Raw genomic sequence first — 72,089 nt, 5'->3', positions numbered from 1 at the left:
AAGAGATGCAACATGAAGAAAGCTGAAACCGAACATAGAGAGTATATTTTGAGGCTGGCTGAGACATAGTGCAGTAAGTGAAGATTGGAAGATGGTATTCTCTGCTCTGGGTACAGCTTGAGGTCAGGCTTCTTCTTCCAGACTTGGTTCCTTCTGGTTGGATGGAGCCCTGCTAAGTTAATCTCCCCTTTGGAAAGAACTCAGAAAAGGAGTCAGACAAATAAAAGGAATATGTGTGGCAAGTAGGTCATTGCTGTGAGGAAAGAACCAAAGTGATGGGGTTTTTTTTGCTGGTAGACTATGCTTAGTTTTAATGTATACTAAACGTAGACAATAATATAATACACAACCATACAGTGAAGTAAGGAGCGTGAACACTCCATGATGCCTGCTAATGCCCTCCTAAATACAGTTACACCTGCCAATTACTGAATATAGATAGATAGATAGATAGATAGATAGATAGATAGATAGATAGATAGATAGATAGATAGATAGATAGATAGATAGATAGACTGAAGTTAAATTCTATTAAAATACTTCATTACCTTTCTACAGTTGCCTATGTATGTATGTTGTATGTTGCCTTCAACATAATAACAAAGGGCTTAATGTTTCATCAAACAGTGCCACAGATGTTAGCTTTGGCATGGAGGGAGTCTTTGATTTATTGCCCACTTTAGCAGCTTCTTCTTGAAAACGTCCCATTAAGTTCCGCCACCTCACACCGTTTATAGCATGTCATGGCTATTCCCTTAAGGGATGCCACTCATTGACCGATTAGATTTTTACAGTGGCTGCAGTGCATATCAGTGAACTCTCATTGCAGTTAAAGCGTTGACACAGTAGGCCTGATTCATGCATGTAAAAGTGCTAGGGAGAGTTTTTTTTACGGTTCGCCATCGAGACTGCCTCTTTCAAGCACATTCTGTGTGCTCAAACGGTGCAGTTCTCAAATGCAGAAATCAAAATGTGGTGATACTAAATAGAGATACTTATAGACCAGGAATTATATTTATACTTAGAAAGGTTTGTGGAGCGATTGCAGTAGGAGTCATAAAATATACAACTAGTGAAATCAAAAAGAGATGGAAGGACATACAATTATACACAGAAGGAAAGATTGCTTTAAAACAGACATCACAATGTACCTGTCATCCTATGTTTTGCTGCTTTGCTTTTGTGCAGTAGCAGTTCATCTTTAAATGTAGCCATCATAGGAATCTTTGCTAAATGTTAAGTTTTATTTATAGATTAACATGTTTTTTTAGAAAGATTGTGAGATTACTATAGCCATGAATAAATAAGTACAATATCTGTAAACATAATTTGTGAGCTCATTAGACGGTACAATTACCCCTTTAATGCACACACCTGCTCAAATTAGCATCTGCTCTTCAGAGACAGATCAATTTCCACAGACTGACACTGTAAATTGGGCAAGTGTTTGTAAATCCAGTGGAATGCGTTCTATCAGCCTCCCTTATGATATCTCATGATATTATTTGTATTTGCATGCACAAACACAACCTGTCAGATGACTGGCAAATTGTGCCTCTAAGCGAGTGTTTCATAAATAGCATTCAAAACATTCATTTATGTGCAGAATGCATCGCATGTGACATGCAAAAGGCTTAGTAAAGGCACAGTCAGCGTGTCTGAAGAATTTAGATTTTTCACGTTACAATTCAGGTTCTTTGAAAATCATAACAATCGGTCATTTTAATAACCAAATCTGTTTTAAGCAAATAGATTGCCAAATATAACCAATCGTCTATCCCTTTGTTACTTTCAGATGCTGAAGGGGGAGAGGTGTCCCCCCCAATGGGCGCTGGCGTAGACAGCAACAGTTGGCACTTTCGCTATGGCCCCGGCGGACCTGGTGCACCCCCACAGCACCTGAAACCTGGCGAAGTTCCCCCAGAAGCCTTCATCATCCCTGGCTCCCCCGCTATAATATCCATCCGACAGAACCAGGGAGGAGAGGACGACAAGAGCGATTTCATCACCTTTGGAAAGAAAGAGGAGGCCAAGAAGAAGAAGAAGAAGAAGAAGGAGAAGAAAGACAAGAAGGATAAGGGGAAGGATGATGGAGATGAGTAGAGGAGCAGAAAGAGAAGACAGCAAAGAAGAAAAGGGCGTTGTTAAAACAGAGGTACCAACCAAAGTCCACTGGGCAAAAAGAAAATGTGAAAACTATTTCAGATTTTTCAATTGAATTTAATTAACTATTTTCACTGATAATATTCTAAAGAACCTGGCCTTACCAAGCTTTATTTTACCTTCAGTCCCTTACTGAAGGTAAACTATTGATTTTGCCTTGATAAAAACAATAAAATGATTGATTTTGCTCCACGCCCCAATGTGCCTATACACCCTGAGTGAACTCACGTCAGTCATCCATCAAGGAATGACCACTCTTTGCCCTCATCTTGAAATCTGTTATCCTTTAACCCACTGGGCACATTGGCACCTCTGTCTTACCCCCTCCCCAACTGATGTGTAAACCATTCTCTCTGAGAGAAGACAAATACTTTGTACAAGAACAACAAAAAGCTCTGTGCCAGCCAAGGAAAAGAAGAATGACAAAGAAGATTGAGACAGATGCATGCCATCTGGAGCTGGACACACACTACTTGTAAATAGCACAGGAGAGAGTCACTGAAACTAAGGCTTACATGACACTGCTGCAGATTCCTCTGATAATTACCAACAGTGTTTCCTGAGATCTCTATGAAACCACATGCACACATACGCATGCTCACACATTCAAACATGCAAACACAAATACACATATTTACCATGGCAAAGTAGACATGGAAAGCACTTGAGACCTAGAGAGAGGGAGAGAAATAAAAAATAAAATAAGGAGAGAAAATCAACTGACGTCAAAGAAATGTGCTTAAAACTAGACACTGCAAGCTTTTTGCCCTGCACAGTCGCCTATGCGGTGCACATCGACTCTCTCAGGATGGAAGCAGCATCCTTTGCAACCACTCTGTATCTGCTCACTGCATTTGAAGGACAACGAGAGCTTCATCTCCTGCCAGAACCCCAACTGAGGAATGCAGAGAGCACCGGAAAGATGGCGAGATGGGAGGATACCTCACATCCTCCTGAGGAACACAGAGGGGAGAGTCCAGTTGAGCTGGCTTGTGACTCTGCTTTCAGTCAGTGGACTCTGATGAAACCTTACAGAATATTAGGAGAGTCTTGAGATTTTGATAACACCTTCTCTTCTCCCCCTGCCGCAGCAAGAGCCTAACGCTTTCTGCTTTGAATGTTTGGTAGCAACCAGTCCTTACCTGATACCTTGAGTTTACAACTGCTCACTTGCTTGTACTTGCCCCAAGCTGCCACGAGCCGTCCTCTCCTCCCCCAACTGCCTTTTTTTCTCCACGGTCACCCATCCCACTGGCTGCCTCTTCATGTGATGATGAAGTTTGTGAACTTGTTCTGTTGTTCATTTATTCTCTAAAGAGATTACATACTCCTGCATTTTTTCTTTTATTCCTCATAGCTTTAACTGCTTTTTTGCGTGTTATGCCCCACCCCCATTTACCCTCAGACATTCCCCCGATCCTGGGAATGGCCTGCTCTGAACATTGTGGTGTGCTGAGAACAGCATGGAGTAATGTGGATGAGGCCTGGGGAAGCCCAGTCGGGGGTCTACGCCCTGAACTCTTGTCAGATGTCTCTCTAAGTGCACAACGGTTCAGTGCTTTTAACTTGCGTATACTACAGAACACTGTTCATTTCCTGTGTGTAGCCACTGATGAGAGGGGAGCAGGTGGGATGAAGCAGATTACTGGGGTGGAGGACTAAGATAAAGTGAGGAGAAAGGTGCCGTGGGCTGGCCCTCCACCTCCATGTACAAGAGAAGAAAGTTGTTCTCCAAATTGATTGTTTAGGATCATTGAGTCACATATTAGCTTTTATCTACGCTGAAAATGTAGCGTAGACTTTTCATAGATTGTCTCTGCATTAGTAATAAAAACATGCTTAAAAATACGGGCATCTAGGGATTCCCATCCCACAGCTATATCCCACCAATCCTCTCTCATGAGGTTTTGAAAAAGGGGCACACTTATGCCTCAAGACCTGCTTCTGTTGGTTCCCCTCCCCTGCCTGTAACTTGTTGCCACGTCCCCAAAGTTTTGCGGCTCAGTATGACGTCACTCCATTAAGTGGCTGCTGCATGTACTGCTCTAAGGAAACACATACTATATAGAGAAATATATATATAAATAGATAGATGGCTATGATTTTATTATTTTGTATTATCATTTTTCTTCATTACTCACACAGGAGATATTTGTATGTACTTCTGTCTCTGCCAAACATCAATGTACTACAATCGTCACGCTCCACAGATGTTGTATGGCATCCACTAAACCTCTTTAGATATTTGTAAATGCTATAGTGTGATACCTTTCAACGCAAGTTTGTTATTTTTCTTTTACCAACCATGAGTTTTGCTTATGAAAACAAGCAAAGCAAGAAAAAAAAGAAAAAGAAAAAAAAATCACTCTTTGTGTCCAGCTTTGACATGACGATCTAACTAACACTGTAATATTGTAACTGAAATATGTATGATCCTATGATGAGCTTTCACTTCCCTTTCACTCTTAAAAAAAAAAAAAATGACAAAAAAATATTCCAGTGTATAAAAAGGTATATGTAGTGTATGCTTGTGTTTAGTGAGTTCATGCTGTCATTCTTTCCCAATGTATGGTGGTGAACTATGGTGGCAATGTGCTGTCCTAAATGGACTAGCCCAGATCTGTTGTAAAACCCTTTTTTTGTACACCCGCTCATCAACTGTGACAGTGAAGTAGTGAATTTCATTTATTTCATTTATTTTCAGATTATTTTTTATTTTACCTAAATGGATACAGTGGTAATGTGTTTTGTTAATAAATCACTAATAAAGTTTTCTTTCTTAAAAATGAATGTGAATTCATTGTCTTGGGGGTATTTGTGTGTGTGTGTGTGTGTGTGTGTGTGTGTGTGTGTGTGTGTGTGTGTGTGTGTGTGTGTGTGTGTTGGCCTTTTTCTTTCTCCTTCTGTCACTGAAATAAAGTTATTGCAATGTGATTAATTGGCTGCTGGAGACGACTGGAAATTCAGAATATGATTGAATTTAGATAATAGCTTACGTTTGATTCAAAATAGTACGCCTTTTGAGTACACAGTTTATCTGTATTTTTTCAAATACTTTGTACTGGATTAGACTATTTTTAATTAAAAGATGACCTTTTGTAATATAAATCTTAATTAAAAATCAGTATCAGACTTGTTTTTGTTTTACAGAGGATGCTTTGATCTCTTGAGAGTTAAAAAAATAAATAAATCACTGTAACACTACAGACGAGTGGGAGATAATGAATCCCGAAAGTAAACGTACATGTCTTAACATCAGTGAGGGCAAGACTGACTGCTCTCCTCTATCACACACGCTCACATCCTACTTCTTTCTCTGCACTGGCAAGCACTCAGAGACGGACACAGGCAGAATGACCGGCCCAGCACTGATGCCTCATTTCTCCTTGTTGAAAGCCATGGTCACAGATGGTCCAAGCAGTCCCCTGTGAAAAGAAGCTTCCAGACGCAATACAATTTAATAGAGTGGCTAAGTAGATTTATTGTATCCCAGTGGGTGAGTTTGTAGAAAAAAGCTCACAATAGAGAGACATCAGTCATGCTGACCTAGATAAAATTCAGCATTGATGATCAATACTTGTATCCCGTCATCTACTCAGGCAGACAGCTCAATAGTTTCCTAAAAGGACCATTTTAGTGCTCTAGGAACTACAACATATTTCCCAAAAAATCTGACTTATCCATGGCTGTTAAATCGATGTGTTTATGCATTATTGTGTCTTGATACTGATGCTTGGAATATATAAAGGTAATGAAGTCTCCCTCTCTAGTTTTGGCTTTCAGAGAGATGAGAGGTTCAAGAGTTCATGTTTTAAAAAAAATGCTTCCTCCCCTTTCTTTATTTCATTCTCTCCAGGAGACAGACACAATTGTTTCTATGGTTACAGCTATTTGGGGAATAGTCTCTTTGGCAACAGCCTTATATACTTAGCAAACAGAGGAGGGTTGAACCAGTGGGGTGTGCAGGATTGGGTCAAGGTGTGTGGGTGTGGCCTTTCATTTGCCACTGATGACTGGCTGCTGATTTGATGATGCAATACCACTAACAGTATCTCTGACTCCTCCCTGACATGTTATTGTTGAGGACAACAGATCCATGGAAGAACAACACTTTAACAAAAACCACTGACACCCACACATTTAAAATGCCTACAGTTACATATTCCCACGAGCATTCACAACATGTGCTCTGGTCTCTTTGAATGTTGCCTCATTTTAGTTACCGGTATACAAAGAAATTAATAAACAAGCCAATCGGCTCAGTGTGCAGGAAAGTAGCCTGCAGTGTTTGGTCTGCAGAGCAGTGAATCTTTGGCTAATGAATATGGATATATATTATGGCAGAGTGAACAGAGCCATGCAAGCGGAGCAGTGCCAATGTGCTCACTCTCTTCATAAGATGTTCTGTCCATAGAGACACATGTAAACCAGTTCAAACACAACATAAACATATGCTTCATTGTATTGTGCAGTGCATGTGCATACTACATTCATTTATGTAAAATGGATTAAACTAACTAGGAGAGCGAAGCCAAATAGGGAAATATAAATAACGTTAAATGGTCTAATAGTGTGAAAAGGGTCTTTAAACACATCATAAAACAGATTAAGCATCAGGGTGAACTGGAGCTGAAGTGTGCCTGTGTTTGTCTTAGTGGGTGTGTTGGCTGGTGATGTTGCCAGCTACAGTGACTCAGCACAACCATCATCCTGCTGAGGAAAGCAAATGGAATAACTTGGAAGCAGCCAGGATGAAGATGGAGAGATTAATGTGCATACTAATTTTTGGCCTGTGGCAATAACAGCACCACACATTACACAGTGTGTGTGAGAGAAGAGAGTGCAAAGGAGTTAATGAAACAGGGACAGACAGTAGGTTGAGAATTGAGTACATTTGTTTCAGCCTGTCAGGATTAATGCAAATGATCTTAATTGGCCGACTGGTAGCCGAGATATAAAGGAATAAATAGAATGCAAGTGTAAAGTTGGCCTTGATAGCTTAGTGTTTTATAGAATTTGCATTTAATAAAATATATGTATTTAATTAAAAAATATATTTTATGGAAATAAACTGTAGCCTCTTTAGAGTTTCCATTTTGAACAAATTCAAATCAATCCTGAATTGGATCCAATGTTCAAGATGCCAAGATAAAGCAGTAAGAAATAGATGACAAAAATAAAACGTAACACTTAATATTAATGTACATATATTCACTATTAACTAGTTGCTTATTAGCGTGCATATTAATAGCTATTGGCTCTGTATTAGTAATTATAAAGCAATACAGAATATGGCATTACTAGCCTTTTTCTGCATGACCATATAATTAGACCATCAGTGGTCCATTAATAAAAGAGATAGCTCTACGTGCTGACTTTGTTTTTCTACCGCTGAATGGAAATAGAACCTGTGCATCTCGATAGACCTCTATCTTTTTCAAGGTGTAACCCATCACTTTAGAATAGGGTCCGTTAATTTCAGTACTTGTCTGCTATAATATATTTACTGATAGTGTAAGAGGAGGCAACTTTAGAATAGGGAACCTGTGTGGGTTAAACAACTAGTGAATTAGTTATGAGCAAGACCTCACTTTAGAATGGAGAACATGTTCTGACTTGGAAATACTTCATTTAAGTTAGTTGGACACTATTAACACATGTTTTTATGTTTTGCTACATAAGAAAATACATTATGTACCGTGTGTTATTAAGGGAGAAGGACTATTCTTGCCTTATTAGTCCCATACTGATTAAAGCATATTAATTTCATAATCAATCAATAAACAGTATAGGAGGTTATTGAGGGAAAAGTCATAGTTAATGGCCTAGTAGTTGTAGGATATGGCCATGCAGAAAAAGGTATTAATAAGTGCTTTATAATGACTAAAAAAGAGCCAATATGCTACTAATATGTATGCCATTAAACAACTAGTTAATGGGGGATATGTGCACCTTAATATAAAGATAAACATACTCATGATAAATAACAATTATTGCAAATATGCACCTTTCATCTACCAAGAGCTTTGCATCTTGTGTTCTCTAATGTTGCTCTTTGTGTTCTATTTATTTTCTCTAAAATATTATATATTTATTTGTTTTATATTTTATTATTTTATATTGTGTTCTTTGTATTTTAATTGTAATCTTAGTATAGGCTAAAACGTCCTAATACAAAGTTACATTATTTCGTTTTCAAGAGCTTTAACTGAGTACGAGTCTGCGGGAGGAACTGGCAATGAAACGCTGCAGATGAAATACAGCAGGCATAGGCACACATGCCTGGGTGGTTTACTGTGCAGCTGACATAACAAACTGTACCCTTTAGCTCGAAGTGTGATAACCACGCTACAAATCAAGAATAGATGTGCCTGACCAATCATGTTTTGCACTGTTATATTCTCTGCCTGCAGTAGCCAAAGACACACAAACATGTTGCGGTCACAATGTAGAGGTCATTTGACAGGCTACTGTGCCAATGGCTGTGCTCTGTATTTGAGAGTGCAACAGAATGGAGTGTCGGACTTCATGTGCAGCGCGTGCAGGATGCATCCCTTTGGTCACTGCTTGAGATGCTCCATCATTTTCAGTTAGTTAAATCTAACGTAGATGTTGGTGGGTTTACAATGTCAGAGATTTCACAAAACTGTTATCGCTGAGGTTCATTTTATCAAACCGTACTGTTTGAAAATACTACATGATGGCAGCCTGTTCCATTCATTCTTGTCTGCTACACCTGTTCTATATGCACGGAGCGCTAAGCAAAAGGCGCCATCTCCTGGTACAAGTATCACAGCACATTTAGCCACATGCCTTCTTTTTATTTTCATGTTTTTCAAACTGTCATTACTCGTGAAATTGTATTTTTGAGTGTCATTATTTCGTGTGACTGAAGGATTGATTCATTCTCCTTTGAAATACATTTACCAAGAGATTCACTTTGCATTGATGGTTCAATTCAGCTAACAAATGATTTGAATTATTCTTTCTTTTGAAAATGAAATATTGTTGTTTTCCCTGGTTATGTTCTCCATTAGTAAACATACTGTGTTGATTGGTGATGTTCTTACTGTTAAAACAGTATTACAATCACTTGTGATGCAGGTTTGAGGCATCCAGTCCCTGAAATATGTTACAGTTGTTCTCGATTGCTAAAACAAGCTTAACAAAACTGGGATCCACTTGATCTTCATCATCACAGCAGAAGTCTTCTCTTACAACAAATGCTTAAACACATTTTCATTGATTTCCCACATTTTTTACATTATTTTTCAAAACAGTTCATAGAGATCTTATAGAAAGACCCTCAACTCTATTGGATTGACTGTGTTAATTTAACTGTGTTGAACACAATGAAAATCTCTATTCACATTACAGCTGATAAAATAACTTCCTTAATTATGACTCTCCAATGCACCTTTGTGAAACTCCTTTGCATAATTCAATCAGCAATTGGTCCTTATCCATCTATAAAACATGCCAACTATGTGCCACCTGGTTTAACCGGTTCATATTGCTAGCTGTATTTTGAATTTAGTTTTCCACCGTGTAATGATTGTGTTAAAGGATATATACACTTGATTACACATTGTGTTGTTTGGTGGAAATATTTGCTTTCGTTGCATTTTTATTTATTTTTTATGTTCAGTGAGTGGAAGAGCATTTTGTAAAAAAAACATATTTTGTTCAAGCAAATGAGAAAAAGGGAAAGTAAATATCAGAGTTGGAGAGCAGGAAAGATGAGTGGTTTGTCGAAAAAACAAAACAAAACAAAAACAGTATTTACTATACAGTATGTGGCAGTTAGCTAAGGTCAACTGACAATAAATGTTCTAATTTTTCTTAGTAATGGATGATAAATGTAATCTCTGCGCCTAAAAGTGCAGCGTGTTGATAAATGGCATATCCATCATACAGAAAACAAAGAAAACGTATTCAACAGTACCTTTTCTACAACTCAAATAGAAGCTTACATTTCCCATGCAATCTTATTTCAAGATATTTGAATTATGTCACAATTATTATTATTTTTATTTTATTTAGCCACTCAGGGGATATGCAAATTGTTGTCTGAATTGTGAAAAGAGTATTAATTGTGTGTTGTTTGTATAAAGTATTAACTGTATGTATTTGGGACATGGAGCCTCCGGAACCCCCAACATCCAAACCATATGGACAGAAAGCTCAAGGGTTCAGAGACCAATGTCACCAGTCAGAGCATAGCCCTCCAGAACGCCAATCCAAAAAGGTAAGAGGTAAGAGTGGCTTACATTGCATTAAACAAGATGTATATAGGTACCTCCAGATTAGTAATTGTATTAGGACTCATATACCACACTATGAATGTGCTCAAACACAACACATTGGACAGCATTCTATGTCATGTACCTGGCACTCAGGGGTCAGTCAGGCATTTCCCTCTGTACACTTTTGGCCTAATGCCTTCTCCTACAGCAGAGGAAGTCAGATGGACGGATAAGACGCATGCTTAGAGTGTTACTCCATGCAGTTGAACATATAACATAAAATATTTAAGGATTTAATGTTATGTATATTAAAACACATTCTGCATCATGTTGACTGTTAATATTGATGTCATACATGTAATACATGTGTACTATTACTATTTGTGTACTATGTGTGGCCCACCCCAAAACTGTGTTTATTTAATTTAGTAAACTGAACAGGCAATTTCAGGGATTTTCCAGGTCTAATATTATTTCTATTAATGTAGGTGACAATCACGTCATTTTACTTTTACATATGTATTATGGAGAGATGTTGAATGTAAGCAGCACTAAGGTGGAACTGTTGACACCGTTGAGCAGTTGCGCTCCGGGTTGTTTTAGGGGGGTAATCTCCGCCCCCTCCTCAGAAGCAATCTGGATGAGGAACTGAATGCCCCGTGTCTTCATTGCTGTTGCACTCTATCTGTATTTTACAGGTCAGTTGTTGGTGAAATTTATCAATGTAAACTTATTTAAGCTGAGCTTTATTTGGACGAGTGTTATTAAGATATTTTGATATCGTTTTAAGCAGTTTGTCGAACTGTAAAAACTCTTTGATACGCCGCCACTGTCGGCATGTTGCCGCCGGCGCGAACTGTAGAAACTCTTTGATACGCCGCCTCTGTTAGCATGTTGCTGCCGGAAGGCTGTTTTGTGGGTTTCTTTTGCCTGGGTCTAGTCACCAAGTTTTAAGATTAATTACTCTGCACAGTATCTGTATTTTTCTCTACTATGTGTATAAAAAGCTAAAATGAATGGATACATTGTTCAGTGCTGAAACACACAACAGTAAGATGTTACAGAGCTTTTCTTGTTAGTGTAAAATGTTGATATTGTAATGTATGTAGTTTAAAGGTGTATTTGTCGATTTGAATAGAAGCAATCTGGATGACGAACTGAATGCTCCGTGTCTCCAAGGTGAGGTGACGTGACTGCGTCCGTGACGACAGCTAGTGGGTGTCCATAAGGGGAAAGCAGAGCCGAAGGAGGGTCTCCATTCTTCCAAGGGAACCGCACTGTTGCCTCGTCAAATCTATGTACGTCACTTCCACAGCACGCAAATAACTCGTTTGGTGCATTAAAAAGGAACTGTACAAGCTTTCAGGCATCAAAGCCTACCAGCTTGTGAGGGACATTGCAACTGACCTTGAAGGTGCAGATGAGTCCACTGATGAAGAAGGTTGTGTGGACTATGTCCTTCGCTACATGCAGTCTGATGACTTTTGTAGTTCTGAAGATGAAGGTATGGGTCGGTTGCTAAGGTTAAATGATCTTGTAAGTAATATTCATAATAATGATACAGTTGTTGTCACAAATGGGGTAACACAGGAACATGATTCATTCACAACCACGTCTGCCGGAGTAGAGGATTACACTACACTATCAGATGCTAACGTTGACACAATAACTACCAGACACTCTACTGCTCTTCCAATGGCTACCACCACAGTCCATGCCACGGAGCAGCACACTAACATTAGCACAGACACTACCACTGATAGTGTAGAACAGCTCCAAGTAATGCATGAAGAGCTGGGCAAGAGGCTACAATACTACAAAGATATGGCTAGCACAGCAGACCGTGCCTACGCATTACAGCTGATCGAACATCACGCTACACTACATCAAAGGCTGATACAGAGAAAATGGTTTCCTTAAAGGACCTCCCTTATCTCCAGCGAAGGGAATTTAAGGTACATAGTGGACAGATTGGGGACCAAAACTCTGATATTACATATAGCAGCATCTGCAAACAGATAGATGAGGGAGTCAGGGAGGGATTCACAGAGACGGAGGTTATTTGAAGTGTGCTGAGGATTGTTAAGCCAGGTGCCTTCAAAGACATGCTCACCAATAAGGATGAAATAACACTCTGAACTCAAGGGCTTTCTCAGGTCTCACCTTGGTGAGAAGGTCAGTACAGAGCTGTTCCAGGAGCTCATGTGTGCAAAACAGAACGACCAAGAACCACCTCAGCAGTTCCTGTATCGCATGATTAGACTCAAACAGAAAATTATCTTCCAAAGGTTAGGTAAGAGAAAAATTGATTCAGAATGCAGGGTATTTAACCTGTTGTGGTCAAACGATTATTTTTTTGTTCAATGCAAAGAAAAGGCTGTTTGTCTCATCTGTCAAGAGGCGGTGGCGGTATTCAAAGAATACAATATGCGCCGACACTATGAATCCCGTCACAAAGACAAGTATGATAACTTGCAAGGCCAAATGCGAGCAGACAAACTCTCAAAGCTAAAAAGTGGACTGTTATCTCAGCTTGGTTATGTGTGGCTTTCTGGAAAACAATAAATGTTTACGTTTAGGCACCTCTGCGATCGTCACACTTTTTCTGTTACAAACTGACCCCGGCCCCCATCAGAGAAGGGAATAGTTATGTGGCCCTCACAGGAAAAAGTTTGGGGACCCCTGCTCTAAACTAAAACAACATTACAAAAGAGCCAGTGACCCCTGCTCCCAAGAGATACTTGTGACCCCTGAAAATACCTCCCGCACTGCGTCACTTATTGGGAAAAAGAGTCAGCTGAAATGTTTCATCAGTGGTTATGCAGTAACAGTGCTATTTGACTCTGGTTCACAAGTAAGTCTCATTGACAGGTACTGGAAAGAGAAATGTATCCCAGATCAACCAGTGCGACCACTGGAAGAGCTTCTTGACCCAGACGAAAGCCTTGATCTGTTTGCTGCAAACGGACAAGCAATCTCATATGATGGATGGGTGGGCATGATGGTCAACCTCACAGGAAATGACAATCCAAACCTTGCAATACAGGTCCCCTTCTTGATCAGCCAGCTTCCCCTACCTCAGCCTCTGATAGGTGCTAATGTTCTCGGAGAGATGATCAAGGGACGAGAGTCGCCTACAGATGAATTTGCATTGGTTATTAGCCTCTTCCAAAAAGCACTTGGTGTGGAAGAAGAACAGGCAATGGCTACCTGCTCCAGGTAAAGTCCAGTTCACCTCAACCCAAGACTGCAGGGGGAAAAACAAAGGGACCTCAGCTGCATTCACGCACTTCAGTAGAATGGAACAGTGAGCACCAGCAGATCCTCGAAAGACTAATAAACATCTTTACCAACCCGCCAGTGTTGGCATACCCAGACTTTGACTGTCCCTTCGTACTCCACACCGATGCATCTCAACAAGGCCTAGGGGCGGTCCTCTACCAAAACCAGGATGGAAAGATGAGAGTGATCGGCTATGGGTCCCGTACACTAACACCAGCAGAACAAAACTACCACCACCACAGTGGGAAGCTGGAGTTCCTGGCTGGCAAGGTGGGCTCTTTTTTTTAATAGATTTGATTTAGTTTTGTCCTTCCGCCCCGGTTCAAAGAACCAGAAGCCTGATGCACTCTCTAGACTGTTTCACAGGTCAGATGGTGAGAGAGTTCCAGTACCCATCCTCCCGAGCTCGAGGATTGTGGTTCGCCAGGCCCAGAAGAGGGAGCCAGACCCCGGGAATGGACCCTCCAACCGGGTATTTGTCCCAACTGTGGTGCGATCCCGAGTTCTGCAGTGGGGGCACTCTTCACGCCTTACCAGCCACCCGGGAGCACGCAGGACTCTGGAGTTTGTCAAGAGGAGGTCCTTTGTTGCTGCTTGCTCTGTCTGTGCCCAGAGTAAGAGTGCCCGTACCCCGCCTCATGGTTTCCTTCACCCTCTACCCATCCCCAAGTGGCCCTGGTCCCACATCTCCTTGGACTTTGTTACAGGCCTTCCCCCCTCTCGGGGAAACACAGTCATTTTGGTTATTGTCGACCGCTTTTCCAAGGCGTGTCGGGTCGTTCCCCTGCCCAAACTCCCTTCGGCACTAGAGACCGCCGAGGCTGTGTGCCATAATGTCTTCAGGTTCTTTGGTCTCCCCCTGGATGTGGTCTCGGATCGTGGGCCCCAGTTTACTGCGCAGTTTTGGAGGGCCTTCTGCAGGTTGATTGGGGCTACGGTCAGTCTCTCCTCAGGGTTCCATCCTGAGACCAATGGTCAGACTGAGAGGCTAAATCAGGACCTGGAAACCACCCTCTGAAGCCTGGCCTCCTCCAATCCATCATCATGGAGCAGGTTTGTGATCTGGGCTGAATATGCTCATAATACCTTGTGTTCTTCTGCTACGGGTCTCAGTCCCTTCGAGTGCCAGTTTGGTTTTCAGCCTCCACTCTTCCCTGACCAAGAGACTGATGTGGGTATTCCCTCGGCCCAGAGCTTTGTCCGACGGTGCAGGCGGGTCTGGCGCAAGGCCCGGTCTACCCTGCAGCGGTCCGCACGCCAGTACCAGCACCATGCTAACCGCCGCCGCAGACCTACACCACCGCTACGTCCGGGGCAGAGGGTCTATCTGTCAACACGGGATCTTCCTCTACGGGTGGAGTCCCGCAAGCTGGCGCCACGGTTCGTGGGGCCCTTCAAGATCTTGAGGAGGATCAACCCAGTTGCTTACCGTCTCCAACTTCCCCGGTCCATGCGGATCAATCCCACCTTTCACGTCTCTCGCCTACGCCCTATCGCCACAAGTCCTTTGGTCCCTCAAGCTAAACCCCCTCCGCCCCCCAGAATCGTTGATGGTGGTCCTGCTTATTCAATCCACCGCCTAATGGATTCTCGCCGGGTAGGGAGGGGCCTTCAATACCTGGTGGACTGGGAGGGCTATGGTCCTGAGGAGCAGTCCTGGGTCCCGTCTCGGCATGTTCTCGATCCGGGCCTTCCACCAGAGCCACCCTGATCGCCCGTGTGGGAACGTCAGGAGACGTTCATAGGGAGAGGGGTCCTGTCAGGGTTTTTGGACTGCAGTTCCTCTTTTGACCATGTGGGGTCGCCACCGTTCATTTCTGTGTGTCATGTGCTTGTCTTTATTGTTTCATTGTTTGCACCTGTTCCTTGTTTGCTAGCATTTATAAGCTGCCTGTTTTCTTCTGTTTATTGCTGAGTCTTGATTTGTTGCCGGAGGCTAAGTTTGTGAGGTTTGATCTGTCTCTTGAAGTGTCCGTTTTTGAGCCCTTGTCTCGAGTTCCTTAGTTAACTGCCTTTTTACTCGTTAGCTCTTGAGATCCTTTTGCTGCCTGTTTTTCGGATATCCTCTGTTGATCCTGTTTTTGCCCAGACTTTACCTGTTAGTTGTCTGGAGGTATTTTGAGTTTTGTCCTGCCACCTGTTTGCTCTAAAAGTAAAGATTCCTTTTCTGACCCACCCCAAGCCTGTGTCTGTCTCTGCATCTGAGCCTATCACCCCTGGGTAGCACAGTGGTACGCGGGAGACCCTGGGTTCGATTCCTGTCAATAGCAAGCACCAACAGCCAACAGTGAAGTGCTAAAAGCAAACACTACTATGACCGAAGAAACAGAGAGACTCAGCCGGACACTCAGCCTACACTACGAAGGTCTACCAGAGACCAACAACTATTATTATTATTATTATTTATTTTATTATTATTATTATTATTATTATTATTATTATTATTATTATTATTATTATTTCTATTAATGTAGGTGACAAGCACGTCATTTTACTTTTCCATATGTATTATGGAGAGATGTTGACTGTAAGCAGCACTAAGGTGGAACTGTTGACACAGTTGAGCAGTTGCGCTCCGGGTTGTCTTAGTGGGGGAATCTCCGCCCCCTCCTCAGAAGCAATCTGGATGACGAACTGAATGCTCCGTGTCTTCATTGCTGCTGCACTCTTATCTGTATTTTACAGAATCATATATTGTTGCTGTGGTACCAACTTTGGGACCCGTAACATATGTACTATGTGTACTATATGTGTACTATGTGTACTATTGTGCATCGTGTACTATATATTAGCTTCTCATGGGGAACCAATGTTCTTTTTATGTTTAACTTGGAGTTCCAAGGAAAGGGCAGAAGGGGAGGTTGGGTATGTGAAGAAAAGAAAAATGAAAGGAAAAATATTGCCTTAATTGTATATTGTATGGCATGCATTGGTCCTTTAATTAAACATAGATACTTGAAATGCATCTGTCCTTCAATGAAGTATATACACTTTGTTGATTTATATGTTTTATAAATAATTGTAATACTTACAAATGTTTATTATATATTATATTGATAATGTATTTAATTCATATACAGTATATACAAAATATAAATATATATAAACAATATTGTTACTATTTAATGTAAGACTGCATACAAATATATACGTGACTACTTAAATGCTAAATATGAACCTGGTACTTGGTAAAGTTAAATCGTATTTCCGGTGGAAGTAATTAAGGTTAGGTTCCGAATGAACCACGACGCTGTTTGGCTTCTTCTTCTTCTTCTTCTTCTTCTTCTTCTTCTTCTTCTTCTTCTTCTTCTTCATTTCCTTTCCATTCTCGTTCAAATGTTAAAAGTTAAACACCAGCAATTTAACAGAAACATAGCAGATAAACCGTTTCAGTTCAGGACTTCAATAGCAACAAACAACCGAAAGTTCATTTTTAACAGGTAAATTAATCTTCACCAAGGTAACCAACGCGACAAGAAACACAGCCAGTGACGGAAGTTAACTGTTAGCTTAACAACGTCAAAGTAAGCATTACTAGCTTTAGTACTAAGCTAGCAAGATTCAACAAGTTAGCTGCTTTATAAAGTCTGGTTTTACAATTGCCAACTGGTTAGATAAGTTACCATGTCCCCTGATAAGTAACCTTAGCTAACCTTATTAAACTTTACATTTCGTTGTCATGTGTATGTTTATTGAAGCCCAGTTAGCGTTCACAAAGTTGGTACAGTTGTATGCGTCATTGTAATGGGCGCCTTATGAAGCTTTGGGGCTTCATTACTATTTGTGCCGAAATAATTATATTCGAAGTTTGGCGCTTTTATAACGCAACAATTTACCGTGACGTCTGGTGGCCTGCGAAGCGGCCAAGCCCTATCAGCGCTTAAAGACCGGGGCCGAAGCACAACAGCACCTAGCAGATTGTAATGGTGTCAATCAAAATTATTTCAAACACTTCGCACAGTAACACCTGTGATTTAATTAATATGAATATACCAAGACTATTGCCGTGAGCCATCACTGCATTAGTCCCGCTTTTTATTATCCATGCTTGTGCCTATGATCTGTGCACGAAGCATTCCTTGTTTGGTGATCATTTTAAACATGTTTGATTTTCATCTCTGGAGTAAGGAAGAACAAACTATTTATAGCCTGTGTGCAATTACAGTTTAATACTTTTACTCATTACCCTTTTGTTCAGAAGTCCCTTGTTAAATGTAGATGCTATTGTGCATTATGTTACAGTAAAAGAAAACCCACATACTACTCAGTAGTCGCAAGTCTAGAGCAATAAGAGCTGTCAGTGCCACCAAAAACTTCATAGGGAATTGGTAGTGCTTATATAATCTTTATAAGCATATGTACTAAAACATTGAACACACCGTTTGGGTCACGTACACTAAACCTTTGTTGAGCTAGCTCTTGTTGAGTTTAATATCTGTTGGATTTGCTATATTAATAATAATTCATAACCATTACCAATGCTTACCAATGCATCCTGCTTTCTCGCTGTGCGGACGCTTCTCTGCTTGCTATTTCCCCTCTTGCCCCTGCTTACCTCTACTTGCATCTTTCTGCTAATATTAATTTAATTTTCACGGATATGCCCCCCTGCACGGACTGCCGTGGACATCTACAGAAGATTGCAGTACTTCAGGCAAGGGAGAAACGGAAACATTAAAACATGACTTTACTGAACTGCTAAAAGTTGTAGGCTCAACAAAGTGAACTTTATTGACAACTTCAATCTGTTCTGGCAGCGTAGAGGCCTTTTTGGAAGAAATGGACTTTCTCTCAACAGATCTGGAGAAAAACTGTTCACTTCCAATATAGATCACTCCATTAGCCACCAGACTTTGGCTAAATGCAAGGAGACACCATCCTCCCACACCACCAGATAACCACCATGATGACGTCCAAACAACTGGAGCGAGTGACCTTGCTGCAGTACCAGCCACAACAAGCCTGCACACCAAGGACCCCAGTCCCTCAACTCCACCGACAGACATAGATGAAGTTGAAATTTTGTGGAGTAGCACTGAGACACCCTACCCCTCCCCTCCCCCTCTTCCTCATCTTCCTCTCCCTTCCTCCCTTTCAGCGACAGGATGAACAAATTGGTGAAAGGTGGTCTTAAACTGACACCTCAAATAACCCCCTGCTCAAAACCATCATACCCCACCATCATCCCCCATTCTTCTCCCCCCTCCCAGATGTCTCCCGCACCTCCCCCTTGGCTTATGCCAAAAGCCTGCTCAAGGACATCACCCCCCCATCAAACTGGTCATGCCATTCCTGTCTTGACTACTACCAGACTAAATAATCAGCACTCAGCACGCACTGCGTCTTGTTATCTTAGATATATCAGTGCACAGCCAGGACCGGCTTTGACTCCTGTCAAGGACTCCCTGCAGCTGAAAGTGGCTCTTCTGAATGTCAGATCACTGGCTACCAAATCTTTTTTGATTAATGATATGATAGTTCAAAAGAACTTGCACTGTATGTTTCTAGTTGAGACCTGGTTAAACAACATTACTGGAGTGGCAACACTGACTGAGACTGTATCCTCCAAACTATAATACTATCAGGCAGTTAGGCAAAATAGGAAAGGTGGAGGGATTGCCGCTATCTTATCAGCGTCGCTTGTATGTAATTACATTGACCTGGGTAAATTTACATCATTTGAATATCTTGCTATTGAGCTCAAAGCAGAATTATCTTTGCTCATCATCACATTGTATAGGCCACCAAAATATTCAGCACTATTTCTAGAGGAATTCTTAGAGCTGATTTCACTCAGCATCACTAGATGTGAAAGAATAATCCTGCATGGAGACCTAAATATTCACGTAAATAAGAAGAATGATCCCAAGACTATTGAACTTGAAAAGTTACTAGACAGCTACGATCTAAAACAAAATATCAGTGAACCCACTCATCAGCATGGTAACACGCTAGACTTAGTGATAACGACAAGGATGGACATCGATAAGGTCTCAGAGTTACCAATATCTGACCATCACTGTGTGTTTTTTGATGCTAACCTACTCTTAACAAAGACCAAAAGAGAGACAGTGGTCAAAAAAAGAATACTAGATGACACAGCAGAGGAAACATTCTCTAACATCATGAGATCATGTGAGCCATGCTCAGACTGCTCCTTAAATCTCAGTGGTTGAAAATCTAAACAACACCTTGTCATCTACCCTGGATAGTGTTGCTCCATTAAAGGTAAAAAAGAAATCCACTGACAGAATCTCCCCATGGTTAAACAACAGCAATGTTACTCAGACTAAGAGGACTTGTAGAGCAGCTGAACGAAGACGGAGGAAAACTAAGCTCACAGTTAACTATGATATCTACAACGAATCCATGGCTGCCTATGGTAAAGCAATGCAGCTGGCAAGAAAGGATTACTTTTCTAAGATTGTCACAGAGAATGTTGGAAATTCTAGAATACTATTCTCGACTATTAACCAACTACTGAACACTGCCCCCACCCCTCCGCAGTCCTCTGCATCAAAGTGTGAAGAACTCGCATTATTCCTCAATAATAAAATAACTTAAATCAGAGCCAGCATCACTTATGATGCAGACACAGAGAACATCTGCAAACATTGTGATGTAACCATGGGAACATTGACCTGCATCACATTAACTGAGCTTCATAAAACTGTGATGGAATGTAACTCTTTGTGTTGACCCGATACCTACTGCATTCTTTAAGCGGATATTCGACAGCATTTCAAGTCACGTCCTACATATTATAAACCAGTCTCTTCTAACGGGAATTTTCCCAGACGTCTTCAAAACAGCCGTTATAAAACCCTTGCTAAAGAAACCTAACCTAGACAGTAATATGCTGACCAACTACAGGCCAATATCTAACCTTCCATTCATCAGCAAAATACTAGAAAAAATTGTCTCGGCCCAAATAAACTCCTTTCTTAAAGAAAACAACATCCTGGAGGAATTTCAATCAGGCTTCAGAGACTGCCACAGTACTGAAACTGCTCTGACTAAAATAATTAGTGACCTCAGACTAAACTCTGACACAAACAAGGTCTCAATTCTTATCCTACTAGACCTAAGTGCAGCATTTGACACGATCGACCATGACATCCTAATTAATCGTCTAGAAAAACTGGTTGGTCTTTCTGACTGTGTATTAAACTGGTTCAGAACATATATCAAAGGGAGCAAGTATTTTGTCAGGCATGGAGATCATGTGTCAGAGAAGCATGATGCCCACTTTGGAGTTCCACAAGGGAGCTGCCTCGGTCCATTACTGTTCTATACATGCTACCACTGGTAATGATACTACAGCTATTAACTCCATCACCACCTGTCTGTCAGCAATAAATAAATGGATGAGCAATAATATCTTAAAATTAAATGAGAACAAAACTGAAATCCTACTAGCAGGTCCTGTAACAAAAAGAGAGATGATGCTGAATAACATGGGGAAACTTACTCTTTTGATTAAACCTGAAGTCACAAGTCTTAGTGTTATCATAGACTCAGATCTAAGCTTTAAATCTCACATAAACAAGGTAACAAAAACATAATTCTTCCACCTTAGAAATATAGCTAAAATCAGACAATTTATAAATCAAAAGGATGCTGAAAAACTAATCCATGCTTTTATCTCAAGCCGACTCCATTACTGTAATGCACTCTTTACCGGCCTTCCAAAAAAAACAACGGAGAGACTTCAGCTCATCCCAAACGCTGCAGCGAGGCTGCTGACTAGAACCAAGAGGAGAGACCACATCAGTCTAGTGTTAGCCGCTCTACACTGGCTTCCAGTAACTTTTAGAATTGACTTTAAGGTCCTCCTTCTTGTATACAAAGCCCTAAATGGAACCGCACCAAGTTACACTGCCAACTCTCTAATAAACTATGTGCCCCCAACAACATTACGATCATCCACTACTGGTTTATTAAATGTTCCCAGAAACATCAAAAAGAAAATTGGGGATGCAGCCTTTATCAATTATGCACCAAAGCTATGGAACACTTTACCTGCAGACATTAGGGAGGCAAACTCGCTCAATATCTTCAAAAGTAAGCTAAAAACATATCTCTTTACTTTAGCCTTTTAATGGTGATATTTTATATATTTTTTATCTTAGCCAATTTAAACTAATTTAAATTATTTTATACATTTTTAAGCTTGGTTTTCCTTGTTTTCTCCATTGAAGCAAATGTTGATTTATTTTGTAAGTTGTAGATAGTATTGCGTTTGAGAATTACATTTCCCATAATGAGGCAAATGTATTTGTATAGTTGTGTAAATTATGTATATTATGTATTTATTATTAATTATAATAAATCCAATGCCGCCTAGCATTCTATGACTAATATAGTAAAAACGTAAGAGTAAGAACAATACAGTTCATGTGATCTTCATGTTGCCTCTGACCATGATACTGATGGCAGGGAAACTTATTTTTCTCTTTGTGATATATCTATAAGAAAACATGAGCAGCAATTTATTCTAATTATGTCTTCCTAATAATAAGGAACATATATTCTTTAGCAACACATATTTTTACACTTTGTGTTTGTGATTTGATGTCATCCATACACTAGTCAAGAGCTCATACCTTTAACGAGATCATACAGTGTCTTACCAAACACAAGTTGTGTAATGAATTTTTAAAAATAATAATAAGCTTTATTTGTATAGCACCTTTCATAAAAGATTTTCAGCCCATAGTGCTTCACAGCAAAAACATGAAAATTAGAACACAATTATACAGAGCATTTACAGTACAATAATCACAATGTTGATGTTAATGTGAAATATCATTAAACAATAGTATTAAGAATAGTATTAAATAGCAGAATAAAAATGGTATAAAATAGCATTAATAGTGACATGAATAATGGTTCATGTCTTTAATGGATAAGTAGAGGCTGTTTATCCATGGTGCTAAAACGTGCATTTCGTTCATGCTTTATCGGTGCAAATCTGTCAATCTGTCAATTATTTACGTTTGATTTTATATTAAGGGTAAGCAAGTAAATATACGTTTGTCAATAACAGAAAACAATTGTTTTCATCAGTTACTTTTACATTTTTGAAACTTTGAACATTATATATTATATTGTGGGGTTTATGTTTTACATATGGCACAGCGTTGGTGTTAAAGTGAGTGCAGATGAGACATGCATGGAGAATATTGCATGCAGGTGCAACGAGTGGAAAGCGACTCATGGTGCCGCTGTATGCCAGCACACAAGGAGCACAGACATCTCCACCCACTGTGGATTACATATTACATACACATACTGCATTACAATCTGTTGTAATTTCTCAGAGCAATTCCTTCATTCCCCGACGGTTTTTCATCGCGTTCAATGTTGTAAAATGTTGGATTACTGATTCTTGTTTTGGAATTAGATTGTGTTGTTCTGTACAACAATGTATACAATCCGTGGACGTGTTTTTCCTACGATGGGAGACAAAGGATTTTCAGCGCTGCGGTCGATCCTCTGCTTTGCTTCCTTTATCGTAACGCTGCAGCTCGTTAATGGAGACCTGAGTTATTCTGTTCCAGAAGAGATGAAACGCGAGTCTGTCATTGGAAATATAGCTAAAGATCTCGGTCTTGATCTGAGGACTTTATCTTCCCGAAAGGCCCGTGTTGATTTTGAGGGGACTCGTAAACGGTACTGTGATATTAATCTGAGTACTGGAGATTTGGTCACATCGGAGAGAATGGACAGAGAAAGCCTTTGTGGCAAGAAACCCTCGTGTGTTGTGAAAGTAGATCTGGTGTTAGAAAATCCTCTGGAGCTTCATCGTGTCAGTCTTCATATTCAAGATGTAAACGACAACTCGCCGAAATTCAAAAAACAATTGATTGAAATGGAAATAAGGGAGTCAGCTGACAAGGGTAACCGCTTCTCTATCGACGAGGCCCATGACGCAGATATAGGTCAAAATGCTGTTCAGAGGTACAGCCTACAGAAAAACGACAACTTTATTCTCTCTGTTGACAGCAACAAGGTTGAACTTGTACTAGAGAATAAACTTGATCGTGAAAAGCAAAAAGAGATTAATTTGCTCCTCACAGCTTTAGATGGAGGCTCTCCTCAGAGATCAGGTACTGTAGTCATACACGTCACTGTGCTGGATGCTAATGATAACGCCCCAGTGTTTAGCCAGGCCGTTTATAAAGCCAGTCTGCCTGAACACTCTCCTCCAGACACCTTAGTGATTAATGTTAGTGCTACTGACGCAGATGAAGGAGTGAATGGAGATGTGACGTATGATTTAAGCCACGTGTCAGATGACGATGAAAAATTATTTTCTATTGACCCTAAAACGGGACAAATTAGAGTAACTGGAGAGATCGACTTTGAAGAAAATAGTTCTTTTGAAATGAGGGTGGAAGCTAAAGATGGTTTAGGACTAACTTCTTACGCCAAAGTAATAATAGATGTTACTGATGTGAATGATAATGCTCCAGTGATATATCTGAAATCACTGACTAACCCCATACCTGAGAACGTGTCACCTGGTACAGAGGTGGGCATCATTAACGTGCAGGATAGAGACTCTGAGAATAACAGACAGGTCCGCTGCTCCATTCAGCAAAACGTCCCTTTTAAGTTGGTTCCTTCTATTAAAAACTATTATTCTCTGGTGACCACAGGACAACTGGACCGTGAACTAGTGTCTGACTACAACATTACAATCAGTGCCACTGACGAGGGCTCTCCACCTCTGTCCTCCTCTAAAACTGTTCCGTTATCTGTAGCAGACATCAACGACAACCCACCTGTGTTTGAGGAACAGTCGTACAGCGCATATGTGAGTGAAAATAACAAACCTGGCTCCACTTTATGTTCCGTTACTGCTCGAGACCCCGACTGGAGACAAAACGGTACAGTGATTTATTCTCTGTTAGCCGGTGAGGTGAACGGTGCCCCGGTGTCCTCCTATCTCTCTGTTAACGGAGACACGGGGGTGATCCACGCTGTGAGGTCGTTTGATTATGAACAGTTCAGGAGTTTTAAAGTCCACGTGACGGCCAGAGACAACGGTTCTCCTCCGCTCAGCAGCAACGTGACCGTCAGTGTGTTCGTATCGGATGTGAACGACAACTCTCCTCAGATACTGTACCCCGCCCCGGAGGGCAACTCCTTCATGACCGAGCTGGTCCCCAAAGCTGCACACGGAGGCTCTCTGGTGTCCAAAGTGATAGCAGTGGACGCAGACTCCGGACAGAACGCCTGGCTGTCCTATCATATAGTCAAATCCACTGATCCGGGACTTTTCACTATTGGTCTCCACAGCGGAGAGATCAGGACACAGCGGGACATTTCTGAGTCTGACAGCATGAAACAGAACCTTATTGTGGCAGTGAAAGATAACGGACAGCCCTCTCTCTCTGCCACCTGCTCCATGTATTTACTTATCTCTGACAACTTGGCTGAGGTGCCAGAACTGAAGGATATTTCTTATGATGAGAAGAACTCCAAACTGACCTCTTATCTGATCATCGCGCTGGTGTCCGTGTCCACCTTTTTTCTGACCTTCATCATCATCATCCTGGGTGTGAGGTTTTGTCGCAGTAGAAAGCCCAGACTGTTGTTTGATGGAGCAGTTGCCATCCCCAGCGCTTATCTCCCTCCTACTTACGCAGATGTTGACGGCACAGGAACTTTACGCAGCGCTTACAATTATGACGCCTACCTGACAACAGGTTCTAGAACCAGTGACTTTAAGTTCGTGTCATCTTACAATGACAACACACTGCCTGCTGACCAGACGCTGAGGAAAAGTCCATCCGACTTTGTTGACCCGTTTGAAGACTTAGAGCCGGCTGTAGAGGTAGGAGCAGTTCACATTGCTTTACTGGTCACACAATGTTTTTTGTCTTTATTGAGTTTTTAATGTCTTTCTGACCTCAGTATGTGTTTTTACCTCAGAAAGTAATTGTAAAGTTGTAAAGAAAACTATTTGTATTATGGAGGGAAACTTTTGTCTTATGTCCGCTGTTTATGCTTTAAATTACTTCCGACAATGGCTACCTCTTTTTTGCCTGTTGTCCTTCATACATTTTTGACTTCACCTGGTATCTATTTTTTAAGATGTGTTTTCTACCTTTAATTGTTGGTTCTTGTTGACACAGCTGTCAGTTCTGTTCAGGTCCTCTCTCAGACACACACTTTAACTGTATGTTCTTGACGAATTAGTTAGTTCAAACATTAATTTATGTTTTTATGTTTTATAAAGTTGTCTGTGGATTATGTTGTTGAACTAATCTGCTGTTTTGAATAATACAATCAATAGCGACCAAGGAGTTGCTTCAACCTGATCTTTGTCAGCAGAAAACCTGGGGCTCATGGAAATACATTGTAGTTATAAGATCCGTTTGTTTTCCCAGGAAGATGGAGTCATGAGTTATAAGCTGTCACAGAATGATTACTTCCTATATTTCAGCTGGTTTTGCACGTTAGTACAGTCTAAGATGTCTGAGCAGGAGACTAACACAGGATTCTATATCTTTGTGACTTCACCTTTGTCCAATCTTAAGGTCTCTGTCCGTGGTCCTGAAACACTCCACGTGCTCTCACAAACAGCTGCAACTTTACATGTCTTTTTCTCCGCAGCCATGTTCTCCCTATTATGGTGCTAATAATAACTACAATAATTCATTGATGTATAAGAATTGAAAACCTAAGATTGTTGTAATTTAAGTGATTGCTTTAACGTATTGTCTTAATATTAATCCTTCAACAACAGCTCTATATTAAAATAATGTGTTACAGTGTTATACTGAGAGATTAGCTGCTCTTCTTTTGTGAAGGCTCAAACTGTAGCACTTGTTTATCTATAGCCACCTTCATCTGTATGATAACTTTTAGAAAGCTCAAGTAAAGATTATTAATTAAACCCAAATGTCATTGCAGTTGTACTGGGTGAAAAACTCCTACATACTGTATTCAATGCTGAACCAATAAAAACGAATAAGTGGTTTGTCTTTTAAGTAAATTATAGATTTACTGAACATGTGCATTTCATTTGGACGTGAGTGTATATGTTATCTTATTGTGGGTTGAGAATCAATGGGAATATTTTATTACACACTGTGAAGATAAAAAGTGACTCATGGTGTCGCTGTTTGCTGACAGATAATAGGCTCTCACCACTCCACCCACTACTACTACAAAGATATCAGCTGCAGATTTTCAGAGAAACGGCTACATTTCCGAACACATCGTATCGTGCACATTGCTGTGAAGTGTTGGATTATTTTGTGTTTTTGGACAGCTTTTATTTCGTCGTCACTGGAAGTGTAAATTGTACAAGCTGAGGAGGCTTCTGGTGTCAGGATGGGAGACAAAGGATTTTCAGCGCTGCGGTCGATCCTCTGCTTTGCTTCCTTTATCGTAACGCTGCAGCTCGTTAATGGAGACCTGAGTTATTCTGTTCCAGAAGAGATGAAACGCGAGTCTGTTATTGGAAATATAGCCAAAGATCTCGAGTCTTGATCTGAGGACTTTATCTTCCCGAAAGGCCCGTGTTGATTTTGAGGGGACTCGTAAACGGTACTGTGATATTAATCTGAGTACTGGAGATTTGGTCACATCGGAGAGAATGGACAGAGAAAGCCTTTGTGGCAAGAAACCCTCGTGTGTTGTGAAAGTAGATCTGGTGTTAGAAAATCCTCTGGAGCTTCATCGTGTCAGTCTTCATATTCAAGATGTAAACGACAACTCGCCAAAATTCAAAAAACATTTGATTGAAAAGGAAATAAGGGAGTCAGCTGACAAGGGTAACCGCTTCTCTATCGACGAGGCCCATGACGCAGATATAGGTCAAAATGCTGTTCAGAGGTACAGCCTACAGAAAAACGACAACTTTATTCTCTCTGTTGACAGCAACAAGGTTGAACTTGTACTAGAGAATAAACTTGATCGTGAAAAGGCAAAAAGAGATTCAATTTGCTTCTCACAGCTTTAGATGGAGGCTCTCCTCAGAGATCAGGTACTGTAGTCATACACGTCACTGTGCTGGATGCTAATGATAACGCCCCAGTGTTTAGCCAGGCCGTTTATAAAGCCAGTCTGCCTGAAAACTCTCCTCCAGACACCTTAGTGATTAATGTTAGTGCTACTGACGCAGACGAAGGGGTTAATGGAGATGTGACGTATGACTTTGGACACGGATCTGATGACGATGTAAATGTATTTTCTATTGATCCTAAAACGGGACAAATTAGAGTAACTGGTAGTGATCGACTTTGAAGAAATTAATTCTTTTGAATTGAGGGTGGAAGCTGAAGATGGTTTAGGACTAACTTCTTACGCCAAAGTTATAATAGATGTTACTGATGTGAATGATAATGCTCCAGTGATATATCTGAAATCACTGACTAACCCCATACCTGAGAACGTGTCACCTGGTACAGAGGTGGGCATCATTAACGTGCAGGATAGAGACTCTGAGAATAACAGACAGGTCCGCTGCTCCATTCAGCAAAACGTCCCTTTTAAGTTGGTTCCTTCTATTAAAAACTATTATTCTCTGGTGACCACAGGACAACTGGACCGTGAACTAGTGTCTGACTACAACATTACAATCAGTGCCACTGACGAGGGCTCTCCACCTCTGTCCTCCTCTAAAACTGTTCAGTTATCTGTAGCAGACATCAACGACAACCCACCTGTGTTTGAGGAACAGTCGTACAGCGCATATGTGAGTGAAAATAACAAACCTGGCTCCACTTTATGTTCCGTTACTGCTCGAGACCCCGACTGGAGACAAAACGGTACAGTGATTTATTCTCTGTTAGCCGGTGAGGTGAACGGTGCCCCGGTGTCCTCCTATCTCTCTGTTAACGGAGACACGGGGGTGATCCACGCTGTGAGGTCGTTTGATTATGAACAGTTCAGGAGTTTTAAAGTCCACGTGACGGCCAGAGACAACGGTTCTCCTCCGCTCAGCAGCAACGTGACCGTCAGTGTGTTCGTATCGGATGTGAATGACAACTCTCCTCAGATACTGTACCCCGCCCCGGAGGGCAACTCCTTCATGACCGAGCTGGTCCCCAAAGCTGCACACGGAGGCTCTCTGGTGTCCAAAGTGATAGCGGTGGACGCAGACTCCGGACAGAACGCCTGGCTGTCCTATCATATAGTCAAATCCACTGATCCGGGACTTTTCACTATTGGTCTCCACAGCGGAGAGATCAGGACACAGCGGGACATTTCTGAGTCTGACAGCATGAAACAGAACCTTATTGTGGCAGTGAAAGATAACGGACAGCCCTCTCTCTCTGCCACCTGCTCCATGTATTTACTTATCTCTGATAACTTGGCTGAGGTGCCAGAACTGAAGGATATTTCTTATGATGAGAAGAACTCCAAACTGACCTCTTATCTGATCATCGCGCTGGTGTCCGTGTCCACCTTTTTTCTGACCTTCATCATCATCATCCTGGGTGTGAGGTTTTGTCGCAGTAGAAAGCCCAGACTGTTGTTTGATGGAGCAGTTGCCATCCCCAGCGCTTATCTCCCTCCTACTTACGCAGATGTTGACGGCACAGGAACTTTACGCAGCGCGTACAATTATGACGCCTACCTGACAACAGGTTCTAGAACCAGTGACTTTAAGTTCGTGTCATCTTACAATGACAACACACTGCCTGCTGACCAGACTCTGAGGAAAAGTCCATCTGACTTTGTTGACCCGTTTGAAGACTTAGAGCCGGCTGTAGAGGTAGGAACACGTTCACATTGCTTTACTGGTCACAAAATGTTTCTTTGGTTTATTGAGTTCCTTTAAATTCTGTCTGGCCATCAGTGTGTGTTTTTACCTCAGTAGCGATTGTGTGGTTGCTGATGCAAACATTTTTTATAATGAACGTACACTTACGTTTGTATAATCTGCTGATAATGTCGTAAATTACGTCAGACAACTACAACACATGTTGCCTGTTGTCCTTCTTAACCGTTAGACCTCACTTGGTTTCTGTTTGTGAGACATGTGTTCTACTTTTATTGTTTTGTTCTTGTTCACATAGTTGTCAGTTCTCTCCCGGTCCTTTCTTAGACGATACACGTTACGTTTATTTTCTTAACAAATTAGTTAGTTTTAATATTTAATAAACTTGATGTTCCGATTAATATTTTGTTGGACTAACTTTGTCCTTTGAATAAAACAATCAAAAGCGAGCAAAGAGTTGCTTCAACCTGATCTTTGCCAGTAAAAGACCTGCGACTCATGAAAATACATTTCTCTTTTAGGAACATTTTTTAAAATAAGATGTAGTTATGAGTGAAGCTGTCACTGAATGTTTACTTCTCAAATCAAGTACTTTTATAAAATGTCACAATCAGGTTAGTACAGTCTGATAACCTTGACCAGGAGACTAAACACAATTCAATATCTTTATGCCTTCAGCTCTGTCAAATCTTAAGGTCTCTGTCCGTGGTGCTGAAACGCTCCTCAGTCACTCACATACAGCTCCTCATCCATGATGTCTCAATGACAATATTGACAGTCATTGTTTGATGTATATGTCATGAAAACCTTGGATTGTTGTAATTTATGTGATTCCTTTTGCTGATTGTCTTAATATGGAACACTCAAAAGCAGCTTTATATTCACATAATATGTTAGTGTTGTACTGAAACCTTAGTTGCCCTTCTTTTGTGGAGTCTCGAACTGTAAGACTTGTTCATCTATATCCACCTTCATCTATACAACATACTTTAGAAAACTCAAGCAAAGGTTATGTATTTAAAACCAAATTGCATTGAGCTCAGTTGAACTGGGGGAACAACACATACACATTCAAAGCTGAGCCAATTACAATAAATAAATTGTTTGTCTTTTAGGTAAATTATAGATTTACTGAACATGTGCATTTCATTTGGACGTGAGTGTATATGTTATATTATTGTGGGTTGAGACTCAGTGGGAGCATTTTATTAAACACTGTGAAGATAAAAAGTGACTCATGGTGTCGCTGTTTGCTGACAGATAATAGGCTCTCACCACTCCACCCACTACTACTACAAAGATATCAGCTGCAGATTTTCAGAGAAACGGCTACATTTCCGAACACATCGTATCGTGCACATTGCAGTGAAGTGTTGGATTATTTTTTGTTTTTGGACATCTTTTATTTCGTTGCACTGGAAGTGTAAATTGTACAAACTGAGGAGGACTTCTGGTGTCAGGATGGGAGACAAAGGATTTTCAGCGCTGCGGTCGATCCTCTGCTTTGCTTCCTTTATCGTAACGCTGCAGCTCGTTAATGGAGACCTGAGTTATTCTGTTCCAGAAGAGATGAAACGCGAGTCTGTTATTGGAAATATAGCTAAAGATCTAGGTCTTGATCTGAGGACTTTATCTTCCCGAAAGGCCCGTGTTGATTTTGAGGGGACTCGTAAACGGTACTGTGATATTAATCTGAGTACTGGAGATTTGGTCACATCGGAGAGAATGGACAGAGAAAGCCTTTGTGGCAAGAAACCCTCGTGTGTTGTGAAAGTAGATCTGGTGTTAGAAAATCCTCTGGAGCTTCATCGTGTCAGTCTTCACATTCAAGATGTAAACGACAACTGGCCAAAATTCAAAAAACATTTGCTTGAAAAGGAAATAAGTGAGTTAGCTGAAAAGGGTAACCGCTTCTCTATCGACGAGGCCCATGACGCAGATATAGGTCAAAATGCTGTTCAGAGGTACAGCTCTACAGAAAAACGACAACTTTATTCTCGCTGTTGACAGCAACAAGGTTGAACTCGTACTAGAGAATAAACTTGATCGTGAAAAGCAAAAAGAGATTAATTTGCTTCTCACAGCTTTAGATGGAGGCTCTCCTCAGAGATCAGGTACTGTAGTCATACACGTCACTGTGCTGGATGCTAATGATAACGCCCCAGTGTTTAGCCAGGCCGTTTATAAAGCCAGTCTGCCTGAAAACTCTCCTCCAAACACCTTAGTGATTAATGTAAGTGCTACTGACGCAGATGAAGGAGTGAATGGAGATGTGACGTATGACTTTGGACACGGATCTGATGACGATATAAATATGTTCTCTATTGATCCTAAAACTGGAGAAATTAGAGTAACTGGTGTGATCGACTTTGAAGAAATTAATTCTTTTGAAATGAGAATAAAAGCTGAAGATGGTTTAGGACTAACTTCTTACTCCAAAGTTATAATAGATGTTACTGATGTGAATGATAATGCTCCAGTGATATATCTGAAATCACTGACTAACCCCATACCTGAGAACGTGTCACCTGGTACAGAGGTGGGCATCATTAACGTGCAGGATAGAGACTCTGAGAGTAACAGACAGGTCCGCTGCTCCATTCAGCAAAACGTCCCTTTTAAGTTGGTTCCTTCTATTAAAAACTATTATTCTCTGGTGACCACAGGACAACTGGACCGTGAACTAGTGTCTGACTACAACATTACAATCAGTGCCACTGACGAGGGCTCTCCACCTCTGTCCTCCTCTAAAACTGTTCAGTTATCTGTAGCAGACATCAACGACAACCCACCTGTGTTTGAGGAACAGTCGTACAGCGCATATGTGAGTGAGAATAACAAACCTGGCTCCACTTTATGTTCCGTTACTGCTCGAGACCCAGACTGGAGACAAAACGGCACAGTGATTTATTCTCTGTTAGCCGGTGAGGTGAACGGTGCCCCGGTGTCCTCCTATCTCTCTGTTAACGGAGACACGGGGGTGATCCACGCTGTGAGGTCGTTTGATTATGAACAGTTCAGGAGTTTTAAAGTCCACGTGACGGCCAGAGACAACGGTTCTCCTCCGCTCAGCAGCAACGTGACCGTCAGTGTGTTCGTGTCGGATGTGAATGACAACTCTCCTCAGATACTGTACCCCGCCCCGGAGGGCAACTCCTTCATGACCGAGCTGGTCCCCAAAGCTGCACACGGAGGCTCTCTGGTGTCCAAAGTGATAGCGGTGGACGCAGACTCCGGACAGAACACCTGGCTGTCCTATCATATAGTCAAATCCACTGATCCGGGACTTTTCACCATTGGTCTCCACAGCGGAGAGATCAGGACACAGAGGGACATTTCTGAGTCTGACAGCATGAAACAGAACCTTATTGTGGCAGTGAAAGATAACGGACAGCCCTCTCTCTCTGCCACCTGCTCCATGTATTTACTTATCTCTGATAACTTGGCTGAGGTGCCAGAACTGAAGGATATTTCTTATGATGAGAAGAACTCCAAACTGACCTCTTATCTGATCATCGCGCTGGTGTCTGTGTCCACCTTTTTTGTGACCTTCATCATCATCATCCTGGGTGTGAGGTTTTGTCGCAGTAGAAAGCCCAGACTGTTGTTTGATGGAGCAGTTGCCATCCCCAGCGCTTATCTCCCTCCTACTTACGCAGATGTTGACGGCACAGGAACTTTACGCAGCGCTTACAATTATGACGCCTACCTGACAACAGGTTCTAGAACCAGTGACTTTAAGTTCGTGTCATCTTACAATGACAACACACTGCCTGCTGACCAGACTCTGAGGAAAAGTCCATCTGACTTTGTTGACCCGTTTGAAGACTTAGAGCCGGCTGTAGAGGTAGGAGCAGTTTATGGAATCCTTTGAATGTCTTTCTGGCTTATGTGTTTATGTCTTAGCAATTCTTAAGGTTATTGTATATTAGTTATTAAGCAAACCATTTGCATGATAGAGGGAGACTTTAGCTTCTTGATCTCTGCTTATTTTGAAAATTCCGTCTGCAAATGATTACACCTTTTTTCTTGGTTTCCTTCAAAACCATACGACTCTTCAGTTTGTATCTATTTTATTAAAGTATTTTTTTTTTCGTTCTTGTCAATAATAATAATAATATATTTTATTTGGAGACGCTTTTCAAGACACCTTACAAAATACAAGAGATAAAAACAGCAGGACATTGGAAGGGAGAGCAGACAAACAAAACCAGAGATAAGATGGAGACACAGGAAGAAAGAAAGAAAGAAAGAGAAGAGAGAGGAGGACACAGGATGATGGAGACTACAGAGAGTAGGCCACTTTGAACAGGTGAGTTTTGAGTTGGGACTTGAATGTTGTAATAGTTTTGGACTGTTGGATGTGTGGAGGGACAGAATTCCAGAGCCTGGTTGTAGTGCAGCTACAGGCCCTGGCACCCATGGTGATGAGGCGTGATGTGGGGATTGTCAGTAGACCAGCTGAGGATGAGCAGAGGGAGCGGGAGGGGGTATACTCCTGAAGGAGGTCAGATAGGTAGGTGGGGGCGAGTTTGTGGAGGGCTTTGCAGTAGAGCAGGATGTTTTTGTAGTTGATCTGGGGTTGAACAGGGAGCCAGTGAAGTTTCAAGAGAATGGGGGTTATGTGTTTAGAGGATTTGGTGTGGGTCGTGATCCGAGCAGCAGCGTTTTGGATGATTTGAAGTCGGTTGAGCAGTTTGGTGGGAAGGCCAGAGAGAACAGCATTGCAGTAGTCGATCCATGATGTCACAAAAGCGTGGACCAAGACTTCTGTACTGGATTGAGACAGGGACGGGAGATGTTGCGCAGGTGGGAAAAAAGCAGTGCAGGAGATGTTCTTTATGTGGGGTGCAAAGGAGAGGGTGCTGTCCTGAGTGACACCAAGACTCTTGACTTGACTGGAGAACGGTACGGAGCAGCCATCGATGATGAAGTTTGGGGCAATGGAGTTGGTGCTTTGGGTAAAATGCTTTTGGAGCCGATGAGAAGGGCCTCAGTTTTGTCGCCATTGAGCTTCAAGGAGTTCCTGGTCATCCAGCTACGAACATCTTGTAGGCAGGTGGTGAGGGATGTGGGCGGCAGGGCAGTGGTGGGTTTTGTAGAAATGTAGACCTGAGTGTTGTCGGCATAACAGTGAAAGTGAACATTGTGGTGGTGGAGGATTGTGCTAAGGGGAAGGAGTTAGATATTGAACAATAGTGGACCCAGTACTGACCCTTGGGGGACACCCTGTAAACAGCAGAACACCTGGAACTGTTGTTGCTCAGTTGTACATATTGTTGTCTGTCATAGAGATATGATGAAAACCAAGAAAGTGCTACACCAGAGATCCCAATTTCAGCCAGGCGCTGGATGAGTGTTAGGTGGGAGATGGTGTCAAAGGCAGCGGTGAGGTCAAGGAGGATAAGGATGTTGAGTAGTCCAGAGTCCGCTGCACGGAGGAGGTCGTTGGTGAGTTTAACCAGGGCTGTTTCACTGTGGTTGGGGCGGAAACCAGATTGAAAAGGTTCATGGAGGCTGTTTGTGTCAAGGTGGAACTGAAGTTGAGCAGCAACGACTGTCTTAAGGGTTTTGGAGATGAAGGAGAGGTTGGAGATAGGCCGGTAATGGTTTAGGTCAGGTGGGTCAGCACCAAGCTTTATGAAAACAGGTGTAATTGCAGCTGTTTTGAGGGAGGGGTGTACAGATCCAATGGTGAGGGAGGAGTTAATTATTCTTGTGATCATGGGGGAGATGGAGGGCAGACATGCTTTGATGATGTGTGTATGTGTAGGTGTTTAGTGTAAAGTTGGATGTGCACTGAGTGTCCAGTCTTTTTGCACAGCCACTCGAGTCGACGACCAGTGGTTTTTAGTTGTCGAAGGTGCGTGGTGAACCAGGGAGCGGTGTGAACAAAAGATACTCTGCGAGTTTTGAGGGGGGTCAGAGCATCCAGGGAAGAGGAGAGACAGTCATTGTAACGACTCACCAGTTCAGCAGGGGAGAAGGATGGGGAGGACTGGGGGAGGAGTTAATGAGGGTGGTGAGATCCGTGGGGTTTATGTGTTTAATGTTTCTGAAGGAGATGGTCCCTTGTTTTTTTATGGTGGATAGGGGGGCGTTGACCTTAAAGGACACAACTTTATGGTCAGATATGGGGAACTGCAACAGTGAGGTTAGAGGGAGTAAGACCAGTGCAGCACATTAAATCCAGTATGTGACCTTTGTTATGCGTTGGGAAGTTGACATGCTGTGTGATACCAAGACATTCAAGAAGTGAGGTGAAGTCATTGGTAACAGCAGTGGAAGGGTCGTCAATATGGATATTAAAGTCCCCCACGAGGATGACAGTGGGGGACATCGCACAGACAGATGTTAAAAGTTCTGATATTTCAGTGAGGAAAACAGCAGAGGTTTTATGTGTGTCATTGCTTATTTAATGGGTTCTTTTCAGGTCCTTTCTCAGAAAGAAATATTTTTAAAATGTGATTCCTTGACTAAGTAGGCAGTATGAATATTTACATAAATTCAGTTTATTGGTTTCATAAAGTTGCTTTTTCTGGAGTATCTTTAAATGAGACCAAATCGCTATTGGTAAATTAAAATCATTGTGACCAAAGAAATTCTTTAATCTGGTTTTTTCCAGTTGCAAACCTGGGCCTTATGGAAGAAGTAAATATAAACCAGAACTTTTGAATTCTTTTTCAAGCATTTTTTTGCTGTAAAACATTTGTTTTAGTCATCAGCATGTGTCACTGATTGTTACTTGTCAGAAAGTGATGGAAACTCTGCTGTCATTTCTGAATTAATGTATGTGGCTAATGGGTTATATGTAAATATAAGTCGGTGTACATTTGTAAAACCGCCTCTTACTTAAATTTAAACAGTTTAAAAAATGTTTGGCCAAGAGACCAAAACAGCATCAATATCTTTGTGCCAACAAATCTTAAAGTCTCTGTCCGTGGTGCTGAAACACTCCGCAACTGGAGATATTTGTTTGCTCTTCAGCCAATCTATCTGATTTTTCATAATTACGCTGATGATGCTGCTATTTTAATTGTTATGCAATGAAAAACCAGTATTGTTGTAATAAGAGTTTTGCCTTGATACCGACCGCTCAACCTCAGTTCTATGATTTAATATTTTACTCTGTTATTGAATATTACACTTTTGTTCTCAAAGTTTAGTTGGCCTTCTCTTTCCAAGGCTCAAACTATTGTTGTTTATCCTATACTCTCTGTATGTAGAAACTTTTATAAATATAAAACAAGGGTAATATACTGTATTTAAATCATAATATCATTGAGCTGAGCTGCATGGTGTGAGCAGTAACAACATATCCAAAGCTTTTTGTTCTTCTTTTAGACATCTATCCCCAATGTCTCTCTTGAAAAGTGAAAAGGACATTTAGTTCTGCTGGTCATGTTGCTTGGAATTAACTGCAGACTGATTCAGTTATGTCTGAGCTGGTCTCTTTAAGTGTTTTTATAAATAGATTGATTGAGTTGGAGGAAGGTACATGAGAATGTACTTTCGATGCTTTGTATGAGCATATTTGTGATGACCTGAGTCTTAATTATTGATATAATAATGCTGTGACCTGACATTTTATTGTCTGTACCTGTTAGTACGTCTGGAAGTTTGATGATGTATTGTCATTGAGGCTCCTCCTGGTAAAAAAAAAAGGGAATGAAAGTGAAATACTCGCTGCGCATTTCATTTGAACGTGAGAGATTATTTTCTTAATGTGGTTTGAGACTCAGTGGGAATATTTCCTTACACACTGTAAGATAAAAAGTGACTCATGGTGTCGCTGTTTGCTGACAGATAATAGGCTCTCACCACTCCACCCACTACTACTACAAAGATATCAGCTGCAGATTTTCAGAGAAACGGCTACATTTCCGGACACATCGTATCGTGCACATTGCTGTGAAGTGTTGGATTATTTGCAGTTTTTGGAAAGCTTTTATTTCGTTGCACTGGAAGTATAAATTGTACAAGCTGAGGAGGCTTCTGGTGTCAGGATGGGGGACAAAGGATATTCAGCGCTGCGGTCGATCCTCTGCTTTGCTTCCTTTATCGTAACGCTGCAGCTCGTTAATGGAGACCTGAGTTATTCTGTTCCAGAAGAGATGAAACGCGAGTCTGTTATTGGAAATATAGCTAAAGATCTCGGTCTTGATCTGAGGACTTTATCTTCCCGAAAGGCCCGTGTTGATTTTGAGGGGACTCGTAAACGGTACTGTGATATTAATCTGAGTACTGGAGATTTGGTCACATCGGAGAGAATGGACAGAGAAAGCCTTTGTGGCAAGAAACCCTCGTGTGTTGTGAAAGTAGATCTGGTGTTAGAAAATCCTCTGGAGCTTCATCGTGTCAGTCTTCACATTCAAGATGTAAACGACAACTCGCCAACATTCAAAGATAATTTGTTTGAAATGGAAATAAGTGAGTCAGCTGACAAGGGTAACCGCTTCTCTATCGAGGAGGCCCATGACGCAGATATAGGTCAAAATGCTGTTCAGAGGTACAGCCTACAGAAAAACGACAACTTTATTCTCTCTGTTGACAGCAACAAGGTTGAACTTGTACTGGAGAATACACTTGATCGTGAAAAGCAAAAAGAGATTAATTTGCTTCTCACAGCTTTAGATGGAGGCTCTCCTCAGAGATCAGGTACTGTAGTCATACACGTCACTGTGCTGGATGCTAATGATAACGCCCCAGTGTTTAGCCAGGCCGTTTATAAAGCCAGTCTGCCTGAAAACTCTCCTCCAGACACCTTAGTGATTAATGTTAGTGCTACTGACGCAGATGAAGGGGTTAATGGAGATGTGACGTATGACTTTGGACACGGATCTGATGACGATGTAAATGTATTTTTTATTGATCCTAAAACTGGAGAAATTAGAGTTACTGGTGTGATCGACTTTGAAGAAAGGAGTTCTTTTGAAATGAGCTTGAAAGCTAAAGATGGTTTAGGACTAACTTCTTACGCCAAAGTTATAATAGATGTTACTGATGTGAATGATAATGCTCCAGTTATATATCTGAAATCACTGACTAACCCCATACCTGAGAACGTGTCACCTGGTACAGAGGTGGGCATCATTAACGTGCAGGATAGAGACTCTGAGAGTAACAGACAGGTCCGCTGCTCCATTCAGCAAAACGTCCCTTTTAAGTTGGTTCCCTTCTATTAAAAACTATTATTCTCTGGTGACCACAGGACAACTGGACCGTGAACTAGTGTCTGACTACAACATTACAATCAGTGCCACTGACGAGGGCTCTCCACCTCTGTCCTCCTCTAAAACTGTTCAGTTATCTGTAGCAGACATCAACGACAACCCACCTGTGTTTGAGGAACAGTCGTACAGCGCATATGTGAGTGAAAATAACAAACCTGGCTCCACTTTATGTTCCGTTACTGCCCGAGACCCCGACTGGAGACAAAACGGTACAGTGATTTATTCTCTGTTACCCGGTGAGGTGAACGGTGCCCCGGTGTCCTCCTATCTCTCTGTTAACGGAGACACGGGGGTGATCCACGCTGTGAGGTCGTTTGATTATGAACAGTTCAGGAGTTTTAAAGTCCACGTGACGGCCAGAGACAACGGTTCTCCTCCGCTCAGCAGCAACGTGACCGTCAGTGTGTTCGTGTCGGATGTGAACGACAACTCTCCTCAGATACTGTACCCCGCCCCGGAGGGCAACTCCTTCATGACCGAGCTGGTCCCCAAAGCTGCACACGGAGGCTCTCTAGTGTCCAAAGTGATAGCAGTGGACGCAGACTCCGGACAGAACGCCTGGCTGTCCTATCATATAGTCAAATCCACTGATCCGGGTCTTTTCACTATTGGTCTCCACAGCGGAGAGATCAGGACACAGCGGGACATTTCTGAGTCTGACAGCATGAAACAGAACCTTATTGTGGCAGTGAAAGATAACGGACAGCCCTCTCTCTCTGCCACCTGCTCCATGTATTTACTTATCTCTGATAACTTGGCTGAGGTGCCAGAACTGAAGGATATTTCTTATGATGAGAAGAACTCCAAACTGACCTCTTATCTGATCATCGCGCTGGTGTCTGTGTCCACCTTTTTTCTGACCTTCATCATCATCATCCTGGGTGTGAGGTTTTGTCGCAGTAGAAAGCCCAGACTGTTGTTTGATGGAGCAGTTGCCATCCCCAGCGCTTATCTCCCTCCTACTTACGCAGATGTTGACGGCACAGGAACTTTACGCAGCGCGTACAATTATGACGCCTACCTGACAACAGGTTCTAGAACCAGTGACTTTAAGTTCGTGTCATCTTACAATGACAACACACTGCCTGCTGACCAGACTCTGAGGAAAAGTCCATCTGACTTTGTTGACCCGTTTGAAGACTTAGAGCCGGCTGTAGAGGTAGGAGCAGTTCACATTGCTTTACTGGTCACACGATGTATGTTTTGTTTTATTGAGTTTTTAATGTCTGTCTGACCTCAGTATGTGTTTATACCTCAGAAACTAATTGTGTGGTTGTAAAGCAAACCATTTGTATTATGGAGGGAAACTTTTGTCTTATGTCCGCTGTTTATGCTTTAAATTACTTCCGACAATGGCTACCTCTTTTTTGCCTCTTATCCTTCATACATTTTTGGCTTCACCTGGTGTCTATTTTTTAAGATGTGTTTTCTACTTTTAATTGTTGGTTCTTGTTGACACAGCTGTCAGTTCTGTTGAGGTCCTCTCTCAGACACACACTTTAAATGTATGTTCTTGACAAATTAGTTCGTTTGAACATTAATTTATGTTTTTATGTTTTACAAAGTTGTCTGTGGATTATGTTGTTGAACTAATCTGTTGTTTTGAAAAATACAATCATTAGCGACCAAGGAGTTGCTTCAACCTGATCTTTGCCAGCACAAAACCTGGGACTCATGGAAATACATTGTAGCTATAAGATCCATTTTTTTTTTACAATGCAGGAAGATGTAGTTATGAGTGAAGCTGTCACAGAATGATTACTTCTTATATTATGCACTTTTAATTGGTTTTGCACGTTAGTACAGTCTAAGATGTCTGAGCAGGAGACTAACACAGAATTCAATATCTTTGTGACTTCACCTTTGTCCAATCTTAAGGTCTCTGTCTGTGGTGCTGAAACACTCCACAGGCTCTCACAAACTGCTGCAACTTTACATGTCTTTTTCTCCGCAGCCATGTTCTCTCTATTACGATGATAATAATAATTACAATAATTGATTGATGTATACCGATAGAAAACCTAAGATAGTGGTGTTTTACCTAATTGCTTTATTTTATTGTCTTAATATTAATCCTTCAATAGCAGCTTTATATTAAAATAATGTGTTACAGTGTTGTACTGAATGCTTAGCTGCCCTTTTGTGGAGTCTCAAACTGTAGCATTTGTTTATCTATAGTCACCTTCATCTGTATAATAACTTTTAGAAAGCTCAAGTAAAGGTTATTAATTAAACCCAAATTGCACTGCAGTTTTACTGGGTGGAAAAACTCTTACATAATGTATTCAATGCTGAGACAATTACAATTTAGACATGTTTTGTCTTTTAAGTAAATGATAGATTTACTGAACATGTGCATTTCATTTGGACGTGAGTGTACATGTTATCTTATTGTGGGTATAGAATCAATGGGAATATTTTATTACATACTGTGAAGATAAAAAGTGACTCATGGTGTCGCTGTTTGCTGACAGATAATAGGCTCTCACCACTCCACCCACTACTACTACAAAGATATCAGCTGCAGATTTTCAGAGAAACGGCTACATTTCCGGACACATCGTATCGTGCACATTGCTGTGAAGTGTTGGATTATTTTGTGTTTTTGGACATCTTTTATTTCGTTGCACTGGAAGTATAAATTGTACAAACTGAGGAGGCTTCAGGTGTCAGGATGGGAGACAAAGGATTTTCAGCGCTGCGGTTGATCCTCTGCTTTGCTTCCTTTATCGTAACGCTGCAGCTCGTTAATGGAGACCTGAGTTATTCTGTTCCAGAAGAGATGAAACGCGAGTCTGTTATTGGAAATATAGCCAAAGATCTCGGTCTTGATCTGAGGACTTTATCTTCCCGAAAGGCCCGTGTTGATTTTGAGGGGAATCGCAAACGGTACTGTGATATTAATCTGAGTACTGGAGATTTGGTCACATCGGAGAGAATGGACAGAGAAAGCCTTTGTGGCAAGAAACCCTCGTGTGTTGTGAAAGTAGATCTGGTGTTAGAAAATCCTCTGGAGCTTCATCGTGTCAGTCTTCACATTCAAGATGTAAACGACAACTCGCCAAAATTTAAAAAACAATTGATTGAAATGGAAATAAGTGAGTCAGCTGACAAGGGTAACCGCTTCTCTATCGAGGAGGCCCATGACGCAGATATAGGTCAAAATGCTGTTCAGAGATACAGCCTACAGAAAAACGACAACTTTATTCTCGCTATTGACAGCAACAAGGTTGAACTCTTATTAGAGAATAAACTTGATAGAGAAAAGCAAAAAGAGATTAATTTGCTTCTCACAGCTTTAGATGGAGGCTCTCCTCAGAGATCAGGTACTGTAGTCATACACGTCACTGTGCTGGATGCTAATGATAACGCCCCAGTGTTTAGCCAGGCCATTTATAAAGCCAGTCTGCCTGAAAACTCTCCTCCAGACACCTTAGTGATTAATGTAAGTGCTACTGATGCAGATGAAGGGGTTAACGGAGATGTGACGTATGACTTTGGCCATGTATCTGATGATAATATAAATATTTTCTCTATTGATCCTAAAACTGGAGAAATTAAAGTAACTGGAGAGATTGATTTTGAAGAAAGGAATTCTTTTGAAATGAGAGTACAAGCTAAAGATGGTTTAGGACTAACTTCTTACGCCAAAGTTATAATAGATGTTACTGATATGAATGATAATGCTCCAGTGATATATCTGAAATCACTGACTAACCCCATACCTGAGAACGTGTCACCTGGTACAGAGGTGGGCATCATTAACGTGCAGGATAGAGACTCTGAGAATAACAGACAGGTCCGCTGCTCCATTCAGCAAAACGTCCCTTTTAAGTTGGTTCCTTCTATTAAAAACTATTATTCTCTGGTGACCACAGGACAACTGGACCGTGAACTAGTGTCCGACTACAACATTACAATCAGTGCCACTGACGAGGGCTCTCCACCTCTGTCCTCCTCTAAAACTGTTCAGTTATCTGTAGCAGACATCAACGACAACCCACCTGTGTTTGAGGAACAGTCGTACAGCGCATATGTGAGTGAAAATAACAAACCTGGCTCCACTTTATGTTCCGTTACTGCTCGAGACCCAGACTGGAGACAAAACGGTACAGTGATTTATTCTCTGTTACCCGGTGAGGTGAACGGTGCCCCGGTGTCCTCCTATCTCTCTGTTAACGGAGACACGGGGGTGATCCACGCTGTGAGGTCGTTTGATTATGAACAGTTCAGGAGTTTTAAAGTCCACGTGACGGCCAGAGACAACGGTTCTCCTCCGCTCAGCAGCAACGTGACCGTCAGTGTGTTCGTATCGGATGTGAACGACAACTCTCCTCAGATACTGTACCCCGCCCCGGAGGGCAACTCCTTCATGACCGAGCTGGTCCCCAAAGCTGCACACGGAGGATCTCTAGTGTCCAAAGTGATAGCAGTGGACGCAGACTCCGGACAGAACGCCTGGCTGTCCTATCATATAGTCAAATCCACTGATCCGGGACTTTTCACTATTGGTCTCCACAGCGGAGAGATCAGGACACAGCGGGACATTTCTGAGTCTGACAGCATGAAACAGAACCTTATTGTGTCAGTGAAAGATAACGGACAGCCCTCTCTCTCTGCCACCTGCTCCATGTATTTACTTATCTCTGATAACTTGGCTGAGGTGCCAGAACTGAAGGATATTTCTTATGATGAGAAGAACTCCAAACTGACCTCTTATCTGATCATCGCGCTGGTGTCCGTGTCCACCTTTTTTCTGACCTTCATCATCATCATCTTGGGTGTGAGGTTTTGTCGCAGGAGAAAGCCCAGACTGTTGTTTGATGGAGCAGTTGCCATCCCCAGCGCTTATCTCCCTCCTACTTACGCAGATGTTGACGGCACAGGAACTTTACGCAGCGCTTACAATTATGACGCCTACCTGACAACAGGTTCTAGAACCAGTGACTTTAAGTTCGTGTCATCTTACAATGACAACACACTGCCTGCTGACCAGACTCTGAGGAAAAGTCCATCTGACTTTGTTGACCCGTTTGAAGACTTAGAGCCGGCTGTAGAGGTAGGAGCAGTTTATGGAATCCTTTGAATGTCTTTCTGGCTTATGTGTTTATGTCTTAGCAATTCTTAAGGTTATTGTATATTAGTTATTAAGCAAACCATTTCCATAATAGAGGGAAACTTTAGCTTCTTGATCTCTGCTTATTTTGAAAATTCCGTCTGCAAATGATTACACCTTTTTTCTTGGTTTCCTTCAAAACCATACGACTCTTCAGTTTGTATCTATTTTATTAAAGTATTTTTTTTTTCGTTCTTGTCAATAATAATAATAATAATAATATATTTTATTTGGAGACGCTTTTCAAGACACCTTACAAAATACAAGAGATAAAAACAGCAGGACATTTGAAGGGAGAGCAGACAAACAAAACCAGAGATAAGATGGAGACACAGGAAGAAAGAAAGAAAGAAAGAGAAGAGAGAGGAGGACACAGGATGATGGAGACTACAGAGCCACTTTGAACAGGTGAGTTTTGAGTTGGGACTTGAATGTTGTAATAGTTTTGGACAGTTGGATGTGTGGAGGGACAGAATTCCAGAGCCTGGTTGTAGTGCAGCTACAGGCCCTGGCACCCATGGTGATGAGGCGTGATGTGGGGATTGTCAGTAGACCAGCTGAGGATGAACAGAGGGAGCGGGAGGGGGTATACTCCTGAAGGAGGTCAGATAGGTAGGTGGGGGCGAGTTTGTGGAGGGCTTTGCAGTAGAGCAGGATGTTTTTGTAGTTGATCTGGGGTTGAACAGGGAGCCAGTGAAGTTTCAAGAGAATGGGGGTTATGTGTTTAGAGGATTTGGTGTGGGTCGTGATCCGAGCAGCAGCGTTTTGGATGATTTGAAGTCGGTTGAGCAGTTTGGTGGGAAGGCCAGAGAGAACAGCATTGCAGTAGTCGATCCATGATGTCACAAAAGCGTGGACCAAGACTTCTGTACTGGATTGAGACAGGGACGGGAGATGTTGCGCAGGTGGGAAAAAAGCAGTGCAGGTGATGTTCTTTATGTACGGTGCAGAGGAGAGGGTGCTGTCCTGAGTGACACCAAGACTCTTGACTTGACTGGAGAACGGTACGGAGCAGCCATCGATGATGAAGTTTGGGGCAATGGAGTTGGTGCTTTGAGTTAAGTGCTTTTGAAGCCGATGAGAAGGGCCTCAGTTTTGTCGCCATTGAGCTTCAAGGAGTTCCTGGTCATCCAGCTACGAACGTCTTGTAGGCAGGTGGTGAGGGATGTGGGCGGCAGGGCAGTGGTGGGTTTTGTAGAAATGTAGACCTGAGTGTTGTCGGCATAACAGTGAAAGTGAACATTGTGGTGGCGGAGGATTGTGTTAAGGGGAAGGAGTTAGATATTGAACAATAGTGGACCCAGTACTGACCCCTGGGGGACACCCCGTAAACAGCAGAACACCTGGAACTGTTGTTGCTCAGTTGCACATATTGTTGTCTGTCTAGAGATATGATGAAAACCAAGAAAGTGCTACACCAGAGATCCCAATGTCAGCCAGGCGCTGGATGAGTGTTAGGTGGGAGATGGTGTCAAAGGCAGCGGTGAGGTCAAGGAGGATAAGGATGTTGAGTAGTCCAGAGTCCGCTGCACGGAGGAGGTCGTTGGTGAGTTTAACCAGGGCTGTTTCACTGTGGTTGGGGCGGAAACCAGATTGAAAAGGTTTATGGAGGCTGTTTGTGTCAAGGTGGAACTGAAGTTGAGCAGCAACGACTGTCTCAAGGGTTTTGGAGATGAAGGAGAGGTTGGTGATGGGCCGGTAATGGTTTAGGTCAGATGGGTCAGCACCAGGCTTTATGAGAACAGGTGTAATTGCAGCTGTTTTGAGGGAGGGGTGTACAGATCCAATGGTGAGGGAGGAGTTAATTATTCTTGTGATCATGGGGGAGATGGAGGGCAGACATACTTTGATGAGGATAGTGGGGAGGGGGTTGAGCTGACAGGTAGTGGGTTTGGATTTAAGGATGAGCTTGGAGATAGTAGATTCTGTTGCTATTGAGAAGTTGGAGAGGGTGCTTGTGAATGGTTGGCTGGTGGTAACCATCCAGGATGGATCACTTGGGGAAGTGCAGGATGAGGCCAGCTGATGGTGGATGGTGTTGATGTTGGTGTCAGATAATTGCAGGAAGTCATTGCAGTGGTCACTGGAGACATCTGGAGGGAGAGTTGTAGCAGGCTGAAGTAGGTGGCTGACTGTTGAGAAGAGGGTTCTAGTGTTATTTTTACCAGTGTTGACGAGGTTGGAGTAGTAGGAGGATTTTGCGGTGGAGAGAACGTTTTTGTAGAGGTGTAGGTGTTCAGTGTAAAGTTGGATGTGCACTGAGAGTCCAGTCTTTTTGCACAGCCACTCGAGTCGACGACCAGTGGTTTTTAGTTGTCGAAGGTGCGTGGTGAACCAGGGAGCGGTGTGAACAAAAGAAACTCTGCGAGTTTTGAGGGGGGTCAGAGCATCCAGGGAAGAGGAGAGACAGTAATTGTAACGACTCACCAGTTCAGCAGGGGAGAAGGATGGGGAGGACTGGGGGAGGAGTTAATGAGGGTGGTGAGATCCGTGGGGTTTATGTGTTTAATTTTCTGAAGGAGATGGTCCGTTGCTTTTTTATGGTGGATAGGGGGGCGTTGACCTTAAAGGACACAACTTTATGGTCAGAGATGGGGAACTGCAACAGTGAGGTTAGAGGGAGTAAGACCAGTGCAGCAGATTAAATCCAGTATGTGACCTTTGTTATGCGTTGGGAAGTTGACATGCTGTGTGATACCAAGAAATTCAAGAAGTGAGGTGAAGTCATAGGTAAGAGCAGTGGAAGGGTCGTCAATATGGATGTTAAAGTCCCCCACGAGGATGACAGTGGGGGACATCGCACAGACAGATATTAAAAGTTCTGATAGTTCAGTGAGGAAAACAGCAGAGGTTTTATGTGTGTCATTGCTTATTTAATGGGTTCTTTTCAGGTCCTTTCTCAGAAAGAAATATTTTAAAAATGTGATTCCTTGACTAAGTAGGCAGTATGAATATTTACATAAATTAAGTTTATTGGTTTCATAAAGCTGCTTTTTCTGGAGTATCTTTAAATTAGACCAAATCGCTATTGGTAAATTAAAATCATTGTGACCAAAGAGATTCTTCAATCTGGTTTTTTCCAGTTGCAAACCTGGGCCTTATGGAAGAAGTAAATATAAACCAGAACTTTTGAATTCTTTTTCAAGCATTTTTTTGCTGTAAAACATTTGTTTTAGTCATCAGCATGTGTCACTGATTGTTACTTGTCAGAAAGTGATGGAAACTCTGCGGTCATTTCTGAATGAATGTATGTGGCTAATGGGTTATATGTAAATATAAGTCGGTGTACATTTGTAAACCGCCTCTTACTTAAATTTAAACAGTTTAAAAAATGTTTGGCCAAGAGACCAAAACAGTATCAATAACTTTGTGCCAACAAATCTTAAGGTCTCTGTCCGTGGTGCTGAAACACTCCGCAACGGGAGCTATTTGTTTGCTCCTCAGCCAATCTATCTGATTTTTCATAATTACGCTGATGATGCTATTTTAATTTTTATGCAATGAAAACCAGTATTGTTGTAATAAGAGTTTTGCCTTGATACCGACCGCTCAACCTCAGTTCTATGATTTAATATTTTACTCTGTTATTGAAGTGTTTTAAAAAATAGATTGATTGAGTTGGAGGAAGGTACATGAGAATATATTTTCAATGCTTTGTATGAGCTTATTTGTGATGACCTGAGTCTTAATTATTGATATAATAATGCTGTGACCTGACATTGTATTGTCTGTACCTGTTAGTACGTCTGGAAGTTTGATGATGTATTGTCATTGAGGCTCCTCCTGGTAAAAAAAAAAAGGGAATGAAAGTGAAATACTCGCTGCACATGCGCATTTCATTTGAACGTGAGTGATTATTTTCTTAATGTGGTTTGAGACTCAGTGGGAATATTTCATTACAAACTGTGAAGATAAAAAGTGACTCATGGTGTCGCTGTTTGCTGACAGATAATAGGCTCTCACCACTCCACCCACTACTACTACAAAGATATCAGCTGCAGATTTTCAGAGAAACGGTTACATTTCCGGACATATTGTATCGTGGACATTGCTGTGAAGTGTTGGATTATTTGGGTTTTTGGAAAGCTTTTATTTCGTCGGACTGGAAGTATAAATTGTACAAGCTGAGGAGGCTTCTGGTGTCAGGATGGGAGACAAAGGATTTTCAGCGTTGCGGTCGATCCTCTGCTTTGCTTCCTTTATCGTAACGCTGCAGCTCGTTAATGGAGACCTGAGTTATTCTGTTCCAGAAGAGATGAAACGCGAGTCTGTTATTGGAAATATAGCCAAAGATCTCGGTCTTGATCTGAGGACTTTATCTTCCCGAAAGGCCCGTGTTGATTTTGAGGGGACTCGTAAACGGTACTGTGATATTAATCTGAGTACTGGAGATTTGGTCACATCGGAGAGAATGGACAGAGAAAGCCTTTGTGGCAAGAAACCCTCGTGTGTTGTGAAAGTAGATCTGGTGTTAGAAAATCCTCTGGAGCTTCATCGTGTCAGTCTTCATATTCAAGATGTAAACGACAACTCGCCAACATTCAAAGATAATTTGTTTGAAATGGAAATAAGGGAGTCAGCTGAAAAGGGTAACCGCTTCTCTATCGAGGAGGCCCATGACGCAGATATAGGTCAAAATGCTGTTCAGAGGTACAGCCTACAGAAAAACGACAACTTTATTCTCTCTGTTGACAGCAACAAGGTTGAACTTGTGCTGGAAAATAAACTTGATCGTGAAAAGCAAAAAGAGATTAATTTGCTTCTCACAGCTTTAGATGGAGGCTCTCCTCAGAGATCAGGTACTGTAGTCATACACGTCACTGTGCTGGATGCTAATGATAACGCCCCAGTGTTTAGCCAGGCCGTTTATAAAGCCAGTCTGCCTGAAAACTCTCCTCCAGACACCTTAGTGATTAATGTTAGTGCTACTGACGCAGATGAAGGGGTTAATGGAGATGTGACGTATGACTTTGGACACGGATCTGATGACGATGTAAATGTATTTTCTATTGATCCTAAAACTGGACAAATTAGGGTTACTGGTGTGATCGACTTTGAAGAAAGGAGTTCTTTTGAAATGAGCTTGAAAGCTAAAGATGGTTTAGGACTAACTTCTTACGCCAAAGTAATAATAGATGTTACTGATGTGAATGATAATGCTCCAGTGATATATCTGAAATCACTGACTAACCCCATACCTGAGAACGTGTCACCTGGTACAGAGGTGGGCATCATTAACGTGCAGGATAGAGACTCTGAGAGTAACAGACAGGTCCGCTGCTCCATTCAGCAAAACGTCCCTTTTAAGTTGGTTCCTTCTATTAAAAACTATTATTCTCTGGTGACCACAGGACAACTGGACCGTGAACTAGTGTCTGACTACAACATTACAATCAGTGCCACTGACGAGGGCTCTCCACCTCTGTCCTCCTCTAAAACTGTTCCGTTATCTGTAGCAGACATCAACGACAACCCACCTGTGTTTGAGGAACAGTCGTACAGCGCATATGTGAGTGAAAATAACAAACCTGGCTCCACTTTATGTTCCGTTACTGCTCGAGACCCCGACTGGAGACAAAACGGTACAGTGATTTATTCTCTGTTACCCGGTGAGGTGAACGGTGCCCCGGTGTCCTCCTATCTCTCTGTTAACGGAGACACGGGGGTGATCCACGCTGTGAGGTCGTTTGATTATGAACAGTTCAGGAGTTTTAAAGTCCACGTGACGGCCAGAGACAACGGTTCTCCTCCGCTCAGCAGTAACGTGACCGTCAGTGTGTTCGTATCGGATGTGAACGACAACTCTCCTCAGATACTGTACCCCGCCCCGGAGGGCAACTCCTTCATGACCGAGCTGGTCCCCAAAGCTGCACACGGAGGCTCTCTGGTGTCCAAAGTGATAGCAGTGGACGCGGACTCCGGACAGAACGCCTGGCTGTCCTATCATATAGTCAAATCCACTGATCCGGGACTTTTCACTATTGGTCTCCACAGCGGAGAGATCAGGACACAGCGGGACATTTCTGAGTCTGACAGCATGAAACAGAACCTTATTGTGTCAGTGAAAGATAACGGACAGCCCTCTCTCTCTGCCACCTGCTCCATGTATTTACTTATCTCTGATAACTTGGCTGAGGTGCCAGAACTGAAGGATATTTCTTATGATGAGAAGAACTCCAAACTGACCTCTTATCTGATCATCGCGCTGGTGTCCGTGTCCACCTTTTTTCTGACCTTCATCATCATCATCCTGGGTGTGAGGTTTTGTCGCAGTAGAAAGCCCAGACTGTTGTTTGATGGAGCAGTTGCCATCCCCAGCGCTTATCTCCCTCCTACTTACGCAGATGTTGACGGCACAGGAACTTTACGCAGCGCTTACAATTATGACGCCTACCTGACAACAGGTTCTAGAACCAGTGACTTTAAGTTCGTGTCATCTTACAATGACAACACACTGCCTGCTGACCAGACTCTGAGGAAAAGTCCTTCAGACTTTGTTGACCCGTTTGAAGACTTAGAGCCGGCTGTAGAGGTAGGAACAGTTAAAAATATATTGTCACAGTTGATATATTCTTGTTAACTTATTGAACAGCATAGTTTGTTATCTGCACTTTTTGTGTGCTTTTTTTTTAATTGCTTTGTGGTTTTTGAAGTGAAATGCTTGTTTAATTGAGGATTTTCTAAATTATTAATCTTTCACAATACTTCAGCAAATGTTTCTGCTTCTCATCCTTCATTACTGTGGAGCCCATTATTTGCTGCCTGTTTGTTACACAACTTTCAACTTGATATTTTCATAATTTTATTTGGGGAGTCTTGTTTCACTAAGGCACTCATTTACTCAGACTACTTACAAATAACTATTGTTCCATCTGTAACTCAGTTGTTAATCGTTTCACAAAGCTATTTTTGATCGTCTTAAATTGAACTAGTACTACTTAGTAAACTAAAAACATATATATATATATTTTTACCTTGGATTTACCGCAGAAAATTTGACCTTTTATGGAAGATTCTACACTTATCAAATTTCCATAGAAAGTGCAATTGTGAGTTTACAGAAGCAGAAGTGTTTTAGAAAATGAAACGATTAGGTGGACTTCTCATTGTTCCCTGTACAGCATTCTTTGTCAATCACCAGCATGTACTGCTGGTTGTTATTTACCCTTAACTGTCCTTGAATGATTAGAAACATTGCAGTTCCTACGCCTCATTCAGCCTTATTCTTCGACTAGCGTTCTTAGGTCTAAGAAGTATTTTCTTTTGTGAAAGTCTCTTACTCACATTAGAGGAGTCTAAAAACACTCTCCTTGGACGGTAGACAAAGTTTAACATACAGCATTCTCATCTATTGGGGACACCGGTTCTTCCAAGTCTTGAGGTCTCGGGTCCACGGTGCTGAAACAGTCCTCATGCACAATCACAACTGTAGACGTCTTTTTCTTCAGCTACACTGTTAATTTTTTAATAGGCTTAAAACATTTTGTTTATAAAATGATCTGAATTGTTATTATTAGTATTGTTGTTGTGGTTGATAATGATGTTGATAAAAATAATAAGAATAGCGTTTCCTTAGAATCACAGGTCCAATTATTTTCAAACCCTAAAATCTTAACAAGCCTTTAATCTTAGAAGCAACTCTTTTATTTTTATTTTCAACCATTATGTGGTCAAATTTTTAATCCTTCTGTTGTTAGAGTTTTGATTGTTGTTATTTTCCTGACTGCGTCAGCTCTTTATCTTAAATCACTTATCTACAATTTCGTGCTAGTGTTATATTACAGTGTATGGTGTAGAGTCATGTACAAAGTGGGTTTGCCTTCTTTGTCAGGGCAGGGCGACAGGTTCTAGAACCAGTGACTTTAAGTTTGTTTCGTTTTACAATGACAACACACTGCCTGCTGACCAGACTCTGAGGAAAAGTCCATCTGACTTTGTTAACCCGTTTGAAGATTTAGAGCCGGCTGTAGAGGTAGGAACAGTTCATACTTAAAATAGTTTATTGAATCCTTTCAATGTTTTTCTGGCGCATGTGTTTATGTCTTAGCAATGTTTAAGGTGATTGTATATTAGATATCAAGCAAACTATTCACATAATAGAGGGACACATTAGCTTCTTGATCTCTGCTTATTTGAAAAATTCCATCTTTAAATTATTACACATTTTTTCTTCGTATCCTTCAAAACTATGGGACTTCTCAGTTTGTGTCTATTTTCAAAAAGTGTTTATTTTTCTTTCGTTCTTGTCAACACATGTGTGTCAATGTTTTTTTAAAGGATTCTTTCCAGGTCCTTTCTCAGAAAGATATATTTCTAATGTGATTCCGTGACAAAGTAGGCAGTATGAATATTTACATGGATGCAGTTTATTGGTTTCATAAAGCTGCTGTTTCTGGATCATCTTTAATTTAGTACAAATGGCTATTGTTAAAATCAAAAGCATCGTGACCAAAGAGATTCTTCAACCTGATTTTTGCCACCTGCAAACCTGGGCCTCATAAAAAAATAATATAATAAGAACTTTTAATTTATTTTTCAAGCGTTTTCTGCCTGCTCTCAGGATTCTTCACTTTTACATTGTTTCTTGAATTTCTTTGTTTTCAGTCATCAGCATGTGTCGCTGCTTGTTACTTATCAGAAAGTGATGGACATTCAGCCCTCATTTCTGAATCAGTGTATGTGGCTGAAGGTTTATGTGTAAGTATTAGTTGGTGTACATTTGTAAAACTGCCTCTTATTTACATTATTACAGTAGAAGAAATCTGGCCAAGATACCAAAACAGGATCAATATATTTGTGCCAACAACTCTGACAAATCTCAAGGTCTCTGTCCGTGGTGCTGAAACACTCCGCCACTGGATATATTTGTAATCTCTTCAGCCAATCTATCAGATTTTTAAGAATTATGATGAGGATGATGCAAATGTCATTTATATGCAATGAAAATCTAGGATTGTTGTAATTTGAGTTTTTGAATTGATACCGACCGCTCAACCTCAGTTCTGTGATTTAATATTTTACTCTGTAATTGAATGTTACAATGTTGTTCTCAAAGTTTAGTTGGCCTTCTCCTTCCAAGGCTCAAACTATTTTTGTTTATCGTCTACTTGCTGTATATATACATTTATATAAATCTAAAGCAAGGGTAATATACTGTACTTATATTTTAATATCGTTGAGCTGAGCTGTACTTGTGTGAACAGCAACTACCTCTCTAAAGCTGTTTTTTCTTCTTTTAGCCATCTGTCCCTGATATCCCTCTTGAAAAGGGAAACATACCTTTAGTTCTGCTGCTTCTGTGTCTTGGAATTAACTGCAAACTGATTCGGTTCTCTGTGAGCTGGTCTCTTTAGGTGTTTTAAAAAGTAAATTGAAGGGGTTTGAGGAAGATATATCAGAATATAGAAGCTTTGTATGAGCTATTTGCTCCTATGTGATCAATAATATGATTAACTGAGTCTTTGTTTTTGGTATACTAATGCTGTGACCTGACATTGTATTGTCTGTACCTGTCAGTAGGTCTGCAACTGTGTATAATGTGCTGCTGCTGATTTTGCCAGCATACTTTTGTGAAGATTGTTAATCTCATTGAGGCTCCTCGTGGGGGGGGGGGGGGGGGGGGGGGGGGGGGATTGAAAGTGAAATACTCAATGCACATGCGCATTTCATTTGAACGTCAGTGATTATTATCTGAATATGGTTTGAAACTCAGTGGGAATATTTGATTACACACTGTGAAGATAAAAAGTGACTCATGGTGTCGCTGTTTGCTGACAGATAATAGGCTCTCACCACTCCACCCACTACTACTACAAAGATATCAGCTGCAGATTTTCAGAGAAACGGTTACATTTCCGGACACATCGTATCGTGCACATTGCTGTGAAGTGTTGGATTATTTGGGTTTTTTGGACATCTTTTATTTCGTTGCACTGGAAGTATAAATTGTTCAAACTGAGGAGGTTTCTGGTGTCAGGATGGGAGACAAAGGATTTTCAGCGCTGCGGTTGATCCTCTGCTTTGCTTCCTTTATCGTAACGCTGCAGCTTGTTAATGGAGACCTGAGTTATTCTGTTCCAGAAGAGATGAAACGCGAGTCTGTTATTGGAAATATAGCTAAAGATCTCGGTATTGATCTGAGGACTTTATCTTCCCGAAAGGCCCGTGTTGATTTTGAGGGGACTCGTAAACGGTACTGTGATATTAATCTGAGTACTGGAGATTTGGTCACATCGGAGAGAATGGACAGAGAAAGCCTTTGTGGCAAGAAACCCTCGTGTGTTGTGAAAGTAGATCTGGTGTTAGAAAATCCTCTGGAGCTTCATCGTGTCAGTCTTCATATTCAAGATGTAAACGACAACTCGCCAAAATTCAACGAGAATTTGATTGAAATGGAAATAAGGGAGTCAGCTGAAAAGGGTAACCGCTTCTCTATCGAGGAGGCCCATGACGCAGATATAGGTCAAAATGCTGTTCAGAGGTACAGCCTACAGAAAAACGACAACTTTATTTTCTCTGTTGAAAGCAACAAGGTTGAACTCGTACTTCAAAATAAACTTGATCGTGAAAAGCAAAAAGAGATTAATTTGCTCCTCACAGCTTTAGATGGAGGCTCTCCTCAGAGATCAGGTACTGTAGTCATACACGTTACTGTTCTGGATGCTAATGATAACGCCCCAGTGTTTAGCCAGGCCGTTTATAAAGCCAGTCTGCCTGAAAACTCTCCTGTAGACACCTTAGTGATTAATGTTAGTGCTACTGACGCAGATGAAGGAGTGAATGGAGATGTGACGTATCACTTTGGCCATGTAGCTGATGACAATATAAATATTTTCTCTATTGATCCTAAAACTGGACAAATTAGAGTAACTGGAGAGATCGACTTTGAAGAAATTAATTCTTTTGAAATGAGCTTGAAAGCTAAAGATGGTTTAGGACTAACTTCTTACGCCAAAGTTATAATAGATGTTACTGATGTGAATGATAATGCTCCAGTGATATATCTGAAATCACTGACTAACCCCATACCTGAGAACGTGTCACCTGGTACAGAGGTGGGCATCATTAACGTGCAGGATAGAGACTCTGAGAATAACAGACAGGTCCGCTGCTCCATTCAACAAAACGTCCCTTTTAAGTTGGTTCCTTCTATTAAAAACTATTATTCTCTGGTGACCACAGGACAACTGGACCGTGAACTAGTGTCTGACTACAACATTACAATCAGTGCCACTGACGAGGGCTCTCCATCTCTGTCCTCCTCTAAAACTGTTCAGTTATCTGTAGCAGACATCAACGACAACCCACCTGTGTTTGAGGAACAGTCGTACAGCGCATATGTGAGTGAAAATAACAAACCTGGCTCCACTTTATGTTCCGTTACTGCTCGAGACCCCGACTGGAGACAAAACGGTACAGTGATTTATTCTCTGTTACCCGGTGAGGTGAACGGTGCCCCGGTGTCCTCCTATCTCTCTGTTAACGGAGACACGGGGGTGATCCACGCTGTGAGGTCGTTTGATTATGAACAGTTCAGGAGTTTTAAAGTCCACGTGACGGCCAGAGACAACGGTTCTCCTCCGCTCAGCAGCAACGTGACCGTCAGTGTGTTCGTATCGGATGTGAACGACAACTCTCCTCAGATACTGTACCCCGCCCCGGAGGGCAACTCCTTCATGACCGAGCTGGTCCCCAAAGCTGCACACGGAGGCTCTCTGGTGTCCAAAGTGATAGCAGTGGACGCGGACTCCGGACAGAACGCCTGGCTGTCCTATCATATAGTCAAATCCACTGATCCGGGACTTTTTACAATTGGTCTCCACAGCGGAGAGATCAGGACACAGCGGGACATTTCTGAGTCTGACAGCATGAAACAGAACCTTATTGTGTCAGTGAAAGATAACGGACAGCCCTCTCTCTCTGCCACCTGCTCCATGTATTTACTTATCTCTGATAACTTGGCTGAGGTGCCAGAACTGAAGGATATTTCTTATGATGAGAAGAACTCCAAACTGACCTCTTATCTGATCATCGCGCTGGTATCCGTGTCCACCTTTTTTCTGACCTTCATCATCATCATCCTGGGTGTGAGGTTTTGTCGCAGTAGAAAGCCCAGACTGTTGTTTGATGGAGCAGTTGCCATCCCCAGCGCTTATCTCCCTCCTACTTACGCAGATGTTGACGGCACAGGAACTTTACGCAGCGCTTACAATTATGACGCCTACCTGACAACAGGTTCTAGAACCAGTGACTTTAAGTTCGTGTCATCTTACAATGACAACACACTGCCTGCTGACCAGACTCTGAGGAAAAGTCCATCAGACTTTGTTGACCCGTTTGAAGACTTAGAGCCGGCTGTAGAGGTAGGAACACTTCACATTGCTTTACTGGTCACACAATGTTTTTTGTCTTTATTGAGTTTTTAATGTCTTTCTGACCTCAGTATGTGTTTATACCTCAGAAAGTAATTGTAAAGTTGTAAAGAAAACTATTTGTATTATGGAGGGAAACTTTTGTCTTATGTCCGCTGTTTATGCTTTAAATTACTTCCGCCAATGGCTACCTCTTTTTTGCCTGTTGTTCTTCATACATTTTTAACTTCACCTGGTGTCTATTTTTTAAGATGTGTTTTCTACCTTTAATTGTTGGTTCTTGTTGACACAGCTGTCAGTTCTGTTCAGGTCCTCTCTCAGACAAACACTTTAAATGTATGTTCTTGACGAATTAGTTAGTTCAAACATTCATTTATGTTTTTATGTTTTATAAAGTTGTCTGTGGATTATGTTGTTGAACTAATCTGCTGTTTTGAATAATACAATCATTAGCGACCAAGGAGTTGCTTCAACCTGATCTTTGCTAGCATAAAAAACCTGGGACTCATGGAAATACATTGTAGTTATAAGATCCGTTTGTTTTACCAGGAAGATGTAGTTATGAGTGAAGCTGTCACAGAATGATTACTTCCTATATTTCAGCTGGTTTTGCACGTTAGTACAGTCTAAGATGTCTGAGCAGGAGACTAACACAGGATTCTATATCTTTGTGACTTCACCTTTGTCCAATCTTAAGGTCTCTGTCCGTGGTCCTGAAACACTCCACGTGCTCTCACAAACAGCTGCAACTTTACATGTCTTTTTCTCCGCAGCCATGTTCTCCTTATTATGGTGCTAATAATAACTACAATAATTCATTGATGTATAAGAATTGAAAACCTAAGATTGTTGTAATTTAAGTGATTGCTTTAACGTATTGTCTTAATATTAATCCTTCAACAACAGCTCTATATTAAAATAATGTGTTACAGTGTTATACTGAGAGATTAGCTGCTCTTCTTTTGTGAAGGCTCAAACTGTAGCACTTGTTTATCTATAGTCACCTTCATCTGTATGATAACTTTTAGAAAGCTCAAGTAAAGATTATTAATTAAACCCAAATGTCATTGCAGTTGTACTGGGTGAAAAACTCCTACATACTGTATTCAATGCTGAACCAATAAAAACGAATAAGTGGTTTGTCTTTAAATACATTATAGATTTACTGAACATGTGCATTTAATTTGGACGTGAGTGTATATGTTAACTTATTGTGGGTTGAGAATCAATGGGAATATTTTATTACATACTAGTGTGGAGATAAAAAGTGACTCATGGTGTCGCTGTTTGCTGACAGATAATAGGCTCTCACCACTCCACCCACAACTACTACAAAGATATCAGCTGCAGATTTTCAGAGAAACGGCTACATTTCCGGACACATCGTATCGTGCACATTGCTGTGAAGTGTTGGATTATTTGGGTTTTTTGGACATCTTTTATTTCGTTGCACTGGAAGTATAAATTGTACAAGCAGAGGAGGTTTCTGGTGTCAGGATGGGAGACAAAGGATTTTCAGCGCTGCGGTTGATCCTCTGCTTTGCTTCCTTTATCGTAACGCTGCAGCTTGTTAATGGAGACCTGAGTTATTCTGTTCCAGAAGAGATGAAACGCGAGTCTGTTATTGGAAATATAGCTAAAGATCTCGGTCTTGATCTGAGGACTTTATCTTCCCGAAAGGCCCGTGTTGATTTTGAGGGGAATCGTAAACGGTACTGTGATATTAATCTGAGTACTGGAGATGTGGTCACATCGGAGAGAATGGACAGAGAAAGCCTTTGTGGCAAGAAACCCTCGTGTGTTGTGAAAGTAGATCTGGTGTTAGAAAATCCTCTGGAGCTTCATCGTGTCAGTCTTCATATTCAAGATGTAAACGACAACTCGCCAAAATTCAACGATGATTTGATTGAAATGGAAATAAGTGAGTCAGCTGACAAGGGTAACCGCTTCTCTATCGACGAGGCCCATGACGCAGATATAGGTCAAAATGCTGTTCAGAGGTACAGCCTACAGAAAAACGACAACTTTATTCTCTCTGTTGACAGCAACAAGGTTGAACTCGTACTGGAGAATAACCTTGATCGTGAAAGGCAACAAGATATTAATTTGCTCCTCACAGCTTTAGATGGAGGCTCTCCTCAGAGATCAGGTACTGTAGTCATACACGTCACTGTGCTGGATGCTAATGATAACGCCCCAGTGTTTAGCCAGGCCGTTTATAAAGCCAGTCTGCCTGAAAACTCTCCTCCAGACACCTTAGTGATTAATGTTAGTGCTACTGACGCAGATGAAGGGGTTAACGGAGATGTGACGTATCACTTTGGCCATGTATCTGATGACAATATAAATATTTTCTCTATTGATCCTAAAACTGGAGAAATTACAGTAACTGGACTGATCGACTTTGAAGAAATGAATTCTTTTGAAATGAGAATAAAAGCTAAAGATGGTTTAGGACTAACTTCTTACACCAAAGTTATAATAGATGTTACTGATGTGAATGATAATGCTCCAGTGATATATCTGAAATCACTGACTAACCCCATACCTGAGAACGTGTCACCTGGTACAGAGGTGGGCATCATTAACGTGCAGGATAGAGACTCTGAGAATAACAGACAGGTCCGCTGCTCCATTCAGCAAAACGTCCCTTTTAAGTTGGTGCCTTCTATTAAAAACTATTATTCTCTGGTGACCACAGGACAACTGGACCGTGAACTAGTGTCTGACTACAACATTACAATCAGTGCCACTGACGAGGGCTCTCCACCTCTGTCCTCCTCTAAAACTGTTCAGTTATCTGTAGCAGACATCAACGACAACCCACCTGTGTTTGAGGAACAGTCGTACAGCGCATATGTGAGTGAAAATAACAAACCTGGCTCCACTTTATGTTCCGTTACTGCTCGAGACCCAGACTGGAGACAAAACGGTACAGTGATTTATTCTCTGTTACCCGGTGAGGTGAACGGTGCCCCGGTGTCCTCCTATCTCTCTGTTAACGGAGACACGGGGGTGATCCACGCTGTGAGGTCGTTTGATTATGAACAGTTCAGGAGTTTTAAAGTCCACGTGACGGCCAGAGACAACGGTTCTCCTCCGCTCAGCAGCAACGTGACCGTCAGTGTGTTCGTATCGGATGTGAATGACAACTCTCCTCAGATACTGTACCCCGCCCCGGAGGGCAACTCCTTCATGACCGAGCTGGTCCCCAAAGCTGCACACGGAGGCTCTCTGGTGTCCAAAGTGATAGCAGTGGACGCAGACTCCGGACAGAACGCCTGGCTGTCCTATCATATAGTCAAATCCACTGATCCGGGACTTTTCACTATTGGTCTCCACAGCGGAGAGATCAGGACACAGCGGGACATTTCTGAGTCTGACAGCATGAAACAGAACCTTATTGTGTCAGTGAAAGATAACGGACAGCCCTCTCTCTCTGCCACCTGCTCCATGTATTTACTTATCTCTGATAACTTGGCTGAGGTGCCAGAACTGAAGGATATTTCTTATGATGAGAAGAACTCCAAACTGACCTCTTATCTGATCATCGCGCTGGTGTCCGTGTCCACCTTTTTTCTGACCTTCATCATCATCATCCTGGGTGTGAGGTTTTGTCGCAGTAGAAAGCCCAGACTGTTGTTTGATGGAGCAGTTGCCATCCCCAGCGCTTATCTCCCTCCTACTTACGCAGATGTTGACGGCACAGGAACTTTACGCAGCGCTTACAATTATGACGCCTACCTGACAACAGGTTCTAGAACCAGTGACTTTAAGTTCGTGTCATCTTACAATGACAACACACTGCCTGCTGACCAGACTCTGAGGAAAAGTCCATCAGACTTTGCTGAAGCGTTTGCAGATTGTGATTCTTCTCCTGAGGTAGGAACATCATACGTAAAGTTATCAGAACAAAAGGCTACTCACTCACTTTTTTAGACTTGTGACTGATTCTTTGAAATTGATATTAACTTTTTTTAAATATCAAATCAACATTTCCTCACTCTGGTTAAAGGGAAGACAATGATGTTATGAGGTTTTCCATCTCAATTGTTTCAGTATGCTGAATTCTTTGCTGCAGGATTCCCAATTGTTCTCAGAAACATTACCATCTCATATCAGCGATTGATTTATTATCAATTTATTTATAATTATATATTATTATAGAATGTGTTAGTGTTGAGCAAAGTGATGAGTATATTCAAATGAAATCAAACTCTGTTCTTTTTTCATCCAATGAATACTTTCTTCTATTCTCCTCGTTGTTTCTCTCTACGCGGTAATGGAATATCAGTTTGATAGTTTCTTATTAGCTTAAGTCATTTCTTACATTATTCAAACAATTTGGTCAGTCATGTATGGCACTAGTTCGTTATTGTAGAGGACATTTCAAAGGCTGCTGTTTTGCTCACTCTTAACAAACTTTTTATCCAAATCAGTTGTCGTGTATAGCTGTCACTCCATTTCAAGGAACTTTTAAGCACAAATATGTTTTCAATACACAATAACATTTATTTTAAAACAAAGATATAAATGTTCAGACAAATATGAGTATTTTTTTCACACCTAAAAAACATTGCTTAATATAAGGTGCCCTGGTGAAACAATGGTGTGGGTGTTTTTAGAAGTGTCCTTTAAGTTTGATCCTCTTAACATGTCGCAAAACATTTCAACATATAATTTCCCGTGTAAATAAATTTGCTCTCAACATATGCTGTTTTTATAATTGTACAGCTTTGTACTGAGTTGCTGCTAGTGGAAGTATGCAATTTCTAGAAGAGACTCACGATGTCGCTATGCACCAGCTGTAATAGATTGTGTGTTGACATCCACCCACTATTGTCGACGCACAATGTGACTTAATGTGCTGCAGTTGACCGTCCAGAGAGGCAGAGACTTGGTCTTGGATTGTGTACATTTGTTTGAAATCCTTTATTTTTTGGCTTTGCTCCTGCGTGACTACTAGGGGACGTTGACTTTTTCAGATCGGCGTCATGATGGCTATCATGAGACTCACATTACAAAGCTGTGCTGTTGCTTTGCTGCTATTTTCCTTGCCTCTTGTCAATGGAGATGTAAGCTTTTCTTTTCCGGAGGAGATGAAACGTGGATCTGTGATCGGAAATATCGCCAAAGATTTGGGCCTTGAAACAAGCAGACTCACCGCTCGAAAGGCCCGTATTGACACCGATGGGAGCGATAAACGTTACTGTGACTTAAACCTCCGTAACGGGGATCTGACTGTTGCCGAGAGGATTGACAGGGAGGGCCTTTGTGGAGACAAAGCATCCTGCGTTTTAAAACAAGAACTCATGTTAGAGAATCCATTAGAATTGCATAGAATTAGTCTGCATGTTAAGGACATAAATGATAACTCTCCGCAATTCAACAAAGATTTGATCGATATAGATATTAGTGAATCGGCGGTTAAAGGTGCTCGGTTTCCAATAGAAGAAGCACATGATGCGGATATAGGCACATATTCAGTTCAGACGTACAACCTCCAAAGCAATGAGCATTTTATTCTGGGCGTTGGAACTAATTCTGTGCAACTTGTCCTCAACAAAGAGCTTGACCGCGAAAACTTAAAGGAAATGAATCTACTTCTTACAGCTCTGGATGGAGGTTCTCCTCAAAGGTCAGGTACTGTGGTCATTCACATCACTGTACTCGATGCTAATGATAACGTGCCAGTGTTCAGCCAGGCAGTTTATAAAGCCAGTCTGCCTGAAAACTCTCCACGAAGCACTGTCGTGCTGACAGTGAGTGCCACAGATGCAGACGAGGGACTAAACGGAGACGTTACATATGATTTTGGACACATTTCAGAAGATATTAAGTCGATGTTTACCATTGATCATAAGACAGGTGAAATAAAGTTGACGACTACTGTTGATTTTGAAATGTCCTCATCATTTGAACTGCGCGTCACAGCAAAAGATGGTTTGGGATTAACCTCTTATGCCAAAGTCATCATAGATGTTACTGATGTAAATGACAACGCCCCTATTATAAACCTAAAATCCCTCACAAATCCCATACCTGAGAATGTGTCACCTGGTACAGAGGTGGGCATCATTAACGTGCAGGATAGAGACTCTGAGAATAACAGACAGGTCCGCTGCTCCATTCAGCAAAACGTCCCTTTTAAGTTGGTTCCTTCTATTAAAAACTATTATTCTCTGGTGACCACAGGACAACTGGACCGTGAACTAGTGTCTGACTACAACATTACAATCAGTGCCACTGACGAGGGCTCTCCACCTCTGTCCTCCTCTAAAACTGTTCAGTTATCTGTAGCAGACATCAACGACAACCCACCTGTGTTTGAGGAACAGTCGTACAGCGCATATGTGAGTGAAAATAACAAACCTGGCTCCACTTTATGTTCCGTTACTGCTCGAGACCCAGACTGGAGACAAAACGGTACAGTGATTTATTCTCTGTTACCCGGTGAGGTGAACGGTGCCCCGGTGTCCTCCTATCTCTCTGTTAACGGAGACACGGGGGTGATCCACGCTGTGAGGTCGTTTGATTATGAACAGTTCAGGAGTTTTAAAGTCCACGTGACGGCCAGAGACAACGGTTCTCCTCCGCTCAGCAGCAACGTGACCGTCAGTGTGTTCGTATCGGATGTGAATGACAACTCTCCTCAGATACTGTACCCCGCCCCGGAGGGCAACTCCTTCATGACCGAGCTGGTCCCCAAAGCTGCACACGGAGGCTCTCTGGTGTCCAAAGTGATAGCAGTGGACGCAGACTCCGGACAGAACGCCTGGCTGTCCTATCATATAGTCAAATCCACTGATCCGGGACTTTTCACTATTGGTCTCCACAGCGGAGAGATCAGGACACAGCGGGACATTTCTGAGTCTGACAGCATGAAACAGAACCTTATTGTGTCAGTGAAAGATAACGGACAGCCCTCTCTCTCTGCCACCTGCTCCATGTATTTACTTATCTCTGATAACTTGGCTGAGGTGCCAGAACTGAAGGATATTTCTTATGATGAGAAGAACTCCAAACTGACCTCTTATCTGATCATCGCGCTGGTGTCCGTGTCCACCTTTTTTCTGACCTTCATCATCATCATCCTGGGTGTGAGGTTTTGTCGCAGTAGAAAGCCCAGACTGTTGTTTGATGGAGCAGTTGCCATCCCCAGCGCTTATCTCCCTCCTACTTACGCAGATGTTGACGGCACAGGAACTTTACGCAGCGCTTACAATTATGACGCCTACCTGACAACAGGTTCTAGAACCAGTGACTTTAAGTTCGTGTCATCTTACAATGACAACACACTGCCTGCTGACCAGACTCTGAGGAAAAGTCCTTCTGACTTTGTTGACCCGTTCGAAGACTTAGAGGCGGCTGTAGAGGTAGGAACAGTTAAAAATATATTGTCACAGTTGATATATTCTTGTTAACTTATTGAACAGCATAGTTTGTTGTCTGCACTTTTTGTGTGCTTTTTTTTTAATTGCTTTGTGTTTTTTGAAGTGAAATGCTTGTTTAATTGAGGATTTTCTAAATTATTAATCTTTCACAATACTTCAGCAAATGTTTCTGCTTCTCATCCTTCATTACTGTGGAGCCCATTATTTGCTGCCTGTTTGTTACACAACTTTCAACTTGATATTTTCATAATTTTATTTGGGGAGTCTTGTTTCACTAAGGCACACATTTACTCAGACTACTTACAAATAACTATTGTTCCATCTGTAACTCAGTTGTTAAACGTTTCACAAAGCTATTTTTGATCGTCTTAAATTGAACTAGTACTACTTAGTAAACTAAAAACATATATATATATATTTTTACCTTGGATTTACCGCAGAAAATTTGACCTTTTATGGAAGATTCTACACTTATCAAATTTCCATAGAAAGTGCAATTGTGAGTTTACAGAAGCAGAAGTGTTTTAGAAAATGAAACGATTAGGTGGACTTCTCATTGTTCCCTGTACAGCATTCTTTGTCAATCACCAGCATGTACTGCTGGTTGTTATTTACCCTTAACTGTCCTTGAATGATTAGAAACATTGCAGTTCCTACGCCTCATTCAGCCTTATTCTTCGACTAGCGTTCTTAGGTCTAAGAAGTATTTTCTTTTGTGAAAGTCTCTTACTCACATTAGAGGAGTCTAAAAACACTCTCTTTGGACGGTAGACAAAGTTTAACATACAGCATTCTCATCTATTGGGGACCGGTTCTTCCAAGTCTTGAGGTCTCGGGTCCATGGTGCTGAAACAGTCCTCATGCACAACCACAACTGTAGACGTCTTTTTCTTCAGCTACACTGTTCATTTTTTAATAGGCTTAAAACATTTTGTTTATAAAATGATCTGAATTGTTATTATTAGTATTGTTGTTGTGGTTGATAATGATGTTGATAAAAATAATAAGAATAGCTTTTCCTTAGAATCACAGGTCCAATTATTTTCAAACCCTAAAATCTTAACAAGCCTTTAATCTTAGAAGCAACTCTTTTATTTTTATTTTCAACCATTATGTGGTCAAATTTTTAATCCTTCTGTTGTTAGAGTTTTGATTGTTGTTATTTTCCTGACTGCGTCAGCTCTTTATCTTGAATCACTTATCTACAATTTCGTGCTAGTGTTATATTACAGTGTATGGTGTAGAGTCATGCACAAAGTGGGTTTGCCTTCTTTGTCAGGGCAGGGCAACAGGTTCTAGAACCAGTGACTTTAAGTTTGTTTCGTTTTACAATGACAACACACTACCTGCTGACCAGACTCTGAGGAAAAGTCCATCTGACTTTGTTAACCCGTTTGAAGATTTAGAGCCGGCTGTAGAGGTAGGAACAGTTCATACTTAAAATAGTTTATTGAATCCTTTCAATGTTTTTCTGGCGCATGTGTTTATGTCTTAGCAATGTTTAAGGTAATTGTATATTAGATATCAAGCAAACTATTCACATAATAGAGGGACACATTAGCTTCTTGATCTCTGCTTATTTGAAAAATTCCATCTTTAAATTATTACACATTTTTTCTTCGTATCCTTCAAAACTATGGGACTTCTCAGTTTGTGTCTATTTTCAAAAAGTGTTTATTTTTCTTTCGTTCTTGTCAACACATGTGTGTCAATGTTTTTTTAAAGGATTCTTTCCAGGTCCTTTCTCAGAAAGATATATTTCTAATGTGATTCCGTGACAAAGTAGGCAGTATGAATATTTACATGGATGCAGTTTATTGGTTTCATAAAGCTGCTGTTTCTGGATCATCTTTAATTTAGTACAAATGGCTATTGTTAAAATCAAAAGCATCGTGACCAAAGAGATTCTTCAACCTGATTTTTGTCACCTGCAAACCTGGGCCTCATAAAAAAATAATATAATAAGAACTTTTAATTTATTTTTCAAGCGTTTTTTGCCTGCTCTCAGGATTCTTCACTTTTACATTGTTTCTTGAATTTCTTTGTTTTCAGTCATCAGCATGTGTCGCTGCTTGTTACTTATCAGAAAGTGATGGACATTCAGCCCTCATTTCTGAATCAGTGTATGTGGCTGAAGGTTTATGTGTAAGTATTAGTTGGTGTACATTTGTAAAACTGCCTCTTATTTACATTATTACAGTAGAAGAAATCTGGCCAAGATACCAAAACAGGATCAATATATTTGTGCCAACAACTCTGACAAATCTCAAGGTCTCTGTCCGTGGTGCTGAAACACTCCGCCACTGGATATATTTGTAATCTCTTCAGCCAATCTATCAGATTTTTAAGAATTATGATGAGGATGATGCAAATGTCATTTATATGCAATGAAAATCTAGGATTGTTGTAATTTGAGTTTTTGAATTGATACCGACCGCTCAACCTCAGTTCTGTGATTTAATATTTTACTCTGTAATTGAATGTTACAATGTTGTTCTCAAAGTTTAGTTGGCCTTCTCCTTCCAAGGCTCAAACTATTTTTGTTTATCGTCTACTTGCTGTATATATACATTTATATAAATCTAAAGCAAGGGTAATATACTGTACTTATATTTTAATATCGTTGAGCTGAGCTGTACTTGTGTGAACAGCAACTACCTCTCTAAAGCTGTTTTTTCTTCTTTTAGCCATCTGTCCCTGATATCCCTCTTGAAAAGGGAAACATACCTTTAGTTCTGCTGCTTCTGTGTCTTGGAATTAACTGCAAACTGATTCGGTTCTCTGTGAGCTGGTCTCTTTAGGTGTTTTAAAAAGTAAATTGAAGGGGTTTGAGGAAGATATATCAGAATATAGAAGCTTTGTATGAGCTATTTGCTCCTATGTGATCAATAATATGATTAACTGAGTCTTTGTTTTTGGTATACTAATGCTGTGACCTGACATTGTATTGTCTGTACCTGTCAGTAGGTCTGCAACTGTGTATAATGTGCTGCTGCTGATTTTGCCAGCATACTTTTGTGAAGATTGTTAATCTCATTGAGGCTCCTCGTGGGGGGAGATTGAAAGTGAAATACTCAATGCACATGCGCATTTAATTTGAACGTCAGTGATTATTATCTGAATGTGGTTTGAAACTCAGTGGGAATATTTCATTACACACTGTGAAGATAAAAAGTGACTCATGGTGTCGCTGTTTGCTGACAGATAATAGGCTCTCACCACTCCACCCACTACTACTACAAAGATATCAGCTGCAGATTTTCAGAGAAACGGCTACATTTCCGGACACATCGTATCGTGCACATTGCTGTGAAGTGTTGGATTATTTTGTATTTTTGGAAAACTTTTATTTCGTTGCACTGGAAGTATAAATTGTACAAGCTGAGGAGGTTTCTGGTGTCAGGATGGGAGACAAAGGATTTTCAGCGCTGCGGCCGATCCTCTGCTTTGCTTCCTTTATCGTAACGCTGCAGCTCGTTAATGGAGACCTGAGTTATTCTGTTCCAGAAGAGATGAAACGCGAGTCTGTTATTGGAAATATAGCCAAAGATCTCGGTCTTGATCTGAGGACTTTATCTTCCCGAAAGGCCCGTGTTGATTTTGAAGGGACTCGTAAACGGTACTGTGATATTAATCTGAGTACTGGATATTTGGTCACATCGGAGAGAATGGACAGAGAAAGCCTTTGTGGCAAGAAACCCTCGTGTGTTGTGAAAGTAGATCTGGTGTTAGAAAATCCTCTGGAGCTTCATCGTGTCAGTCTTCATATTCAAGATGTAAACGACAACTCGCCACAATTCAACGAAGATTTGATTGAAATGGAAATGAGTGAGTTAGCTGAAAAGGGTAACCGCTTCTCTATCGACGAGGCCCATGACGCAGATATAGGTCAAAATGCTGTTCAGAGGTACAGCCTACAGAAAAACGACAACTTTATTCTCTCTGTTGACAGCAACAAGGTTGAACTCGTACTGGAGAATAAACTTGATCGTGAAAGGCAACAAGATATTAATTTGCTCCTCACAGCTTTAGATGGAGGCTCTCCTCAGAGATCAGGTACTGTAGTCATACACGTCACTGTGCTGGATGCTAATGATAACGCCCCAGTGTTTAGCCAGGCCGTTTATAAAGCCAGTCTGCCTGAAAACTCTCCTCCAGACACCTTAGTGATTAATGTTAGTGCTACTGACGCAGATGAAGGAGTGAATGGAGATGTGACGTATCACTTTGGCCATGTATCTGATGATAATATAAATATTTTCTCTATTGATCCTAAAACTGGAGAAATTAAAGTAACTGGTGTGATCGACTTTGAAGAAATTAATTATTTTGAAATGAGAATAAAAGCTAAAGATGGTTTAGGACTAACTTCTTACGCCAAAGTTATAATAGATGTTACTGATGTGAATGATAATGCTCCAGTGATATATCTGAAATCACTGACTAACCCCATACCTGAGAACGTGTCACCTGGTACAGAGGTGGGCATCATTAACGTGCAGGATAGAGACTCTGAGAACAACAGACAGGTCCGCTGCTCCATTCAGCAAAACGTCCCTTTGAAGTTGGTTCCTTCTATTAAAAACTATTATTCTCTGGTGACCACAGGACAACTGGACCGTGAACTAGTGTCTGACTACAACATTACAATCAGTGCCACTGACGAGGGCTCTCCACCTCTGTCCTCCTCTAAAACTGTTCAGTTATCTGTAGCAGACATCAACGACAACCCACCTGTGTTTGAGGAACAGTCGTACAGCGCATATGTGAGTGAAAATAACAAACCTGGCTTCACTTTATGTTCCGTTACTGCTCGAGACCCCGACTGGAGACAAAACGGTACAGTGATTTATTCTATGTTACCCGGTGAGGTGAACGGTGCCCCGGTGTCCTCCTATCTCTCTGTTAACGGAGACACGGGGGTGATCCACGCTGTGAGGTCGTTTGATTATGAACAGTTCAGGAGTTTTAAAGTCCACGTGACGGCCAGAGACAACGGTTCTCCTCCGCTCAGCAGCAACGTGACCGTCAGTGTGTTCGTATCTGATGTGAATGACAACTCTCCTCAGATACTGTACCCCGCCCCGGAGGGCAACTCCTTCATGACCGAGCTGGTCCCCAAAGCTGCACACGGAGGCTCTCTGGTGTCCAAAGTGATAGCAGTGGACGCAGACTCCGGACAGAACGCCTGGCTGTCCTATCATATAGTCAAATCCACTGATCCGGGACTTTTCACTATTGGTCTCCACAGCGGAGAGATCAGGACACAGCGGGACATTTCTGAGTCTGACAGCATGAAACAGAACCTTATTGTGTCAGTGAAAGATAACGGACAGCCCTCTCTCTCTGCCACCTGCTCCATGTATTTACTTATCTCTGATAACTTGGCTGAGGTGCCAGAACTGAAGGATATTTCTTATGATGAGAAGAACTCCAAACTGACCTCTTATCTGATCATCGCGCTGGTGTCCGTGTCCACCTTTTTTCTGACCTTCATCATCATCATCCTGGGTGTGAGGTTTTGTCGCAGTAGAAAGCCCAGACTGTTGTTTGATGGAGCAGTTGCCATCCCCAGTGCTTATCTCCCTCCTACTTACGCAGATGTTGACGGCACAGGAACTTTACGCAGCGCTTACAATTATGACGCCTACCTGACAACAGGTTCTAGAACCAGTGACTTTAAGTTCGTGTCATCTTACAATGACAACACACTGCCTGCTGACCAGACTCTGAGGAAAAGTCCATCTGACTTCGCTGAAGCGTTTGCAGATTGTGATTCTTCTCCTGAGGTAGGAACATCATACGTAAAGTTATCAGAACAAAAGGCTACTCATTCACTTTTTTAGACTTGTGACTGATTCTTTGAAATTGATATTAACTTTTTTTAAATATCAAATCAACATTTCCTCACTCTGGTTAGAAGTTAAAGGGAAGACAATGATGTTATGAGGTTTTCCATCTCAATTACCATCTCATATCATTGATTTATTATTTGATTCATTTAGTACTTTTTATATTTATGTAGAGATGTTTATGTGTTTGTACCCATTTCATTGTATTGTAACTTACTTATTCAATACTAATTATTTTTTTTGACGCTTTTCAATCTTGGCACATTTATGCTTTCCTCTTTTTGTTAATGCTCATGAAAGGGTTTTTCACTGCCACCATGTTTACAGGAATCACAGACCAGTTAAATATTCTTTTTAGTGAATGAAAACTTTTTATTGTTGATAATTTCCCTGCTTTTGCTCCTTATGTTGGTTTTGGTCTCAATTCTTGTTGTTGTTGGTAAGATTGATCAGATTGGTTCTTTCCATTGTAAATAACCAATATTTTGCAAATGATGTTATGGCCTTTATTTAGGTATCTGAGTCGTCCATCGTCATGTATGTTATATTTATTCTTCCTTATTCATCTCCGTTACAATTACATGCTCTTCAGATTTGAGGAGTCTTCCAGTCTAAAATGGTTTATTTGTATATTTTTGATTCCATCACAGTATTTACGGAATCAGCTTGGTTATCTATTTCCTAATATCTATATGCCGATTCATTTGCTGGTGGTTGGATTATTTTTTATTTTAAAACGAATCCAATATTAGTTTCATTTTGCAGTTAAGTCTAGTTGTTTGCCCAACTTGTTGAATTTTATAAATACATGAGTAGCATGTGCAAGAATGTGTTAGTGTTGAGCAAAGTGATGAGTATATTAAAATGAAATCAAACTCTGTTCTTTTTTCATCCAATGAATACTTTCTTCTATTCTCCTCGTTGTTTCTCTCTACACGGTAATGGAATATCAGTTTGATAGTTTCTTATCAGCTTAAGTCATTTCTTACATTATTCAAACAATTTGGTCAGTCATGTATGGCACTATTTCGTTATTGTAGAGGACATTTCAAAGGCTGCTGTTTTGCTCACTCTTAACAAACTTTTATCCAAATCAGTTGTCGTGTATAGCTGTCACTCCATTTCAAGGAACTTTTAAGCACAAATATGTTTTCAATACACAATAAAAATGTATTTTAAAACTAGGATATAAATGTTCAGACAAATATGAGTATTTTTATCAAACCTAAAAAACATTGCTTAATATAAGGTGCCCTGGTGAAACAATGGTGTGGGTGTTTTTAGAAGTGTCCTTTAAGTTTGATCCTCTTAACATGTCGCAAAACATTTCAACATATAATTTCCCGTGTAAATAAATTTGCTCTCAACATATGCTGTTTTTATAATTGTACGGCTTTGTACTGAGTTGCTGCTAGTGGAAGTATGCAATTTCTAGAAGAGACTCACGATGTCGCTATGCACCAGCTGTAATAGATTGTGTGTCGACATCCACCCACTATTGTCGACGCTTAATGTGCTGCAGTTGACCGTCCAGAGAGGCAGAGACTCGGTCTTGGATTGTGTACATTTGGTTGAAATCCTTTATTGTTTGGCTTTGCTCCTGCGTGACTACTAGGGGACTTTACTTTTTCAGATCGGCGTCATGATGGCTATCATGAGACTCACATTACAAAGCTGTGCTGTTGCTTTACTGCTATTTTCCTTGCCTCTTGTCAATGGAGATGTAAGCTTTTCTTTTCCGGAGGAGATGAAACGTGGATCTGTGATCGGAAATATCGCCAAAGATTTGGGCCTTGAAACAAGCAGACTCACCGCTCGAAAGGCCCGTATTGACACCGATGGGAGCGATAAACGTTACTGTGACTTAAACCTCCGTAACGGGGATCTGACTGTTGCCGAGAGGATTGACAGGGAGGGCCTTTGTGGAGACAAAGCATCCTGCGTTTTAAAACAAGAACTCATGTTAGAGAATCCATTAGAATTGCATAGAATTAGTCTGCATGTTAAGGACATAAATGATAACTCTCCGCAATTCAACAAAGATTTGATCGATATAGATATTCGTGAATCTGCAGATAAAGGTGCTCAGTTTCCAATAGAAGAAGCACATGATGCGGATATAGGCACATATTCAGTTCAGACGTACAAGCTCCAAAGCAATGAGCATTTTATTCTGGGCGTTGGAACTAATTCTGTGCAACTTGTCCTCAACAAAGAGCTTGACCGCGAAAATTTGAAGGAAATGAATCTACTTCTTACAGCTCTGGATGGAGGTTCTCCTCAAAGGTCAGGTACTGTGGTCATTCACATCACTGTACTCGATGCTAATGATAACGTGCCAGTGTTCAGCCAGGCAGTTTATAAAGCCAGTCTGCCTGAAAACTCTCCACGAAGCACTGTCGTGCTGACAGTGAGTGCCACAGATGCAGACGAGGGACTAAACGGAGACGTTACATATGATTTTGGACACATTTCAGAAGATATTAAGTCGATGTTTACCATTGATCATAAGACAGGTGAAATAAAGTTGACGACCACTGTTGATTTTGAAATGTCCTCATCATTTGAACTGCGCGTCACAGCAAAAGATGGTTTGGGATTAACCTCTTATGCCAAAGTCATCATAGATGTTACTGATGTAAATGACAACGCCCCTATTATAAACCTAAAATCCCTCACAAATCCCA

The 72,089-nt window shown here is 41.3% G+C and overlaps 5 protein-coding genes and 3 pseudogenes across 12 annotated transcripts in view; all 8 read left to right on the top strand.

Annotated features, from left to right (window-relative positions):
• LOC115014750 (protocadherin alpha-C2-like) overlaps nucleotides 1-4,715 on the top strand; it is a 127,835-nt gene extending 123,120 nt beyond the window's left edge. For all 8 annotated transcript variants that reach the window (XM_029441809.1, XM_029441810.1, XM_029441811.1 and 5 more), the window contains exon 4: nucleotides 1,796-4,715. In XM_029441809.1, the coding sequence (XP_029297669.1) occupies nucleotides 1,796-2,103 (308 nt within the window). In that variant the 3' untranslated portion in view covers nucleotides 2,104-4,715. The remainder of the gene's footprint in view (nucleotides 1-1,795) is intronic.
• Nucleotides 4,716-23,151: 18,436 nt separating this feature from the next.
• On the top strand, nucleotides 23,152-25,599 carry LOC115015064 (protocadherin gamma-A4-like). Its single transcript, XM_029442226.1, has one exon. The coding sequence runs from the start codon at nucleotides 23,152-23,154 to the stop codon at nucleotides 25,597-25,599; it is 2,448 nt and encodes an 815-aa protein (XP_029298086.1).
• Nucleotides 25,600-27,041: 1,442 nt separating this feature from the next.
• On the top strand, nucleotides 27,042-29,496 carry LOC115015063 (protocadherin beta-16-like; annotated as a pseudogene).
• A 1,401-nt stretch (nucleotides 29,497-30,897) lies between these two features.
• On the top strand, nucleotides 30,898-33,310 carry LOC115015062 (protocadherin gamma-A11-like; annotated as a pseudogene).
• Nucleotides 33,311-37,442: 4,132 nt separating this feature from the next.
• LOC115015061 (protocadherin beta-15-like) lies at nucleotides 37,443-43,755 on the top strand (annotated as a pseudogene).
• A 4,177-nt stretch (nucleotides 43,756-47,932) lies between these two features.
• LOC115015060 (protocadherin gamma-A4-like) lies at nucleotides 47,933-50,365 on the top strand. Its single transcript, XM_029442224.1, has one exon. The coding sequence runs from the start codon at nucleotides 47,933-47,935 to the stop codon at nucleotides 50,363-50,365; it is 2,433 nt and encodes an 810-aa protein (XP_029298084.1).
• A 3,302-nt stretch (nucleotides 50,366-53,667) lies between these two features.
• LOC115015059 (protocadherin Fat 2-like) lies at nucleotides 53,668-60,095 on the top strand. Its single transcript, XM_029442223.1, has 3 exons — nucleotides 53,668-56,174; nucleotides 57,454-57,541; nucleotides 57,634-60,095. The coding sequence occupies exons 1-3, from the start codon at nucleotides 53,763-53,765 to the stop codon at nucleotides 60,093-60,095; spliced, it is 4,962 nt and encodes a 1,653-aa protein (XP_029298083.1). The 5' UTR covers nucleotides 53,668-53,762.
• A 993-nt stretch (nucleotides 60,096-61,088) lies between these two features.
• LOC115015058 (protocadherin Fat 4-like) lies at nucleotides 61,089-69,396 on the top strand. The gene is made up of 2 exons (XM_029442222.1): nucleotides 61,089-63,555; nucleotides 66,954-69,396. Exons 1-2 carry the CDS (start codon nucleotides 61,151-61,153, stop codon nucleotides 69,394-69,396), a joined length of 4,848 nt encoding a protein of 1,615 aa, XP_029298082.1. The 5' UTR covers nucleotides 61,089-61,150.
• Nucleotides 69,397-72,089: the final 2,693 nt, after the last annotated feature.

The sequence above is a fragment of the Cottoperca gobio genome, chromosome 10 (assembly GCF_900634415.1).
Source record: "Cottoperca gobio chromosome 10, fCotGob3.1, whole genome shotgun sequence".
NCBI lineage: Eukaryota > Metazoa > Chordata > Actinopteri > Perciformes > Bovichtidae > Cottoperca > Cottoperca gobio.
Note: the sequence above shows the minus strand (reverse complement) of the source record. Positions and strands in the feature narration are given on the sequence as shown.

Excerpts from the sequence above, each read along its gene's own strand:
- LOC115015064 (XM_029442226.1), top strand. The coding sequence starts at position 23,152 with ATGGGAGACAAAGGATTTTCAGCGCTGCGGTCGATCCTCTGCTTTGCT.
- LOC115015060 (XM_029442224.1), top strand. The coding sequence starts at position 47,933 with ATGGGAGACAAAGGATTTTCAGCGTTGCGGTCGATCCTCTGCTTTGCT.
- LOC115015059 (XM_029442223.1), top strand. The coding sequence starts at position 53,763 with ATGGGAGACAAAGGATTTTCAGCGCTGCGGTTGATCCTCTGCTTTGCT. Across the intron at positions 56,175-57,453 it reads CACTTCACATTGCTTTACTG|ATAATAGGCTCTCACCACTC; the intron begins GTCACACAATGT and ends GTTTGCTGACAG. Across the intron at positions 57,542-57,633 it reads GCTACATTTCCGGACACATC|AGGAGGTTTCTGGTGTCAGG; the intron begins GTATCGTGCACA and ends TTGTACAAGCAG.
- LOC115015058 (XM_029442222.1), top strand. The coding sequence starts at position 61,151 with ATGATGGCTATCATGAGACTCACATTACAAAGCTGTGCTGTTGCTTTG. Across the intron at positions 63,556-66,953 it reads GGAACAGTTAAAAATATATT|GATGGGAGACAAAGGATTTT; the intron begins GTCACAGTTGAT and ends TTCTGGTGTCAG.